Below are 72,089 nucleotides of genomic sequence, written 5' to 3'. Positions count from 1 at the left end.
AATATATATGCTCTGAATAGTCAAAACGAACTGTAGTATAATACTTCCGGTGTTCAGATATCTGTAAGGGCACGTTCTGAAAGCCAATAAATTAAAAGTAATTGTTTGCTGTCGAATTGAGAATTACTGAAGTTCACAATACAGAAGCATTGTACGCAGAAACGCCTTGAGTTTTGCACAGACCAATTATTGGCTATCGATACACATTTCATTACAGGTATAAGTACTCGTCAGTTGATGGAGTGTCAGCAGCCTCCTCATTTCTGCTGTAATCCAAAATAATTTCTCGTTTTATTAATCTCTATTGTGATATGTCCATCACGACGCACTGTACTTACAATTATGACATTTTTGTTCAAAAAATGGTTCAAATGGCTCTGAACACTGTGGGTCTTAACATCTGAGGTCATCAGGACCCTAGAACTTAGAACTACTTAAACCTAACTAACCTAAGGACATGCGACACATCCATGCTCGAGACAGGATTCGAACCTGCGACCATAGCGGTCGCTCGGTTCCAGACTGAAGCACTTAGAACCGCTCGGCCACCACGGCCGGCTGACATTTTAGTCTTAAAGATGTAATTGACCTCAGTTATGTCCAGTGACGGCTGGTTATCATCTGTTAATGTGCTACAGGGCACTGTAAATATCACACTAAAATTATGCCATTTCTTTCCAAATGCAAGCCGGAAATCGCACTAAAATTACGCCATTTCTGTTCAAATGCGAGCCAGGAATTGCACTAAAAGTACACCATTTTTCTTCGGATGCGTATTGGTATGCAAATAAAACAAATGGAAACTTGTTTTGTAGTCTTCTCTATGTGATAACTAGAAACCAGTGTCGAGTGCTGAAATGATGGTCAGCCGCACTATGATTAACGCAACTGTCTTGTTTTCGACTGTACATACTCGGATGTGACGTTATCCCTTCTGGCACTACGAGTGCTACATTGCTCACAGCACAAGGTCAGTATTTTTTTTTATGAAATTGTGTGCATCACATTGACCAAGCATAGTGTATAAGGAATTTTTGAGGAGCCGTTGTCATAATAGCACTGTGGCTGAATGGCGCGGTCAGAGGACTGCTCGCCCTCTGTAATAAAAAACTGCGTAAAGAAATCAACGATCAACTTGAACGGATGTCTTGTGACGTCCGCCCAGACCAAACGCAACGAACAATACCGAACAAAATGATAAAAAAGGGAAAAAAAGTGGCGTAGTGCCTGGCCTGGCAGTTTGTGGCAGTTTCCATTACCGCTTCAACAAATATTTTTCTTTTCACTTTTTTACTCCTCGCTGTGTTAAACCATCAATTATAAAATTTAAATACATTTATACAGTTCAATTTATATGTCTAAAATTAATATATTCAATTTAGGTACAATTGCTACCATTGTAAGACAAAAGTCTGTAGGGCACCATATTGCAGCACATTGGTCAAATTTTGCACAAGCCCTACTGGTTATGGTCATTCATGAAGTTAAATAACGAACTATGAATTCCCCTGTTGGTTATATGCAGTAGACGTTCAGGCTGTCATGAACTACAATCTGACCTCTTCATTTACAGGTGAAATCGGTCACAATTATCATACGCTGATTTTTTTTTTTCCCCTAGTGCTGCTCTCGTTACTTTGCCGGCATAAATGGGACCTTTCAGTACATATGAAGATTCATTTTCAAAAGGCGTCTATATTTTTATACCATATTTTGCTTGCTTACTTGGAATATTCTGTCTGAAGGAACATTAAAATCGAAACTGTACCAGTTTTTTTTATGGAAAGTCACGTGTACTCATGGTGTCCCAAAAATGCTGTGACAAATTTCAAGGGGTTGTAAAGGCTGACTTGAGAAACAAATCGAGGACTGAAACGAGTTTCCATCCATAGTTCATTTTTCTGCTGGAACTCTCTAAAACCTCCAGTGTTGAGGGAGAAAAATACATTCAAAATGGAAACCCATGCCTGAAACTGTCATCCACCAAGGCAACAGAGCATTGTAAAGCCTTTCTAAGCAGCAGATAGCTCCGTCTTCTCCACTGGCGATCTTGGCAATCAGTTGTGATCACTGAATAACAAACAAAATTGCGAGACGTTCCGCCTACGGTCCTTCGTCGTACACACAGTCACGTTTGCTGCCAAATAGGGGGCCTAGAGGCAGACGCCGACGCCTGTAACTTCGACGCTCTGTAGCGTCATTGGATGACGTTTCTGGACACTGTGTTCTTTAAGAAACCCTCTACAACGTCTTGAAGTTTGTCGCAACAGTTCTAGAGCATCCTGTAAAATTTGGAAACGATTTCCATCCAGTTTCAACACATTCTACGAACCGCAGCAAGTTTTTCACCATATAGTCTTTCTTCTCAAGCTGATTTGTTATTAATTCGCACAATAGGTCAAATTTTACTAATTGTTCGCCCGAAGTATATTGTTTCCTGTTTCCTTATCCCACAAACTTTCTTGAAAACTTGCCCTACGGTCGACGTGGCACTTATGCAGTTTAGGGGGTACATGCGCTGATCACGAGAAAAGTACCTATTTTTGACGGAAACGCGTATTTCTGAAGATCTAAGCATATATATGCACGGAATACCAAAAAAGTACTGCCAATTTTGCAACAGTATGTTTTGCCTGGAACCACAGTAGTTTCTGATTTGTGGCAAGCTTACAACACCATAGGTAACTTGGGCTACAATCATCAGACTGTTAATCATTCGGTTTATTTTGTCGATCCCTTTACAAACGCAACCACAAATCACCTCACCGTGCTATGCTGAATAACTACCTGGCGGAATTTCTCTGGCGTCAAAGTTTTGGGGAAAATCCATTCCACAATTTCATTGAGCATGTTCGAAATATCTATCCTAATGCTGCAAATTAACTTGAGGTAGCTGTTTTTATCTAATCTGTGATCCGGGCTTTAATGCCTGTCTGTGCAAAATCAACAAATATGATTTTTTAAGAAAAGTTTGTTATTAACTCCACCTTTTTTGCAAAAAAAAAAAATGTTTTTGAAATTCCGTGCATGCATATCCAACACATCATTTTTTATAACAAAAATTTTTTGAGACAGTTAATTGATCTTTTTTTGCATCCTTATGAAACTAAGTACTTTTTTGGTGACGAACGCATCAGATATGACTGCAACACACAATTTTTGAAATAAAAATTTTTTTGCTATTCCATGCATCTACAGGGTGGTCCATTGATCATGACCGGGCCAAATATCTCACGAAATAAGCGTCAAACGAAAAAACTACAAAGAACGAAACTTTTTTAGCTTGAAGGGGGAAACCAGATGGCACTATGGCAGACCCGCTAGATGGCGCTGTCATAGGTCAAACGGATATTAACTGCGTTTTTTTAAACAGAAATCCCCCTTTTTTTTACATATTCGTGTAGTGCGTAAAGAAATATGAATGTTTTAGTTGGACCACTTTTTTCACTTTGTGATAGATGGCGCTGTAATAGTCACAAACATATAGCTCACGATTTTAAACGAGCAGTTGGTAACAGGTAGGTTTTTTTAAATTAAAATACAGAACGTAGGTACGTTTGAACATTTTATTACAGTTGTTCCAGTGTGATACACGTACCTTTGTGAACTTATCATTTCTGAGAACGCATGCTGTTACAGCGTGATTACCTGTAAATACCACATTAATGCAGTAAATGCTCAAAATGATGTTCGTCAACCTCAATGCATTTGGTAATATGTGTAACGACATTCCTCTCAACAGCGAGTAGATCGCCTTCCGTAATGTTCGCACATGCATTGACAATGCGCTGACGCATGTTGTCAGGCGTTGTCGGTGGATCACGCTAGCAATCCTTCAACTTTCCCCACAGAAATAAATCCGGGGACGTCAGATCCGGTGAACGTGCGGGCCATGGTATGGTGCTTCGACGACCAATTCACCTGTCATGAAATATGCTATTCAATACCGCTTCAGCCGCACGCGACCTATGTGCCGGACGTCCATCATGTTGGAAGTACATCGCCATTCTGTCATGCAGTCAAACATCTTGTAGTTACATCGGTAGAACATTACGTAAGAAATCAGCATACATTGCACTATTTAGATTGCCATCGATAAAATGGGGGCCAATTATCCTTCCTCCCATAATACTGCACCATACATTAACACGCCAAGGTTGCTGATGTTCCACTTGTCGCAGCCATCATGGATTTTCCGTTGCCCAATAGTGCATATTGTGCCGGTTTGCGTTACCGCTGTTGGTGAATGACGCTTCGTCGCTAAATAAAACGCGTGCAAAAAATCTGTCATCATCCCGTAATTTCTCTTGTGCCCAGTGGCAGAACTGTACACGATGTTCAAAGTCGTCGCCGTGCAATTCCTTGTGCATAGAAATATAGTACAGGTGCAATCAATGTATCATTCTCAACACCGACGTTTTTGAGATTCCCGATTCTCGCGCAATTTGTCTGCTACTGATGTGCGGATTAGCCGCGACAGCAGCTAAAACACCTACTTGGGCATCATCATTCGTTGCAGGTCGTGGTTGACGTTTCACATGTGGCTGAACACTTCCTGTTTCCTTAAATAACGTAACTATCTGGCGAACGGTCCGGACACTGGGATGATGTCGTCCAGGATACCGAGCAGCAAACATAGCACACGCCCGTTGGGCATTTTGATCACAATAGCCATACATCAACACAATATCGACCTTTTCCGCAATTGGTAAACGGTCCATTTTAACACGTGTTACGTATCATGAAGCAAATACCGTCCGCACTGGCGGAATGTTATGTAATACCACGTACTTATACGTTTGTGACTATTACAGCGCCATCTATTACAAAGCGAAAAAGTGGTCCAACTAAAACATTCATATTTCTTTACGTACTACACGAATATGTAATAAGAAATGGGAGTTCCTATTTAAAAAAACGCAGTTGATATCCGTTTGACGTATGGCAGCGCTATCTAGCGGGCCAACCACAGTACCATCTGGTTTCCCCCTTCAAACCAGACAAGTTTCGTTCTTTGTAGTTTTTTCGTCTGACGCTTATTTCGTGAGATATTTGGCCCGATCACTATCAATGGATCACCCTGTATATGCTTATATCTTCACAAATACGAGTTTCCTTCAAAATAGGTACTTTTCTCGTGATCAGCACATGTACCCCCTAAGCCAACACTAAAGTGAGTATGGTGCAACTGTCTTTCGGCTCTAATCAATCGATTTGGCTATCGTGACAGAGTGATTTGTAACGTGGGCCGAGGCCTTGATTAGGTTGAAGGATGATGAATTGGATGTGAGTTGAAAAACGAATGCCAAATAGAGGTTATGGTAACATGTTGACCTGTAATGTCGTCTAATGTTTAAGTTCGCACCATATTTAATCGGTCGATTTCGGCGAACGCCGGTTCTACCATACTCATTTTAGTTGTTCATAACATTAATGGAATGTTGATCATAAACACACTCAACTCCAGTATTTGACATCCCAGTAATTTCGTTTTCAAGTGGTTCAAATGGCTCTGAGCACTATGGGACTTAACTACTGTGGTCATCAGTCCCCTAGAACTTAGAACTACTTAAACCTAACTAACCTAAGGACATCACACACATCCATGCCCGAGGCAGGATTCGAACCTGCGACCGTAGCGATCACGCGGTTCCAGACTGTAGCGCCTATAACTGCACGGCCACTCCAGCCGGCCAATTTCATTTTCAATTGTTGTACAAAACATTGTTCAAAATAGGCACTTTCCGTTATTCTGGTAGCTGCAAAAGTTCTGATGCCAGGTTGATTTTCGACGATGTTGGAAATGCGGATGTGCTGTAGAAGTAGACATAGCTAATTCCATTCTCGAGAATGATTTCTTAAAGCAACGGTATCATTGCTTCTGACACAACGTTGACTGATGGTATTGTCAAAAATCTCACTTCCAAAACCATTACTCATATGATCTTCATGTGCACAAACTAAATCTTCACTGTCAAAGACTGTTACAATCGTTTCTATCTCAGCATCAGTTATTTGTTGGCCTTAGGCCTAGTGAGTATTCACGAACTAAGTGACAGCACTACACTAGTTGAGTTACCAACCAAAGTCTCTGCCAGTGGAATTCAGTCGATAACAATTCAGTTATTGACAGTACGTGCATTATTATATGGAATTAAATACTTGAAAATATACAACTGTAAAATGACAGTAAATTCCACGGACGATACTGATGGCAGACGATGAAATAAAGGATTCTTACTGGGCGCTGATGACTCGAACACTACGTACGTAGCAATTATCATTTGGGATCCAACTACACACATCAAAAAAGTTTTGCATCACCTCGGTTCCGACAGTTCCGGAAAACGTACAGAAAATTGGAATAGAGATCAACATAAACATCATTTCCGCACATTTTGTTGCTTATCAAACCCACACATTGCATGTTGTACCACCATACAGCGAGACCTTCAGAAGTGGTAGTCCAGATTGCTGTACACAGAGGTACCTCTAATACCTAGTAGCACGTCCTATTGCACTGATGCATACCTGTATTCATCGTGGCATACTATCCACAAGTTCATCAAGGCACTGTTGGTCCAGATTGTCCCAATCCTCAACAGCGATTCAGTGTTGATCCCTCAGAGTGGTTGGTGGGTCACGGCGTCCATAAACAGCTCTTTTCGATCCATCCCAGGCATGCTCAAGTGTTCATTTCTGAAGAACTGCTGGCCACTCTAGTCAAGCGATGTCGTTATCCTGGAGGAAGCCATTCACAAGATGTGCACGATGGGGCCGCGAATTGTCATCCATGAAGACGAATACATCGCCAATGTGCTGCCAATATGGTTGACTATCGGTTGGAGGATGGCATTCACGTGTCACACAGCCGTTACGGCTCCTTCCGTGACCACCAGCGGCGTACGTCGGCCCCACATAATGCCAGCCCAAAACAGCAGGGAACCTCCACTTTGTTGCACTCGCTGAACAGTATGTCTAAAGCGTTCAGCCTGACCGAGTTGCCTCCAAACACGTCTCCAACGATTGTCTGGTTGAAGGCATATGCGACACGCATCGGTGAAGAGAACGTGATGCCAATTCTGAGTGGTCCATTCGGCATGTTGTTGGGCCCATGGGTACCGCGCTGCATTGTGTTGTGACAGCAAAGATGGACCTCGCCATGGAGTTCGGGAGTGAAGTTGCATATCATGTAGCCTATTGCGCACAGTTTGAGTCGTAATATGACGTTCTGTGGCTGCACGAAAAGCATTATTCAACATTGCTGTCAGGGTTCCTCCAAGCCATAATCCTAGGTAGCTGCCACCCACTGCAGTAGTAGCTCTTGGGCGGCATGAGCGAGGCATGTCATCGACAGTTCCTGTCTCTCTGGATCTTCTCCATGTCCGAACAACATTGCTTTGGTTCACTTCGAGACGCCTGGACACTTCCCTTGTTGAGAGCCTTTCCTGTCACAAAATAACAATGTGGACGCTATCGAACCACAGTATTGACCATCTAGGCATGGTTGAACTACAGACAACACGAGCCCTGTACCTCCTTCCTGGTGGAATGACTGAAACTGATCGGCTGTCGGACCCCTTCCGTCTAATAGGCGCTGCTCATGCATGGTTTACATGTTTGGACGGGTTGAGTGACATCTCGGAACAATCAAAGGGACTGTGTCTGTGATACAATACAATATCCACAGTCAACGTCTATCTGGGAACCAGGGTAAGCAAAACTTTTTTTGATGTGTGTGTTTTAACAATCAAACATTGTTGAGCCACAAATAGCTCTTCTAACAGTAGAAAAGTCAATGAATCTTGCAGTCATCTCATTTTTACAAAAAGGCAATTCCAAAATTATAGGCGTGCGATATGGCTTTCAGATAATACAGACCTGAACAAAACTACAGTGTTAACCATTCAGAGAATCATCGTGATGAAACATTCCAGTTTAAGTGGCTAAGGGAATTTTGCTGAATTTTCTAAATTGTGAGCTACATACCATAGTCAAAGTCCAAAATTCTGGAGTCGGTAGTCTGTTTCTGATAATTCGCTTTTTTCGAAAATAATTCATTTCAAAATGTAAATCTAACTAAAGATGGGTGTTTTGATATCAGAATTAGCACATTTTTCACAAAAATTCGTTTATAGAAGCAAACATCACAACCTCCTGTCGGGACAAAGCAACAAACGAAACTCAAAATGTGTCGTAAATCTTCAAACAGTAATGGTAAACGTTATATACAGTGTATATAGGCATGCACAATACAGGAAGGATAACCATCAGTTCTCTGCAGTATAATAAGTTTCTTCTGTCACACGTAAAATTTATTTCTTGTGGCAGGTGAACAGGAATATCAGTTTTGCTGTAGGCCTACCTCTTCTGTTTCAACTTCTACAGACTCATGACTAATTTGAGAAAGATATATATAGGTTTAGCACATGAGGGGATCTTCAAATGTAAGCTGTGTTGTCTCTTTATCTATCAGACCTCCCATGCCATGTTATTTACCATATACAGTTGTAGACAAATTCAAACACATTGTTCATCCACTATATAAAAGCTGCTGAACATTGGTTTTTATTGTTGAGTCCATTTAACCACAGCATGTGGTGTATTGTCTAATGATTTTTCAGGCTTATTTTCTAATGTGGGAGAGAAACCTTCTGTGGAAGAAAATGTCAAAAGAATAACAAATAATAAATAAATTTAGTCTTCCTGCCACCTATAGTTATGCAATTAAAATGAAATGAGTAAATATAACTGCTCACGGTGTAGTGGAAATATTAAATGTATCTTTACATACTCCATTCAAAAAATCATCTATATTTCATCCCTTTCTTCTGTCACACTTCATGATCCAATGGCAGACTATGATGTAACATGCATATTGATGGTAGGCAATGAAATCCTCATAATACCTTTTTGTTAAACTTTACAGGAGAAGATAACTCACATTTCACAGACACATATCACTGTATTAGCTTTAAATACCACAACAGTTACTACTAAAAAAACTAAACTCCTCTCAAACAGGTCATGAAGGCCCAACGGTACCGACCGGCCACCATGTCATCCTCAGCCCACAGGCATCACTGGATGCGGATGTGGAGGGGCATGTGGTCAACACACCGCTCTCCCGACCGTATGTCAGTTTCCAAGACCGGAGCCGCTACTTCTCAATCAAGTAGCTCCTCAATTTGCCTCATAAGGGCTGAGTGCACCTTGCTTGCCAACAGTGCTCAGCAGACCGGATGGTCACCCATCCAAATGCTAGCCCAGCCCGACAGTGCTTAAGTTCGGTGATCTGACGGGAACCGGTGTTACCACTGCGGCAAGGACATTGGCCCAAGAGTTACTACACTTACAACAAATTACACTTATAAACACTCAACATTTGCTTAAGAGTATCTTCCACTAGCTCGGAAGAATAACTGTATTAAATGTGATACTTCTATTCATATTCATGTAATAGTAGAAAAGTGGTACAGCAGATATTAAGAATAATTTCACAGGAAATGATTTGCAAGCAACTATTCTCAATGGTTTTGTTTTATTCAAATCAGATATACGAGTAATATCTTACTTGTGTGGACAAGTTATCTGAGCAGAAGAAACTAAAGGGTATGGGAGACATGTTTTTAAACTTCATAGTGAGTCACTTTCTCATTAGAGTAAAATATCAAAAAACTTACTTATTGAAAATTATAAAATTGCATATAAACATCAAATTTCTAGCAGTTTAACAAACCTTGATCAGTTTAAGATAGCAGTAAAAAAAGAGATAAGTAGCAGAGGAAGTTTGGTTGGTATACTCAAAAATTACCTTGTTACAAGAATTACTCATTCTGCCAAAATGAGTAATTTGAACTTTCTGTATGTGCTCCACTGTATTTCTTACTTGCAGATAGGTATGGGTATACAATGTTTAAATCACAATTGATATAGTCAATGGTAGACAATTAAAAACCTTGTAACTCCATTTGTCTGTGAAAACCTCGTAATTCCAAAAATTCCATAATCAAAGAGAGATTTGAAAGTGCATGGATTTCTCTATCTGTCAATAACAAGCCTTCTGTTATATAGTTACACATGTTGCAACTTCATCTCTACACTTTACATTATATTTTAACAAACCATTTTTGCTTCTCTTGTAAAATTTAACAAAATGGAGTTACAAAGATTTCATCGACTACCATCAGTATGCTCAATACGCATGTCACATCATGAGAAAATTTTAAATAAATAATGAAACAAATTAAAAATTTGTATTCAATCAACTGAGAGAAACATATGTGAAGCAAGAATGGAACAGTGTTGTATTGTATTCATCTCATAACATACAGTTAGCACATACAAATGTGCAAACTTAACCCTTTAACTACACTGGACGTGTTGACGTGTGCCTTAGTATCTGTCCCTATGTGCTCTGAATCTGTTTACATGTGCCACCAATCGTTCTACCTGTTACTTTGAATGTGTCTACGCGTGGACACGTTCAGAGTAACAGGTAGAACAACTGGTTTGTTAAAATATAATATAAAGTGTACAGATGAAGTTGCTACATGTGTAACTACACTCTTGGAAATGGAAAAAAGAACACATTGACACCGGTGTGTCAGACCCACCATACTTGCTCCGGACACTGCGAGAGGGCTGTACAAGCAATGATCACACGCACGGCACAGCGGACACACCAGGAACCACGGTGTGGGCCGTCGAATGGCGCTAGCTGCGCAGTATTTGTGCACCGCCGCCGTCAGTGTCAGCCAGTTTGCCGTGGCATACGGAGCTCCATCGCAGTCTTTAACACTGGTAGCATGCCGCGACAGCGTGGACGTGAACCGTATGTGCAGCTGACGGACTTTGAGCGAGGGCGTATAGTGGGCATGCGGGAGGCCGGGTGGACGTACCGCCGAATTGCTCAACACGTGGGGCGTGAGGTCTCCACAGTACATTGATGTTGTCGCCAGTGGTCGGCGGAAGGTGTACGTGCCCGTCGACCTGGGACCGGACCGCAGCGACGCACGGATGCACGCCAAGACCGTAGGATCCTACGCAGTGCCGTAGGGGACCGCACCGCCACTTCCCAGCAAATTAGGGACACTGTTGCTCCTGGGGTATCGGCGAGGACCATTCGCAACCGTCTCCATGAAGCTGGGCTACGGTCCCGCACACCGTTAGGCCGTCTTCCGGTCACGCCCCAACATCGTGCAGCCCGCCTCCAGTGGTGTCGCGACAGGCGTGAATGGAGGGACGAATGGAGACGTGTCATCTTCAGCGATGAGAGTCGCTTCTGCCTTGGTGCCAATGATGGTCGTATGCGTGTTTGGCGCCGTGCAGGTGAGCGCCACAATCAGGACTGCATACGACCGAGGCACACAGGGCCAACACCCGGCATCATGGTGTGGGGAGCGATCTCCTACACTGGCCGTACACCACTGGTGATTGTCGAGGGGACACTGAATAGTGCACAGTACATCCAAACTGTCATCGAACCCATCGTTCTACCATTCCTAGACCGGCAAGGGAACTTGCTGTTCCAACAGGACAATGCACGTCCGCATGTATCCCGTGCCACCCAACGTGCTCTAGAAGGTGTAAGTCAACTACCCTGGCCAGCAAGATCTTCGGATCTGTCCCCCATTGAGCATGTTTGGGACTGGATGAAGCGTCGTCTCACGCGGTCTGCACGTCCAGCACGAACGCTGGTCCAACTGAGGCGCCAGGTGGAAATGGCATGGCAAGCCGTTCCACAGGACTACATCCAGCATCTCTACGATCGTCTCCATGGGAGAATAGCAGCCTGAATTGCTGCGAAAGGTGGATATACACTGTACTAGTGCCGACATTGTGCATGATCTGTTGCCTGTGTCTATGTGCCTGTGGTTCTGTCAGTGTGATCGTGTGATGTATCTGACCCCAGGAATGTGTCAATAAAGTTTCCCCTTCCTGGGACAATGAATTCACGGTGTTCTTATTTCAATTTCCAGGAGTGTATATAACAGAAGGCTTGTTATTGACAGAGAAATCCATGCACTTGCAAATCTCTCTTTGATTGTGGTATTTTTGGTATTACAAGGTTTTCACAGGCAAATGCAGTTACAAGGTTTTTAATTGCCTACCATTGATTATACCACTTGTGATTTAAACACTGTATACCCATAGCTATCTGCAAGTAAGAAATATAGTGGAGCCCAAACAGAAAGTTCAAAATACTCATTTTGGCATAATGAATAATTCTTGTAACATGGTAATTTTTGAGTATGCCAGCCAAACTTCCTCTGAACATGTCTACGCGTAGACACATTCAGAGTACCAGGTAGGACTAGTGGAGCGTGTAAACACTTTCAGAGCACACAGGGACAGGTACAAAGACATGTGCGTTAACATGACCAGAGCAGTTAAATAGTTAATGCCAATGTTTTGTAAATGAAAACATATATCAAGAAATGTGAGTAAATGTCTCTATGTATACTCACCATTATTACATACTAGATGTTCCAGAATCACAAAATTTCCCATACCATAATTTTTTATGTTACAAATTAATATATTACATTGTTTGATCTGAGTGAAGATTTCATAAACTGGAAATCATATTTGTCAGAGGAAAAAAGTCTTAGAAGGAGACAACACAGCAATCACATTTTTGAATTTTTTATATTTATGGCATGGTACATGAATTTCTGAACTCATATAGCAATAAACCAAACAATGTACATACAGCTCTCAAAAATTGTCAAGAAAAACAACTTTGAAGTTTTCTGAGAATGTTTAACACCGTAAAAGAACAGTCATGTGGCTGCGTGGTAGAATGCTTGCCTGCCGCTTGAGTGGCCTAGGTTCAATTTCTGGCCGCGGCAAGTATTTAAACAAACATGCATGTTCTACCAGTATTTACATGTCACATAAACCACACAGGTATGAAAAAAATTAATTGTATTTAAAAAATTAAACGATCTTCATTAACAATATTTTATAAAACATTGGTAATTAAGAATTTCTGTTTGCAATGGAAACTGGATTTTTGTGAGTGATGTATAATTAGAAATAAGAAGACATGCCTTTTTCACAAAAATGACATTTAGATGTGTGTTAATAAGCATACAAATTCACATTCAAATGATTTATGTATTTGAAGTAGTGAGGAAAACATGAAAAGTCATGACCAAATGAGACTTGACAGGCAGTTACCATTTTCAAACACTACAGAATTTTTCCCAACCTTGTACATTTTACGCTTCACATAAATGCTCATAGAATAGGCATCTTTGTTAAAAAATTTGCATCATTTAGGAACTGAACCCAGGATATCCATTTGGCAAATGAGAACTGTACCACAGAGCCATGCTGCTCATTGAATGATTACTTTTACTTTAGGGTATCAAAGATGATCAGAAAACTTCAAAGTCAATATTCTGAAAAAGAGAGTTGCCTTTAGTTGCTTTGAGGACTGACATTTGAGATCTAAATTTTACATGGAATAAATACAAAAGATTACAGAAATCTGATCATCATGTGTTCTCCTTTATATGAGTTAAATATAAATTGATGTGCCATAATTGTAGAGCCAGTAGCACAAGTTAATTAAATATTCATCACAAAGAGTAGATCATAAATGTACAAATTATCTGGCAAGAGCGTCCAACTAAGAACTTAAACGACCAGTATTACTACAGCTAAATTTTTAATTAATGTAACTGACTAGTATTGGAGATTGTGATTTATTGAACAAGGGCAAAAAATATAAAAATTCATTTTAAGGTAGGCAGATGTACAAGATAAAAAATTTCTGTTAGGGCATGAATGTCCCAACAAAACATAAAGCTTAATAAAGTGTAATCTCATCACAATGAAGGAACTATTATAGATAAGAAAGCATTTGACTTGGGGGAAGCATATAGATGTCTTGTGTGCAAAGATAAACAAACAGATTTTCTTCATACACAAAACAGCAAATGCTGCGGATGATAAAGTTCCCAGGACAATGTAGTAATGACTCATGTTCCCACATCTGTCCTACTCAGTTCCTACCATACATAGAAGTGTACAAGGTGCCTACTTAAAAAGAATAATTGCAATTCAGAAAATAGTAAGTAGTGTGTATAGCAAAAATACCACCTAGAAAGTTCAGTAGAGAAGCTTTTATACAGAATAATACTATCACACTGCAATTATTGTGCATGTATCAAAATCTTATGACAGTCAGGGCAAATGAAGATATATATGACCATGCAATAAGGGTGAAGAGAAATTATCACACAAGACAGCAAAATCTCAAACTGGCATTGAATACTACAGATGAAGCAAGCAAAAGGTTTTTAACAAACTAAGTAACCCACTTAAGGAATGAAAAGTAACATTGTGTTTTAAAAACATGTATCTCACACAGAAGTGCATAAACAGCGTGAGTGAGTATTTAAAATGAAACTAAATGTCAGATGTTATGCCACAACAGAAAATATGAGTAACCTCCTATGAAGCTGTAAAGTGTAATTCTGTTTTCTTTTGTTGTGCATACATTGTAATTAAGCCTTGGTATAATGTAACATGGTAAATGCAGTCAGACCACAGATCATACACCTTTCATACACTGTCTGCATATAAATATGTATACTCTCAGGTAAAATTTGAGTCCTCAGGCAAAGGATAAATAAATACAGCATTCTGGGCACTTAACATTGCAGTCTTTATTTTAAGCTTTGATTGCAAAGTTGTTTTATTATTATTTGATAACTAGTGATAGTATGATGTCATGTATTATATTTCCTGGTGCTGCCAATTTTGGATGAAATTTTATGGTGCTTGTTACACCATACTGTTAACACAGATATGTTGGTCTACAATGATGTTAATTTGTTTCTTGTGTTTTAGTTTTTCAAATTATATGTGGATGTTATTTTTAATATTTTCTAATCATGTTGTGCTACTTCCACTTATAATATGCAAATTATTTTTGTTTCTTCTAGACAGATCTGAAGATGTTCATGACTCATTGAAACTGCCATACACCGGTTTTTATCTCATGGTGCCGATAGTTATGCCTAGAATTTAACTTTGGAGCATGTATTGGTAAGGGTTTCTCTGATTAGGTTAGAAGTAAGGGAGTCCCAGGCTATTCAGCTATTGAAAGTCAATGAAAGTGATAACATATGATTTTTCTCTTAATCTTTTGATAGGGTGTGGGGTTTTAGGAGATTAGAATTTGTTCTGGGTAGAGTTCCACCTTTTCTTTATTCTTTTTATTGCCTCCATTTATGGGGACATGTGCATTTACAGTGGTGTATACTCTGTTATTAGGTTTAAAAGTGAGTGTGAAGAGTCTCAGATTGTGATTCAAGGTTGATAGTCATGTCCAAAATATTTTTGTCTATTACAAAGCCAGTTCCAGTGTGAGGTGTGTTTTTAATCACTAGTTGTGTTTTTAGTCACTAAATATTGTTAAGAGAGCAGAGAATCGTTTGCTGATCACCACCTCTTTGCCAAAGCCAAGTTCAAAGTGGGAGAAGACTTGGTACTGAGCCTACTTGCTATATGTAATACAGGGAATTATAAATTAATTATACAAATATAACCTTTAATTGTGAAAAGAGTAAATAACTTACAGAAATGTTTTTGATGTTCCCACTTGGTGGCATGTGCGAATGTGTTGTTCCTATAGTCGTAATGGAGTCATATAATGGTGCAGGGTGTGTGCAGTGTTGTTTATGGTTTCATGAATCCATATCTGCAACTACAGTTCAGAGACAATTCAGGAATAAATATTGCAAGCCACCACCTCAAAGACAAACTGTTATTAACTGATACAATTGTTTCACTGAAGTCAGTTCATAATAGATATAGGATACCAGGTCAGGGTTGGCCAGCAGTCTCTGTTTTGCAGGAATCCCTGTCATTCATACCTAATGAACTGGAACTGTTGCAAGCTTAGGAGAAAGTGACAAGGAAAAAGAAACTGAGTTTTGTGTAGGAATGTTTAACCAAATAACAAAGCCACCTTCCATAACCATGATAAAGTCAATCAGCATAATGTTCAGACATGGGATGAGCAGAAACTACATAATGTAAACAAACATGTCCAACACTCACTAAAGTGAATGTTTTTTTATGCTGTATCCTGTCACAAGGTTTATGGTCCCCTTTCTTGCCGAATCAAGTATAAGTGGTATATCGTACCTGGATATGCTTGAACATTATCTAATGTGTCAATTACAATAGGATATGGAAACAGGATTTATTTTCCAGCAAGATGGTGTGCCACCACATGATCATCATGAAGCTGTCATGTATCTCTGTAAAAGGGTGCCGACCTGGAATGGATGTTGTGGAATGATATCCTGGCCACCACAGTCACCTGATTTAGCCCCAATGGAGTTCTGTTTATGGGGTTACATTAAAGACAGAGTGTTTGTTCCTCCACTTCTGGGTAATGTCAAAAAGCTTTGACAACACTTAACACAAACAGTTGCCAAGGTACATCAAGACTTGCTTCATAGGATTTGGCAGGAAACTGATTATAGATAAGACATTTGTCATCTTATGAAGGATACCCACATTGAACATTTGTAAGTAAAACTTGAAGATGTAAGCATTCAGTGCTGTATCAGACATTTCTGTAAGTTATTTACCTTTTTCACAATCAAAGGCTAATTTTGTATAACTAATTTGTAGACACCCCATATTTATAAATTAGTTAGTTAGTAACATGATTCCTACCCATCACCTTTTACACATTACAGTAATAGAAATACTGCTGTGGAATAGAAGGAGTTGTCAAGGAGAAACTTTTTCAGTTTGTTATCAAATTTTACTTTTTTGTCTGTCATACATTTTATGTCACTGGGTAAATGATGAAAAAATTTTGTTGCAGTATTGTGCACTCCTTTTGTGCACCTTAATGTGGAGTAATGAATGTCTTTTTCCTTTTGGTATCATAATTATGTACCTCATTGTTCCTCTTGAACTGTAGTGGATTATATACAGCAAACTTCATGAGGGAATAAATATATTGTGAAGCAGTAGTCAGAATGCCCAACTCCTTACACAGATGTCTACAAGATAATCGTGGGTGAGCACCACATATTATTCTCACAGCATGTTTTTGAGCAATGAAGACTTTCCTTCTTGAAGATAAGCTACCTCAGAACATTATTCCATATGCCATTGAATGAAAATATGCAACATATGTCAACTAACTGATTTCTCTCTCCCCTAAGTGCAAATGTGACTGAACGAAGTTGTTTTAGGAGTTCCAAAATGTGTTTTTTTTTTTTTTCAATTTAAATTCTCATCAGTATGGACCCCTAAGAATTTATTATTTCCTCACTTTGTGTGCTATACTTATCATTGGTGTAGTATCTCTAGATCTGCAGAACTAAATATGTTGGGTCTTTTTAAAACTGAGGATGAGACCGTTTGCAGAAAACCAGTCAGTGATACTTCTAAGAACTTTGTCTATCATTTCTTCTGTTTTTGCACATAAGCTTGGACTGATTACAATACTAATGTCATCTACAAAAAGAACTAATTTTGCTTGGTGTATACTAGATGGAGGATTGTTTACATGTATAAGGAACAATAATGAACCTAAGATTGGAGCTTGGGTAATCCCATACGTGATTTCTCTCCAGTCGCAGTAATGTTCCTGGACTATATTGCTTGAATTACTAAGTACAACTTCCTGCATTCTTTTGGTTAGATAAGACATTATCCATTGATTGGCTATGCCATCAATCCCATAAAATGCTAGTTTATCTAGGAGAATGCTGTGATTCACACAGCCAAATGCCTTAGGGATGTTGTAGAAAATACCAACTGGTGCTATTTTATTATTTAATGCTTGTAAAAATTGGTGAGTAAATGTGTAAATAGCATTCTCAGTAGAGAAACCCTTCTGAAACCCAAAATGTGATTTGCTAAAGATGTTACTGTTGCTAAGGTGAAATATTCTTCTACAATACATCACTGTTTCAAAAATTTGGGAGAATGATATCAGCAGTTAAACAGATTGGTAATTATTGACATGTCTCTTATCACCTTTCTTAAAATGGGGTTTAAGGATGGCATATTTCAGTCTCTCTGGAAAAATGCCTTGAGTTAGTGATGTATTAAATACAATACTGGCCATTAAAATTGCTACACCATGAAGATGACGTGCTACAGAAGTGAAATATAACCGACAGGAAGAAGATGCTATGATATGCAAATGATTAGCTTTTCAGAGCACTCACACAAGGTTGGCGCCAGTGGCAACATCTACAATGTGCTGACATGAGAAAAGTTTCCAACCGATTTCTCATACACAAACAGCAGTTGACTGGCATTGCCTGGTGAAATGTTGTTGTGATGCCTCGTGTAAGGAGGAGAAATGCATACCATCACGTTTCCGACTTTAATAAAGGTCAGATTGTAGCCTATCGCAATTGCGGTTTATTGTATCACGACATTGCTGCTCGCGTTGGTCGAGATCCAATGACTGTTAGCAGAATATGGAATCAGTGGGTTCAGGAGGGTAATACAGAACGCCATGCTGGATCCCAATGGCCTCGTATCACTAGCACGCGAGATGACAGGCATCTAATCTGCATGGCTGTAATGGATCGTGCAGCCACGTCTATATCCCTGAGTCAACAGATGGGGACATTTGCAAGACAACAACCATCTGCATGAACAGTTTGACGCTGTTTGCAGCAGCATGGACTATCAGCTCAGAGACCATGGCTGCGGTTACCCTTGATGCTGCATCACAGACAGGAGTGCCTGTGATGGTGTACTCAACGAGGAACCTGGGTGCACGAATGGCAAAACGTCATTTTTTCGGATGAAGCCAGGTTCTGTTTAGAGCAACATGATGGCCGCATCTGTGTTTGGCGACATTGCGGTGAACGCACATTGGAAGCATGTATTCATCATCGCCATACTGGCATATCACCCGGCGTGATGGTATGGGGAGCCATTGGTTACATGTCTAGTTTGCATTGATGGCACTTTGAAAAGTGGACATTACATTTCACATGTGTTACGACCCGTGGCTCTACCCTTCATTCAATCTCTGTGAAACCCTACGTTTGAGCAGGATAATGTACGACCGCATGTTGCAGGTCCTGCACAGGCCTTTCTGGATACAGAAAATGTTAGACTGCTGCCCTGGCCAGCATATTCTCCAGATCTCTCACCAAGTGAAAACATCTGGTCAGTGGTGGCCAAGCAACTGGCTTGTCAGAATATGGCAGTCACTACTCTTGATGAACTGTGGTATCGTGTTGAAGCTGCATGGGCAGCTGTACCTGTACAGCTGTTTGACTCAATGCGCAAGCATATCAAGGCCGTTACTACGGCCAGAGGTGGTTGTTCTGGGTACTAATTTCTTGGAATCTATGCACCCAAATTGCGTGAAAATGTAATCACATGTCAGTTCTAGTATAATATATTTGTCCAATGAATACCCGTTTATCATCTGCATTTCTTCTTGGTGTAGCAATTTTAATGGCCAGTAGTGCATTTCAGATAAGACTGGGCTTATCACATATAAACAAATTTATAGTACTCTATCAGAAACACCATCAAAACCAGATGAGCTATTATTTGTGAAAGAGCGCATAATTTTCTTAATTTAAGAAGAAGAAGTTGGTGATCCATTCGTATGATTGAATTAACTTACATTTTTAACACACTACTGTGATTTTGCTCTTGAGCTGTTTTGTCTGTATGCTTTCTACAATATTTAAGAAATGATTATTAAATGCATTTGCTACCTGTGACTCGTCATTTATAGCCCTTCCATTCAGTTCAGTAGTGCTGTTGTGTTGTTCTGCGGCTGGTTGTCCTGCTCTTGGTTCACTACATTGTGTATTGTCTTAAGTCTGTTGTTGGAAGTACTGATTTCTGACATTGTGTGTGTGTTCTTTGATTTTTTAATAACCTTTGTCAGTAATTTTGAGTAGTTTTTGTAGTGTACAACTACTGCAGGATCCCTACTTGTTCTTGCCAAAAGACACATATCCCTTTTCCTTTCACAAGATACTTTACCCTCTAGTGTTACATGATTTTTCACCTGGCTGTTCAGTGTCCATTCTGACTAGCTTATGTGATAAGCTATTTTCAATTAAGGATATGCATTTATAATGGAATAGGTTAAATGTTATGTTAACATTTGGTTCATTATAAATTACATTTCATGTCATCTCCTGTAAACTAATCTTAAAAACATTTGTCCTTCAGTCATTAATTATTCTAACTGATTTCAACTGAGGAGTACCCATACTGTAAGGCACTATGTCATGTATTCTAACTAACTGTGCATCATGATCAGTGAGAGCATTTGTTACTGGGTAAACAATTATTTTCTTACTTTGAGCTTCATCAGAGAAAACATTATCAATTATGGCCCTACTGTTTTTATCCACCCCTGTTGGAAAGTTAATTACTGAGACCAAATCGTAGGATCCAAATAAGGTTTCCAGATCATTTTTCCTATCAGAATCCCTTAGAAAATCTACACTGAAGTCACCACAGACTTAATTTCTTGGTGCTGTCTTACATATAGCACAGTAAGGAATCCAGATTCCTCATAAATAGTTCAATATTTCAAAGTGGGAATCTATATACAGTTACAATTAAAAGTGAACTATTTTTCAGCATTAATTCACAAGCACACACTTCTATGTGCTGATTACTACAAAGACTACTTGTCTCAGCATTTCTGAACTTGTGTTCTATTAATATATATAACAATTCCTCCTTTTCCTATCTTATTGTTGCATCAGCAAGCTGCAATAGTGTGGTCCTTTATATGTAACTTATCTAGCCCTGTGGTTATGAGGTGCTCAGACAGGCACAGAATGTATATCTTTTCAGAACGCTCTTAATTTTCCAAACAGACAAGAAGCTCTTTTACCTTACTACTCAAGCCTCTAATATTTTGATGAAATAAGCTAACCTCACTTTCCTGTGCATTATTAAGCATTTCATGGGGCTTTTCTGTTATTTTCACTTTTTTCAAAACAGGTTGCCTGAATCCTGGTTCTAACCTGAAAAAGGTGCCCCTCTGGCACCAGTAACCACAGGGACCTTACTGAGAGTGATAGCTCCCTGTATATTATCTGAAAGAAGCTAAACCAACCTTTCCTGCCACCCCCTATTCAGGTGTATGGCATGTCTAGTATATTCCCATCTCTGAATTGTAGCAACTGGCACTTCACTCATATGAGATACAATCTCAGTCAGCAGCAGCTTGCGTAACTCTGTTCACACAACTCGCAGCAGTGTTTACCACCCATCCCCAGTCATATCACTGTAGGACCTCCACAAAACTCACATTTGTGTGTATAATTGCTACTCCTATTCCATCCAGGTCACTTCTAATGCAGTAATTACTGTTCTTAGCCAGGCTGTTCCCTGCTCCACCAACTATAAGAACCTGATCCTCCTTACCGAAACCTGTTCACAAATTACCTATGTCCTCTGTCACGTGGCTAAGGCTAGTACTTGGCTTCACAATACTTGTGACCTGGTACCCTATCTCTAATGTGTCCTGTACCATCTGGCTTACACCACTCCCTTGACTACTACCTAGCAGCAAGACTCTTTTCTTCCTACTCTTTTTCAGTACTGATCTACATTGAGTTTCTTTGCTAGAATTCTGCTGCACCCTACTGTGACCTACAGCTGTAAGAGGCTCTTCCCCTCCTACTTTAGGTAACAGGTCAAATTTATTGGACGCTGTTAGCTCAAATGTAATTGAAGTTGAAGATCTGTTCACTTTTCACCCAGTCCTTATTACCTTTACCCAGTTTCTGAGCTCTTTCCCCTTCAACCTATCTAGTTCAAATTTTGTTTGATCCAATTCAGCCTGAAGGGCACAATTCTTTCTCTCCTGCTCAGCAGTTCTCTTGTCTTTTTTTGCAAAGTCTACAGCTCAATAGGAGAGCCTCGTTGAGTTCCCAATTCAGTTCCCCGCTACAGTCATCCTACAGACCACACATTCTACTCCATCTTTGGCTACCCTATGGCAACAACCACCCCTATCACACATTGCAACACAGATTGCATGCATAAAAACAGAATCACTTAACACACTTTACACTATACAAATTCTCATTACTTGTCAGCAGGCCTACAGGTTGGCACTTCAGGTGTAGGATATAACGTAAAAAGTTATAGTCAAAGAATTTTAATAACCTATCAAAAATTTCAATGTTTGCTGGTGGCATAAATCAAAGTTCCAGACTCAACATGAGAACCAGTTTAACTATTAATTTGCATCAATATCTGTAATCTGCATATTGTTATAAACTACAAAGTGACAGATATTTGTTAACATCACCAGAATTTCACTTCTGCCCAGTCCCAGATGAAATACAGATATACATTTAAATATTACCAATATTATGATTTATCTTAATATTTTCACCACAATATCCACATTAGCTGCATATATGGTGTTTAGACATGTCAGCGAAAGTTGTCTCAAGCAATTTTAACTGAATTTTCTCTGTGTAACTGCTATCTTCCTTCAAGCAGATTGTTTGGCATTTACATTATATTCACATATGAGAGATACAAACTTATGAGCATCCTCTTCCCTTTAAATATTCTGTATCTCGTGTGAGCACAATAAAATAAAATCTCCAAATACAGGCACAATATTCTGCAGTATTTTAGACATGTTTCATGCAGTCTACTTTGGTGATTACCACTGTGTTCAGTTAAACCTATGACAAGAAACTTTTATGGAGGTGTAGTTTCATTAAGCTGTTAGTCATTTCATTAACCCACAGGCACAAATATTATTCTGTATTGATCCCTCAATTGATTTAATTACTCGTGACACTGCAGAGCTACAATTTCTGACTATCTCAACAATGATCAAGTATTGCTACCAAGTGAACTGATTTACTAGTTTCTCATACAATCCAAAAAAGCTTTATCATTTACATGTCACGCATTTACTTGTCATACAAAAATTATGAAGACTCATTATTCCCACAGATCTTAAATAAGAATCAAACTCTTGCACTGACAATCTAACCATAAAAATAAATTTATCATGTTCACTCCGAGTCCTGTCTAGCATTTACAACATTGTACTCTGTAATTACATGCTAGGTTAAAGTTTTGGATTAACACATAGCTCCCCTATAAGTAGTTTTATTTCTATATACTGACTGAACAATGATTTTTCAGATCACACTACTAAAGCACATAACCAAAATAAGACTCTGTACTTAAATAATTGTATATTCTTATCCTTTCCCTATACATGTAGAATTACCTAGTTAACATATTAGAACCATGACATTTTTATATGCAGTTACCATTATGACGGTATGCCAAATTCGGTATATAAAGCTTCAAGTGTGGTGTCTTAATAGCCCCGGATTTTAAGAGACCACATTTGTGGGCTGTATTTTTAAGCTATAAACTTCACTACTATCAGTGATGAATTTCAAACCAATATAAGCACACCTCCACTGGTTTTCAATCTTGGGCTGTTTACAAGTACTGCAGTCTAATTTTGTTAATTCAGTGCATAACCACCTAATGTTGTGAACTTTTGTGAAATGGGCCCACATTTTACCTGGAAAAGTACCTTGGTTTTGCATGTACTGATATTCTGAATTTTGATATAATTATCAGAGCTAATGCCTGTAATAAACTGTACTTTGTTTATAACAACTTTATGAGTGATGTTTCAGCAAGTCAATTGGCAGGTGCCAGCTGACTGCCAATTGTAATTGTTTCTCCAAGTTCATGTGCTTGTTGTGTTGTCTGGAAAACCTTATCAAGCATGGCTGGCTCCTCACACTGACAAAGCTATTAGTAATATTTGTTTTATAGGCATTATGCTGTGATTCAAAACATAATTCTCCATCTAATGTTTCATCTTGTAGTTCTGGAGACATCATCAGGGGTTTAACAACTCAGAAATATGGATAAATCAGCTGTAGCAGACCATGTGCTATGACCAGGGAACCACCAAATTTGTTTCCCTGTTACTGTGGTGTTATCAGATCTAATCATTGCAGTGCTAGGAAGTACAGAGAGACCATAGAAATTCAAAAGCACAAAGACAGCCTTAAGAGAAAACAAGAAGGATTGAAATCAGACAAGTCATGGGCCTTAGTGCTGAATAAAACAGCACCAACCCTTCCACAGTGTAAGCTCCATAACATACATTGGTACAACCCCGTGATCTTAGACAGCAGTATTATGACATTTCCAACACTGTTGGGTGGATATGTATAAACAGTTTCGCTTGCTGAGCATGTTTCAGAATTTAATTTGTAACAGCATTGAATCATTAAAGCCACTGATGATGTCTCCAGCACTAGAAGACAAAAAAATACACAGAAAATTGTGCTTTGGACCACAGCCTAAAGCCCATAAAACAAGTATCACCTATAACACAAATACTGACCATGAAAGCTTTTATTCTATAATCACAAAGCTATTTTATTCAAGCTATTATTCTACTTTTCAGGTTTCTATTTTCTCGTTACTGTAGTATGTCCACAAAAATGAGCCCAGTGTCTGCACATAAAACATGAATCTTAAGGTTTTACAATGGCTGTTTAACATACTGGTGAGGACTTCAACAGGTATAATCGTGCACATTTTGTGAGTCCATATTCCTGAACAGACTGAAAGTGGATTCCTTTGATGATATGAAAAACTGGGGATCCAGCTGTCCTAATACCAAGTCATTCAAAGTCATTGACATACTTTAAAATTCAAAGGTTGGTCAGGTTTTTAATTGTGCAAAACAGAAAATATGTAAGGGTGAAGATGCAGGTCATGTTCTGACATGACTGAATTTCATTTTAACTTTCACAGCTCATAGCTAACCAGTGTTGCAATCTTTCAATTGAGCAATATTTTCTGGTGTTTGTTCTCATTTCTAGTGACCTGTTTCCTGTTTACATCACACTGCCACAAACACATTTGGGCCATTTTATTTTGCTTGATCTATAATAAGGTTCTAATACCAGACTGCTGCTAAAATGCCAATTCACATAAACTACTGCTAAATTAATTATGCTTGTTGTAAATTATACAATTATATAATTACTTATCAATATTTATCACACTGTTTTACTTATTTTCATCATTTCAACTTTGTTATTGCCTTTCTTTACATCATGAATTTATTTCCAATGACCATTAAATCGATTCAGTATCTCCATTAGGGAAACAAGTGACATAAGAAATTCGTGTCGCCCATTTCACTAGTGTTTCATGTAAAATCAATATCAAAGTTCTTGCACAATATAGGAGACACGCAATATAGGAGACACGCAATCAGGCCCTGAAGACCACACAGTAATTGACCAACTGCCATATCGTTCTCAGTCATTCATCAATGGATTTGCTATGTAAGGAGATGAGGTCAGCACACTACACTCTTGGTCTTTGTTGACGTTCTGACCTTGGAGCCACTGCCTCTCAATCAGATAGCTCCTCAATTGGCCTCATGAGGCTGATTGCACCCCAGACCAGTCATCCCACCAAGGAAAAATCCCTGGCAACATCGAGAATTGAAGTCAGGTCCCCTGCATGATCTGTGATGTATATATGCAAATTGAAGTGATGAATGAAAATCAATATCAAGGCCAGGATTCTAAACCAGGTCTTCTGCTCAGTAAGCAGATGTGCTAACCAATATGCCACCCTGGGACAATGGCTTCACACAACTGCATGAACTACCATAGCATGCCCCCGTCCTCAACCGAAATCCTCATTCATGCCTCAGCCCACTTGGTATTACCCCTAAACTCGCACAGCATTTTCATTTTATTAAAGCACCTATGCCTGGCTTTCAGGCAGGATACCCCAGGTAGTTTGATGCTGAGGTGTTATTCCAATATAGTTGGAGAGCCTCTACAATGCTGTGTGAGTTTAGGGGGAATAGCAAATGGGCTGGGGGAACAGGAATTTGGATTGACATGGGAGGCATGCTAGGGTAGTCAGTGCAGTTGCGCAAAGCAACTGTGCCAGGGTAGCGTAGGGACTAGTGTATCTGCCTAGAGAGCAGGAGACCCAAATTAGCATCCCATCCTTAGTACAAATTTTCATTCATCGCTTCAGTCTGAAATAAAATAGATGTTGGAGACTTGAAAATGTCTCTGGACCCATATAGTTTCATTTGATAGCTGCCTTTATTAAATTTCATTGGAACTAATTTATGCCACTGTACATATTTTATTTACTTATGTTTACATTTCCTGTTAGTACCCTAGAGACTGCAGTTTACAGAAATGGGATTTATTGATCCACTTGTAGAGCACTAATTGTTTCATTTTAGATTTGTAGTAGTAAGACTGCATGTTCTGTCTGCTCAGCATAATCTTAGCTGACATAAAAAACTAAACTCTGCCTGAACAGGCCATGAAGGAGCATTTTACTGACCGGCCGCCATGTCACCCTCAGTCCACAAGCATCACTGGCTGCTGATATGGAGGGGCTTGTGGTCAGCACACTGCTCTCCTGTCCGTATGGCAGTTTATGAGACTTCTCAGTCAAGTAGCTCCTCATTTTGTCTCACAAGGTCTGAGTGCACCCTGCCATGCTCAGCAGACCGAATGGCCAAGTTCTAGCCCAGCCCGGCAGTGCTTAACTTTGGTAATCTGCGGGGAACCAGTGTTACCACTGTGGCAAGGCAGTTGGCCAACAATAGCCGAGATCCAAAACCTTATTCTGTGTATAGCAATAACTTTGTATTGCCTCTTACTTTTATTGGTCTTCAGTCTTGTGATTATTTCATTATAAATCAGATGCAAAAGTGATCCTTGAGACTGATGATACCTGCATCTTTTATACTCACTGCATAACATGGCAAATATAGGCATACATAATGTGAGTGAGTGAGTGAGGAGAATGTCTCAAACAAAATTTGTTGGAATGCATTCCCTAAACTCTATGGTGGAACACTTACCAGTAAGCCTTGCTCACAAACTTGCAGAACCAACATTGTTCTTCACATACAAAACTTTCTCTCACCAACAATCAAAATACGCTTATCAGCCAGAACATTACAAGCACCTACCTAATAGCCAGTACATCCACCTTCAGCATTGATAAGTCACTTAATCCCCACAAATTCTAGGCAGGGGGAGTGATGAGCTCTGACACCATGCTTGATCATGTCTGATGTGTTTGATCGGGTTCAAGTCTGGCAAGATGGGTTGGTGGGGAAGGGGGGAGGGGGGGAAGAGGGGTGGTGAGCACTCAATTTAAACTTGGCACTGTGTTCCATGATGAACCATTCCATCACACTCTTGGCCTTGTGACATGGCCCATTATCTTGTTGAAAAATGCCGCTGCCATTGGGAAACAATAATCATGAAGGGGTTTACGGAGTCTGCAACCAGTGTGTGATACTTTTTGGCCATCATAGTGCTTTACAAAAGCTCCACTGGACCCATGGGTGTTCCCCAGAGCATAATGGAGCCACTGCCAGATTTTCTCCATCCCACAGTGCAGGTGTCAATAAGCTATTCTCCTGGCCTACCCAGTGATGTGGTGAACAAGGTATCTGGATCCATCAGACCAAGCAACACCCTGCCAATGGTCATGTGCCCATTTCACCCTGCTATGATTTCACCAGGTGTTGAAACACACTCCACAACACCCGTCGAGTCGTCAAGTTTCTGAAATGCTTGTGCGAAGCCTCTGTGTCATTACAATTTGTCCTATGTCACACTCGTATAGATTGCACACCTTCCCCATTCTACACAAGGACAGCACACTCACTGATACATGCACTGTGTGTCTGACAAGCAGTCATTCCTCAGCCGGTGACACTTCTATTGCCTGGACGAGTTTGTATCGATAGTACATCTGTGACGTAAATGTTCTGGCTGATCAGTATATATTGCCTCAGACCTACAGCTGCAGCTCTAATTTAAATTATTGTCTGTTCCCAAAAAGCTGACAGTAAATGTTTTGTAGCACACTGTCAATAAAGAATAATACTGTTGAGGTCTTGTTCATATTTCTAGGTCTTAACTACCCTAGATCATTAACATAAAGCTAACAAACAAAGCACTAAAACAATCAAAACTTTTGTACCTGTCTGAAGATTCACATGATTACTGTGAGCATATATCAGCAGATTACATCTCCAGATCAATCAGAATAATTAAAATTTTTCACACATTTTTTTTACTATTATTCACACTCCCCACATTAAGAATACGCAATAGCTGTTTACACATTTTTTGGAAAGAAGTGAGGAATGGGAACTGACTATAAACACACAAATTGCTGCCAAAATGATCAATAACAAAAATCATTTATGTTTTATACTGATGTAGTTAAAAGCTGGAAAAATGAATTTTCTGTAATTACTGTTGGGACAGACCTAGAACCACATATGTCACCAAGAGAATTTATTAGCTACAGAAGGTAGTAACTGCAGTATTTACGCATGCATTCTAGAATAATATTCCAAAAAATGTCCTTATGGGTTCTGCTGTCATTGCTGATCACAACTACTGTGAAGACCCACACTATATTGGGTACTTATGAAGGTTAATGTAACTACCTGTCAAACTGTGCACACATCATTATAATTCTGTGTGAAAGGTTAGTGTCTAAGATGAGGCAAACCTATACTTACCACTGATGGACTCCCTACATTGGAGAGGAGGAAGATTGGTGTTAATGTCCCAGTGGAAATGAGCACCCAAATTGAATTAATGTAACATTTGAGAGTGGCTAGGTATTTGTCAGAATTTTCCTTCCCACCTCAGAAGTTTTGCTGACAATTTACATTTTACAAGGTGTACCTAAAAGTTCAGTGACAGGGTACACATTTAAATGTCTTCAAAATTTGTGTATACATGTAGATACACACTGAAAGTACCACTTGGCACCATATGTTTTAAGGTGAAAAATAATTTGTCTCCTGGTGTCAGGTTTATGTAGTATCAGCACATGTGAGTGCAATGGATTAATGTGTAAAGTTTTATTACAAATTGTGGAAATGAAGTTTCCAGAAGTTCTTATCCATGTGATCTTGTCTCAGCTTTGGTTTTTTTTTTAATTAAATCAGTTTTTCTCAACCAACTCTTGGTGAAAGGTGGCATTGATGCTCTTTCTGTGAATCTAATACCTATGATACCATTTTGAGACATGCTAGAATGCATCACTTACATAGCTTGGTATGTTGGTCAACCTAGATGAGGAATAAGTTTCCATTCTGGCTCATTGTGTGTTGTACAGATTTTCTGATCCCTTTTTATGCTCCATACTCACACATTTCATACTCACACATTTCATACTCACACATTTCATACATGAAGCATTTACAACAAGTGTATCGAGATATTTCAATTGATCATATACCAAGAGCCTGTCCAAAATCCTGGTAAAATGGTGTTTTTAAACACTTAGATTCTTTCAATACAATGTGGTAAGTGCCATTGTATTGAAGCCATTATTAAATATATCTCAATAAATTTCATAGCCCCTATACACATGTGTACATTCATGTGATAACAGACATCAGAACTTCCCTTGCTCAATCAATAGTAAAACTGTCAAACTTATGATACAAAGCATCTATAGAATTTGTTGCAGTGCTGCACTCTAGTACAAAGGCTAATCACAATGTATTTATTTTAATTCAGTTGAAGTGTGCAATTTGCATTGCATCAAAACATTAAGTAGAGTTACATTGTTATTAACAATCCGAATGAATTCAAAAGTAATAGTGTACGTGTCTACAACACTAGAAGAAAGGATCTTCACTACTCAAGGTTAAATCTAACTGGCTCAAAAGTGAGTAAATTATGCTGCCACAAAAGTCTCTTCTTTGGTCACTTACCTAATAGCAACGAAAGTTTGACATAGCCATATAGCATTTAAAAGGAAATTAAAAGAATTTCTTAATGGTAACTCATTAGATGAATTTTTTGGATATAGTAAGTGGGTGATTTCCCCACCCCCACCCAAAAGAATATTAAGTGTCATGTAATATTTTGTGTAACGTAATATCTTGTATAGATACCTTTTATTAACCTGGCACATTCCACATTATGAAGTGTCTTATTCATGATCTATGGAACAAGTACTAATCTAATCTGATCATGGCACTTGCAAAACATGTACTTTTGATCTCTACAAACAACCACAAAAATCTTTTACATCATATCTGTTTTTAAGACTAGTATTTGACTAAACTGCATTCTATTGAACATCCTACATTTTACACCAGTAATGTATATTAGTGCTAAAACTTTCAACTACATAGGGGGAACAACAATATTTTAATATGTTGACTGCTGCACACTGTGATTGATGTTTCACTGCCACTACATGGCATCTGGTGAGTGTTTTGCTGTAGCTGACCATAGGACAGTTAACATGTGTAAGCTTTCCCATGATCTGAAGAATGCACTTAAATTTGTTACAACATTGCAGTTTATTTCCTCAAAGGTACTTTGAAAGCTCACAATTTGTTCCTCATCATTCCTGACAGCAGTTTATCCTTTGCCCTAATGACGTTACATTAATATCACCTCAGACTTTCCTGTTTCAAACAACTGAAGGGTAACAAGAACTTTTGCAACAGTGACCATTTATGCTAACTTCTTGTCTGACAATGAGATAATGGGACTTCATACTAAGATCAGCTGCATAATACCTATTTATTCTTCAAGGGTTATTTACCATTTAACAAACACACTGCTTGCATACTGTCAAATGGATTTTAGTCAAAACCTTTAACAGCTTGTGGATGTGTTGGACAAAGTTTCTGTTACACAGAGAACAGGCTTCAGCTCAAGGCATACTTTGAGCAAACATTTCTCCAACTTGGAAACATTCACTTATTTCCAGGTTTTCATCACCATTGTCCCACTAGTTCAACCATTAAGCCTGCTCTGCCCATCTTTAATTTTTTATTCAAGATCACTTAAAGTACATCACCACTGTTCCACTAAAAAGTTTCATAGTTTGTGATTAAGCAGTGCTGAAACCCACTAGTAAAAGTCTTTTTACCCACATATGCTATGTAACACTTTAGTCAACCCAAATTATTGGCATTCTAAGTTTAGCTAATGATCAAAAATTCTTCCAAACACTATACAAACTTTCAGTAAACAGCTTCTATCCAGAGTTTCTTCCAAATTTAATTTCACTAGCTACATCATGTACACAGTAGTTGTCAGGACAAGGCAATCTTGGAATTTCTTACATTACCTTCAACATATTCTTCACAATACATTATATGTAGCCTGTTAAATATTTCCAAGACAAACTTATAACTACTAATCTGTTTTACTGCCTGATGCACAACTTTGTAATTCAGTTATGCTGCATATAACAAACCATTTTCATTTCAATAAAGCAGTCCTGTGCTAGAGAGTACATCCCTTTTTACATTGTCAGTTTTTCAGAAGTTTCAAAACTTCTCATTTTTGGAATTTTTTTTTGAACAAGAATGTGTCAATTACAGCAACACCATATCAAGTTGTTTAACTCCAATTGTGTTGATGTGCTGCCTATTACAGGAAGCCATCAGTTCCAATCAGCCCACACTTCGGAAGTTACTCATGGACAGCATGTGTAGGAAGGACTTTAGGCTCCTTTAACTTCTGTTAGAATCAAGCCCTACAGAATAATGTCTTACTTTGTGTTTAAAGTGATTTCACTTCATACCAGTTGATTGGGAGGCCACCTGAACCTATTCAATCTAACTTTTCAAATGCCAGGTTTATGTAATATACTACATACACTAAAAGAGCACCACTTTGTGCAGATTTGAAGGTAGTAACCGATATGGATTGAAATTCCCCTAATGAATGAAAAATGCAGTACAGGCTTTATATCAGCAGATTTATCATATTACAGCAACTTAATGTTCTTTAGCATCTTATTTTATACCAATTCGGATTTTCAGTGAGTGAATTACAATTGAATTTTAAACCTTCCACATTTATAATAAGCACCTTTTTCTTAGACACTTTCCACCCATCCTAGCTGCACATGGTTTACATTGCATATGTGATTCTTTCCTACTTGCTCTTGTAATGCCAGTAAATTGTTGTAGAAAGCAGCTAAGCCAAGCAGATTTTCCATATGTAACGAAGAAGACTTACAAGGTATGAAGCATATTGATTCAAGATTTTATTTTGTAAAAATTGACATGCCAGACTGCTGCTTTGGTTTGAATCTGTTACATTCTTCCTACTAAAATGGTTTAGTGTCCCAAAACTATTTACAAAACCATCACATTACTGCTGATTACAATCTGTAGGATTAGCCACAGCAATGAGATGTAAATTGGAAACTGAAGACAAATCTTGTCTACAATTATTTACTTCACAAAAAATTGTTTCTATTTTTAAAATAAATTTAACATTTACAATGAACAATTAACTGCCAATTTATTATTCATTTTTGTCCAACAAATAATTCATGCTGAACTGCATGAAGGGTACTGTGCAGATGCTTTAACAGACATGTAATGCTGAAGTAGTTTATCAATTTATAATCTTTAACAACATTTCTTTAGTAAAGAGGAAGGGCAAGTAAATATTGCACGGGCTTGGTTCTCAGTAAAAATTAACTTTCAGGATCAAGTTTACAGGTACTGTACCTGTTTGAACAGCATATGCAGTTTAATGAACCAGTGTGTGCTGATCTGGAGCAGTATACAAACTTAACATAAAATTACTGAAACAGTTTTAATGTTTTTGAATGGGATGTTGATTTCAGTTTATCGTAACCTGCAAACTTCATGTACCATTCACAGCAATCTATTTGTAAAGCAGTTTGAAGTCTTGCACCATAGAGTGCATAATTTTCCAATACGATGGTCTTTTACAATTATCACTGAAATCTATCAGACTCAATACTTTGACCCAGATAACCCTGACATCCTTCTGGAAGGACAGTGTCACTGTTTAAATTATTTTTGCCAATAACTCATTGTTGCAATGGACTGTGACGCATTGTTTTATGAAGTAGGCCGAGTCAATTGCGCGCTGCAACGGTCAGTTTGATGCTGTCGTTCATAGTGAGTGAGAAACTTTCTTGAAAATAGGGCCTATTTTACCATGGACAAACTGACCCACCTTGTCATCGATGTGTATGTATATTTTCTTTCATATTGCATCAATAAGTCAGAAACTTGTCATAATATCTTCAAGAATTAACCTATATTATTTACAGGTTCATATTATTTTTGTTAGTTGTAATTCAATAATGTTTTCAACCATCCTTTCAGAAGGACGTCAGGGTAATATGTTGTCATTTTGTATTCACAGAAAATAATATACACTGATGGGACTTTTGGACATGTCAGAATCAAAAGATGAGGAAATACCTAACGCTGGCACGTGTAGTAAGGATTATGAAATGAAAGGTATGGGGTACTAGTGTGGTAATGACTTACGTTGACCAGTTACTTCCACATGTTCCCTATCAAATATACTTTGATAACCTCTTTAGCAGCGTTGAACTACTACATGACCTAAAATAGAGGGGCGTGGGAGCAACAGGAACAATAAGATGAAACAGCTAAGAATTGTATTCTATCATCTGTAGATAAAATGATAAAAGATAGAGGATCATATGAAGTTTGTTCTGACTCAGAATCCGGGATTTCCATTGTATGTTGGTATGACAATGTTACTGTAGTCACCAACTTTCAGAGTGCAACCACTACACTGACAAGATTTTTCCAGAGAACAAAAAAGGATTAGCGTGCCTCAACCTAACTTATTACACTCCTACAATACTCATATTGGAGGCATAGATCGAGCTGACCAAAATGTATCCCTATATAGATGCTCTGTAAGAGGGAAAAAGTGGTATTTCCCAATCACTGCACATTTTATAGTCATTGCAGAACAAAATGCCTGGGATCTTTACAAGCACAACGAAAAACTTAGATCTGACATTCCGTCGTCAAATTGTCACTGCAATTCTTGAAAGTAACAAGAGTCACTGCCAGCACAGGACGTCTTAGTAAGAGGGCAAAACTAGATTCTAGATTTGATGGAAGAGAACATTAGGTTGCTGAATTACCAACAGACGAGATAAAAAAGAAGCAGCTGAAATGGCAAAGTTGCCACAAAAAAACTGTTACTATGTGCGTAAAATGTGACGAACCACTTCATGTTTGTTGCTTTTTGTCATACTAGTGCATAAAATGTGTATAGGTTATTTTCTTTGTTTTTGTATTTATTAGCTGTTTTAGCCCATAATTCAAATTTATTTACATTTATTTGAAAGTATAAAAACCAAAACAAGTTAACTGTGCAATGTCAATTTAAAAACATGTTCCCTTATGGTCCTGACCACCACCTGGAAGATGCCCATTTTTGGAAATACTAAATAAAAATAAATACTCAAAATTATTACTTTTTTCCTTACAACCTTGTGAGTCATTGTAGACAAGATATAAATCAATTTTGAAAACAAATAATTCAGGAATATCTGAGTTAAAGACATGACAAGGCAGAAAGATTGTAAACTTTATTGTATTTAATTGAATAAGATAAATTACATTTATTTGTTAAGAAATTTAAGGGCTAATATTCTACATATTGTAATAAAATATTCCATCTACACAGAAATATTAGTTAATTAAGTAACAGACTGTTAAAAATAGACATTTTAACTGTTTTAAGTTACAGAACACATGCTGTAATAAGACAGTAACAGAACAAGCCATTGAACTATTCTAAATAGTTTTCCAAGTAGGAGGAATGTGCTTCAGTTTATAATTGATTGTGGAAATGAATCTTCTCCCTCCCCCATTTATGGAAGCAATTCAATTTATGTGCAGTTTAGACTGTTGCTAAAATTCACTGAAGTCTCTTGCAAAGAATTTGGCTTTGCAAACTGCTTCCACTTTTACAGTCTCTAAAATTAGGCAGCAATAGTAGCCACCATTCAGGACAGTTGAGGAAGATCTGTCTAAGGCACCACCAAGGGCACAGTTTCACAACCTACATGTGTCGAGTGTTGCCAAAGTTGATCCCATGTTGGTTCGCACCCTTGTTGCTGCCATATTGCAAGCTTATCACACTGTGACTAGCACGCAGCTGCTCCTCTGTGAAGTTCCGTACATTCTTCTCAGCTTCTTTTGGACCAATGCCTGGTTTACCAAATTTCTCTGCCTACAAAGAGAAGGAGTAACTTTAGCACTAAAATTTCACAGCACACACTGCATCAAATAATCTAAAATACAAACTTATGAGGACACTAAATTTATAATTTCTATTATAATATATTTGTTGCTTTCACTATGTATATGACATTAGTTACCTTTCTTCCCAATGACTGTATGCAAATGACTACAGAATTAAGGTTCTGTCGCTCCCACAAGTCTACTGTCTGGAATGTTTCCTGGGCAGGCACACCCATTTGGCGAGCAACTTCAAGGAACTGGTTTATATTCTCCATGCATTTGAATGCCATTGTGCTTTGATTTATCTTCTTCACAGATCCTGGCTGAATATGGTTAACAAGCCTGCAAATTTTTGAACAATTAGTTCAGACAAAATTTGACATGTATGGTAAGTCTGACTTACAGTTGTGGCAAGTTCACAGTAACATACCTGCACAGTACAGTTCCATCCTTTAATGTGTCATAGAAGTTGTCCATATCACCTGCCACATTTATGTCCTCTCCAGTTATCACCCTGATCCATTCTAGGCATTCTTGCGCAAGCTCTTCACTGTACTTGCTGTTAATCTGGAAGAAAATATGGTGAGATTAGTTTCACTAATTACAGTAAAGTACTACAGTTTATTTCATCTGAAGGCATCTATTAGTTTCTTTTTGAAGTGCACTGACTATCTCAAACATGTACACTGGATATCAACAGCTGCAACTTATTCAGTTGCTGAAAATATATCTTACACTGAGTTACTGTGCACAAGAAAAACTAAGTGCAAGAAATCTGACAGTCGTTCAGTTCCTCTTGTCCTATGAAAAATTGCTTGTTTTGCACTGTAATGGGCCAGATACAGCAGAAGACACCAGCAATGTTCTAAGCAGAGCACACACGAGTATTTTGATTTATGTACTGTATGGTCTGATAACACGGGGAATTATTTCATGAACAGCTTAGTGTACTGGCACAACGTGTTCAGTATATGATGGTCTGCAAATTGAAGCGGGAAAATCTGGTGATGGCGCTACTCTAAGCAACTGAACACCTTTAATAGAATGTGGCATGAGAAACTTTTACTGTAAGAATGGCACGAACAGTTCAGGAAGTCTAAAGCCCATATACCGCTCAGTTATCCGAAGAAAAATAAAACAAAGACCCGTCGGCGACTATCATTACAAACCAAGCACAAGCTCAGGATGGCGAATTATATCTGCCGTGCACTTTGCAAAGAACCATCCTGCCATCAATCTTTAACGGTGTAACGAAATTATGGAAATTTGGTTGGCCGGACAGGGATTTGAATCTCCGTACTGCCGAATTAAAGTCTAGTGTTCGCCACATCGCACGCTCAGTAACCCACGATTATGTCGCTTCGCTGACGAAAGCATAGTTTTTCTTAGAGCGCTTCCGACCCAGAGCATTCTTAAGTCTATAGTTGCCGTTCTTCCCTATTCAAAAACGATCTCAAAGAAATCTGTCTCATTGCTTTAGTATTTAGACAGGAAAGAAAGGAAGATTAAGAGAAAGTACTTATTCCGTACAATACACAGTCAGTAGGCCTACCGTTATGCTACTGTAACAGGTTTCCAAATGCTAGTGCGTTATACGACACTATGTTGACTTTACAACTTACCACGCTTCGTCTGAAAACTATGTTCCTGAGGCTTAATTTCCGTTTCGTGTACTACTTTGATCCATTGTTTTCTGAATTTTACTGTTTTGGAGAAAAATACTCCGCAGTAGCGGAATTTGGGTACTGTTTAAAGAACTAAGTTCGAATTTAGAACGTAACTAGAGGAAAGTGTCCCGCGTGTTACGTATCTTTAATGTCAGTATAACTATGAATTGAGCTTACAACCCATTAGTGCGTATGAACGAAAGAAATAGTTAAAAGTTCGTGGAAAAACCGGTGTGGCGTGAGCAGCTGCAGACGTTGCGACGCTGCCAAAGGTGGCGACAGCGAAAGTGCGCGCCAGCGTGTGAAAGTATGCAACGCCGCCGCTGGCTTCGCACCTGAAGATTCCTGCAGTCCCCAGCGAAATGGCTAGAGCGGCAACCGTTGGGAAACCGTTGTGCAAGTCACCGCTATTAAGAAAATGCTGTATCTTACGACCCTGTTAGTACCTTAGAGCCTTGTCGCAAGAGCTTGAAGTGCTTGGCGCGGTGACTTCCACGTTTTACGATTGAGATGGTATGCGTTTATCTAAGCTATGGTAAGAAGCAATTTGTCGTGGGCGTTAAACTGCATCACTAGTACCAGCAGTGATTTAGCAACAGAAACGACTACATCGCCTCTGTAACGCATGAGCTATAAATTCACCCGCATTAACCTCAGCCACCAACTTCAACCTGTTGTTTAGACTGTTGCATGGGCAGCACTACACTAACGGTATATTTTATGTATAAATTAAAACATGGGTATGGTTTATTATGGGGGACACGAAATATGTAATCTGTAAGCCGCATTAACTCCTTACCCAAACGAATAATTTTGAACCTTGCATCCATTACCCACCAAATTGTATAGACAATCCATGTAGTATGCCAAATAATGACAAGACTGCTTATCAGTCATGCAGCAGAATTATAGAAAGATACTACGGGTAAACATTCCGTGGCTGCTATTATACTACACAATACATTCGTGACTGATCTGTAGCCCAAGGGCCTCGGTTCATTTCAAAGTGAAGATAATGATTAAGTCAAAATACAAAACCATTGACAAAACGTGGCAACCCTAGTACCGAGCCGGAATGGAGTTTTTCCCCCTACAGAGGGCGCGCTGCAACGAAATTTCCTGTCTGAACTACAATTGGGACAAGGGCTTATCACGACATTCTTTTCAGGGGCACTGACTTATTTAAAGCTAAGACTGTCTTCGAAATATCCTTCCTCCCATGGATGTTACTTCAGCAGAATGCCGTCTAAGTAGAGATATCCAAGTTTGGTATGGGTTAAGATGGCTATGGATACCTGAAGTTCATTTTATTTCATTACCTTCCTGTAAATCATTTACATGATACAGGAATTTTCGTAAGTGTAATGAACATGCGAAGTCAGTGTCGTACAAACAAAATATCAAATAGCTATTATCAATGCATTTGAGAGTACGTTTGTCATGGACATGTACATAAATTAAGAATTTTACACACATTCGAAGTATTCATCTATGTCAAAAGAAAGTTTTGGTTAAAAGGTAATTTTTAAGTTTATGTACACCGTCAGCAGTATTTCAGCTGTGACGAGCATTTCGATTAAGTAGACATTCAACTCCATATACAGATTAAGTTTAACAGAAAAAGTTTTAACTACTTTCAACCGTTAACTGAGCAACAGCGACATTATCACTCGGCCACGCCCAACAAGAAATGAATAACGTCTCGGCCACGACCGACGTTATCAAAGACTGAGCAGAAACTTTGATAAAGTAAGGACGGTGGGGGGGGGGGGGGGGGGGGACTCAAGGAACCATGTCAACATTTACCTTAATCTATGAAGACAAACTACGGGGCACTTAGACCAGGATGGACAGACAATCAGCCTCTATTTTCCTTAATGGGTGTCCCAGTATTCTACACACTCAGGCAAGTCGCCAGTTTCCATTCAAGAAGCAGAATACTAGGGAACTCAACCACAACCACCTCATCCTAACTTATGCACTTTAGAGATTTCACTCCATAAATGGATTAAACACGGAAGTGCTGTAGCAATCGAGTTCGAACTCTGATGCGAGAGTTACAGCATCGTTTCTATCATACTTCAGCCTGCCATCATTGCCAGCAACCAGTTTCATGTACCAATTGTGAACTTCTAGGTTACGTTTCCCTGTCCCAACAATATCGTTACAGTGTGAGGAGTAGACACATGGACAATTATCACATTGAACTGCCCTGAATTGTTTTGTTGCTGTGAAGGCTCAATTACCACCCCCCCCCCCCCCCGGACTCCACTGAAGTCCAGATGTGTAACCTCTGCACCAAAAATCAGCAAACACAAGAACATTTTAAGATGTTCGTTTGAAGGTACTGGCAAGACAGATTGGAATAATCTTACTACTTCGGCGACAAATCAGCGAATCACCACTCAACATGCCTGTAGTTACGAAAGCTATCGAATGAGACAACTGCAGCTTTGCTTGTTTGTGCAGTACAAAGAAATACGGATAGGTCATGTTTAAACAATCTCTCCAGCTTTTTAGAATATCGAGAAACTTCTGATCCGCATTTACGCGGCATCAGGGGTGAGGTGGTATAGTTGGTAGGCTTGAGGCCGGCCAGCATACCGATGCCACGAATGAGTCAGCGAGTGCGTCACACACCATATACAGCCCAGCAGCATTGTGGGACCGCGGCCGTCTAGTTCCGCGTATGGCTCTTATCATGAGACGTCACACGCTACAGTCATATCCATATTTAGGCGTGTGGCAAGACTGCTCCACGTGCCTCCGTCTGGGAAGCGGTACTCTTCGGCCTTTCGTCCGCGGGCCGTTTGCTAACAAGTGAGCAGAACAGCTGTCAATGATATTGTACATACTTTGCTCGATTATAGGACATACCTCATGTCAGTGTTGCTTTCATGAGCGAACGCGTACCATGAAACTTTCCTGTCTGCAAAGTAACTTTACGTTATTTGAGAACTTACAAGACTGCCAGCGACTTATTTCACGGAAGTAAATTTGATTTGTTTCATGTTTATAGTCTCGCTATGAACGATGTCAGTGCAGTCTGCGGAGCGAGAAACTCTAGTTTAACTGTTTCTAACGATTCGAAGCACTAGGCAGCCATTCTCGACAGCTGAATTACTGGCAACTAGTGACTAATCTGCTCTGCGAGTGAGGAGACACTGGACACGGCATACTTTGTTATTCACTTACTGTTCCTTGTATGCGTTATTGTACTCTGTGTAGGCCTTTCGTTCCAAGTTAGCTTTGAGGTTCCGGTAAGATGTGCCTGAAAACTAATTTACTTGTTCTCAAAAAGCAGAAACTTTCTCACCTGACAGCTTCAGAAGATAATAAAAGCACGGAGTCAAGTTTGTCAATTTACAGATGCATGTAAGACGGTTTACTGAAGTGCGTCACTGAAGTTTAGCTATTTGAAAGAGCTTCATTCTTGTCCCGCCACTGCAGCTGACAACCTAGGGACCTCGTACGCTCCTTTTGTATTATTTCCATTATAACTGACATTCGTTGACAAATGTAGCTTTATAAAAAATTTAAAATGTTTCTACAGTGCAGAAATTTCAGTTGCATGTTTTTACTGGGCGACTAGTTTTGGTCTCCCTGGTCGTGCCTTTATCTCAACTACCCATCATAACAGTCTTCGTCACTCCGAAGACCAGTGTTACCTGTCTGGCCTCGGGACTGACGCTTTACGTCTAACTTTATTGGAACTGTGTGTAATTCTACTTTGATTATTACAAGAACAATCGAAGTCACAAACGCATGGGAACTGTTGCATCAAAGTAGCTGTAATAATGAAAATAAGAATACAACTAATTTAAGTTAGAGGCATAAAGCGTTAATCGCAAGACCAGTGACGGAAACTACATTTTCTGATATGAAACTTCCTGACAGATTAAAACTGTATCGGACCGAGACTCGAACTCGGGACCTTTGCCTTTCGCGGGCAAGTGCTCTTGCAACTGAGCTACCCCGCGAAAGGCAAAGGTCCCGAGTTCGAGTCTCGGTCCGGTACACAGTATTAATCTGCCAGGAAGTTTCGTATCAGCGCACACTCCGCTGCAGAGTGAAAATCTCATTCTGGATACGTCTTCTGATGTCTAGTTCTCATAGACACGATGGGTTGCTGACAACTAAAAGGATCTGAAGATCATCCAGGGAGATTTGAACTAGTTACACTATAATCATAGCTAAAACTGGAAAATTAACGATATACAAAATTTGAGATGTAAATGAATACATTCACATACCGCAGTGACGTTTCACCGGGCTATACCTGCTTTGTATATGCACTGTTTTGCGAAACAGTGCATTATCAATATTCATATCCAGCGATTCCTTATTACACTTCTATTACACGTTAGTACGAATACACCACAATGATTGTTCTTTTCCTTTCCTCAGAAAACACGACTTGTAGCGTAGGAAGTGTTTGGTCGAAAAATGGTTGGAAATAATGGACGGCATGACTAGAAGGATTGCAACAAGCGTCAATGTGCTTGTTATTCAAGATGGGTCTTGACAAGGCGAGCCGGGCTTTACTCTTACAGCTGTTTTATCGAAATAGCTGTAGTGCTGGTGCTCTTCCCTAGTATCGACGCACTGAAGGAATACCGAGAGTTCCTTCCACAGCGAGGTTTAACACGATTCTTAAGCTCGAATGAACTTTATTTGGCAATTTCTTCTTCTGGTAGGCCGAGAGCCAACTGCGCCACAAATTGTTGAGGTTACTGTTACCATGGCTGATAATGCTGGATGCAATGGACGCTCTATCTTTAAGCAATGCAAGCTCTTTATCATGACAGCTGAACGTTCCATGGCCTAACGTTCGGAAACTGCTGCCAACAATGATTTGTTAAATGGTACTTACTGCAATTCAGGCTATCACTGATGCAGACTGGCGTCACATTGAGCACATGGTACGCAACTAACGTGTTACCGTTACGTTGAAATTTAAATAGTTTCTTTTAGTTATTTCTCTTCTACCTATCCTTACCAATGTCTCCACGAAGTTTCATTGTCCTATGAGCTCTTGTTTTTCGGTGCCCTTGGAAGTAGCGAAGGTTTGATAACCACCCTGCACTTTTGATTACACCTTTCATACCGCAAATCTTCAGACATACGTCAATGTAGACCTAGTTCAGAAATAACATTCTGGCGCTGGCTAGACAGTACTGTTAAAATACTTTCAGTATTGTTATTAAGTCGCGTTTTCATATACGATTGACAAATTACTGTGATCCAAGTTTTCATCACCCTCTATTTGCTCCGTGACATACGATTTTATCAGATGCTGGACGTTTTAGATTTAAATTACGAGTTAAATACTTCGTGAATTTTTTTCGTATCTCTTACAAAAACTGGTTGTGGCTTACACGTGGATTCATTTGGAGCAGAGTGCGGTCGACATCACGGGAACTCTAGGTATGCAAGATACAAGAGACCCTACTCAGACGATGCGTTCATGTCTTCCCGGTATTTTAGCGGTGGAACCAGCGGAAGAAATGCATTCCGAGGCCCGGTCGGGTCCGCATTCCACAACAGTTCAGCCGCCTCCGTACACTGGAAACCAGGTGGGGCACCTTTTTCTGCTTCGTTTCCAGAGTTCGAATCTTGATTACTAGTGTATTCTGACATTTAGCGATCTTGCAAGACTGTACTCTTAAGAGGTTTGCAACCCGGAACAAGAACACGTTACCCTGCTTTGTATGTATTGACTGCAGAATATAAACGGGTTTGTCGACTTGCGTTTGGAAAATTTTACGTAATGAATTTTAAACTGTTCTCATGCAGTTCACATTCAAACGCCCACCACAAGTTTTTCCGAGTCCTGCCTCCCAGTCGCCACGTGAAAACATTGGCAGCACGCGAACGATATATGGTTCCAGGTATAAATTCGTTCATTCGCTTTCAGTTCTCTACATTCACTTGAAGACTTGGCGCAATTTTTTGGGCCGTGGATTTGTCCCAAATTATTTCATTTCGTAATTTACATAGGGTGAGGCGTTTTGAACGATATTAATGAGTTCTAGTAAGATGGAAGTTGAAGGGATAAAGCATAAGAGTAAATTTATGTCATGGGAGGAACACTGATAACTTAAAAACTGCAAACTTTTACGTCAGCATCTGTTTTCTATTCGTTATACAACATGACTTCAATTACTATCTTACCGATGTCGTCCCAAGATAGCAACGGCGAATTTTCAACAAAGACGGTGCATGTTCCTGGTTTCCTGCTGACATTTCTGCTGCAGTACACGTAACACGTACATTGAAGTATACGACAAACCGCGCGCGAACTGGAAACTTAACGCCAAGTTTTAAGCACGCGTTAGAGTATGGCTATTGTGGGCCCAACTAAATTTGACTGATTCACGGTAAAATACTGACGGTAGATGGACGAAACAGTATCACGTGCAACCGCAATGAACTGATCCCAGCAATTTGACCAAAGTAGCAGAGACGAGGGTGATAATCGGGAAGCAAGGCCATCGATATGGACCACAGACTACAAAGCCCGTGCCACAAGAAAATTACTCACAGCAATTGCGGATTATCCGACGATGACATTCACATAACTTTTCTAATGACTCCGTGACAATGGAGCTTATTCTAGTCAGCCATTTTTACGACTGGCAGAACGTTCTGACTGTTTACAGAGACTCGAAAAATGGTGTCACCTACACGTCACTTTGACATGTAGCCTACTGAAGCATTCAAGAAAATAAGTTACTTTGCTTGCCGTAAGAATGGCAAACTTTCTAAGTGCCCTCGTACATACATCAAATCAATGTGAAGTGTAAAAATGCACTTCATGTGTTTAGTATTGTAGACTTCACAATATCAAATTCTTTGTTTGCTCATTGACAAATTTACAAGGAATTTGCGAGAGAGAGAGAGAGAGAGAGAGAGAGAGAGAGAGAGAGAGAGTGTGAGTGTGTGTGTGTGTGTGTGTCGCTTTCGCTTAGATTTTAAGCTCACTGTGGCCTAAGCAAAGTAATGCCTAATCTTTCAAAGGAACTGCATGATATATTCTTTGCTCGAGTATTCGCAAAAATTCTTCGTCACCTATATGTAACTATTAGTTCAATGCTCTTACACAATTCCCATAAGTATCTTTAAGATTTTTGCCAGAGCGTCTAAGCTCTGAAAATCAGTGCCACTACACTGAACGAATTACTTCAGTCTACGCCATGCTGGAAACTGCCCTCGAAACTTCGGTCCGTGGCGAGTTTTAGTAGTTGGCATCGAAGTTTTGCTACGTGTGTGCAAGACAGATTGGAAAGAAGTGGGCGGAACGCCGTAGCGCGCTGGTCAGCCCTGCAGCGAAGAGGCAGCTCGCAGCCGCCCCGCCGGCGCCAGTGACGTGGCCATGGCTGTGGGTGCGGCCCGCCACGCAAGGAATGCTTTAAGGGCAGCCCGCCCCATTCATCCAGTTTAAAATAAATGTCTAAGAACGGACGCGAGGGGCCCGTCACCAGGAAGTAAGGCAAACAAGGAATGCGGGACTACGCCCCATTTCCCCTCTTCTACTGGTGATGGACTTTGTAGACATTTTCGGAAACTTTCCATGTTCGGCAACACTGACGTCTTCACTGTTCTGCGTTTAAGGGCTATCCAGATTTCACAAACTAACCGAGCACGCTGAAAAGTAATGGCTCCGAATTTTTATTCTGATTTCAATGTCGTGCCACCAACTGAAATCCACAGACGAATGAAAGCTGCGTAAGGTGGTAATTTCATCTAAATCAGTAGTGTGCGGCGTTGGAATATATATATATATATATATATATATATATATAAATAAATAAATAAAGACACGGCTCTCAGTTGTGTGTGGCGTGTGTACAGGCCATCATTGCATCACTGCGGCACGGTGGGTGCTACGAACGTTCACTCTTGACAGGAGATAGGACATCAACAGTATCATGCGTTTTGAGCGTGAGTAATGGATTCGTTAACAACATTGTGACAGGTGATAAACGTTTCACCACTCTGACCCCTGAAACTAAGATATCAGTGCAGTTCCGCCACAAAGACAACCAACACCGGCCGATGAAGTTAAAGGCCATGCCATCAGCACGCGAAGTCTGTCTTCTAGGATGTCCAAGATTTATCGCACTTTGAATTCATGCCTATAATGCACCACAATCTCGGTAATGTACTACGAGACCTGTAAAATATTGAAAGCACGAATTCGAAGAGTTCGTCTACATCCGGAGCACCCTCTCCTTCAACCATGACAATGCCGGACTCCACACGAACGCTGCGACATCTGTACCAATCCGACGTCTTGGGTTGACGGAACTGTCATCCTCTATACTCTAACCCATCCGATTTTCATGTTTCTAAAACGAACACCGAGGACTTCGATAGTGATGAAGCGGTGCAAGCACAGATGAGGCTCTGTCAACCAAAGCCTACGTTCTAGTGACGGTATCAACAAATCAGTCGTTGGGAGGAAATGTGTTCGTCGCCAGAGTGACGATGTTGGGAAATAAATATGTAGACATTATGAATAAATACGTAGAATGTTGAAGTGTTTTTAAGAAGCTTAGTGTTTTCACAAATTCTGAGGCATTACTTTTCAGCACGCCCTGCTACATGTCCGCTCTCTGCACTTCGTTTAAGAAGCATTTTAGTTGCCTCTTAATTCCTGTTTCGCCACGTGCTGTTTGCAACATATATTGGTTGTTGTGAGTTCAGAGGAGCTTCGCCACCTGGAAGCATGTGAAGTCATGAAGTGCCTCTCGGCTGGACAGTGGCAGGCTGTTTTATGACAGGTCAAGGCTGCGCTTGACGTGGACGTAAGCCATGGCGCTGGCGCTCACCACTAAATATATCGCGCCGTACGCTTATCAACGCTGCCGTTATCAGCGCCTCGGGTACATTCCATAGCTGGCGTTGTCCAAGTCTACTCCCTACCATTTCACCACACGGGAGTAGTTACACAGTGGTACGACTTAAGGACCTATCCTGAACTGCAACTGAGGAAAATATCCGCAAGAAAAAGGAAATTATGAAGTTCCTAATGCTGATGCGTTAGAAAATTTCGCTCTTATGCTTCGTTCACACTATCCAGGCGATTCAACTTCCTCAGAAACAAAGTTCATGTTTAGATCATGTTCTCAACTTACGATATGACAGCTGCAACGTATTCTTTTTCAGCTCTGACAGTTATAGAATTACTAACCACGTCAAATATTTGCTCCAGCAAAACTTGGATTTGTTTACATTACCCGTAGGAATACGTGACGCTTAAGCATCCCACCCCCTCCCCTCCGGCTGCTAGTGCTCTTTTTCATTACTGTGTCAATACTTCAATTCTTATTTTGAAGGGTTGTAATAAAATGACAACCCCGTTACACGTCAATTGAATGTCGTCTGTCAGTGGGGTTAATCCTTCGTCCACTGTGGCGAAAGTAACCTTTATGTAAGTGAAAATTTAACTATTAATCACTTTAGTCATTTTAAGGCTTAGAGTTGTGAAATTTTGGGAAGTATTAAAGCTCAGAACACACTGACATTAGCAATTTATTGTACAACAAGGTATTGCAGCAGAGTAGAACACCAGCGCCTTTTAGTGCAGTTTATTTCTTGGCGTTTCTGTTTAGTGTAATTTTTCGTGAAGTATCAACAATGAAGTCTGGCGGAAGATTTCTGTAGGGTCTATGTTTTCATAACATAGTAACCACAAAACTTATCAGGTGTGCTAACAGTATGGTGGAACAGCCCTCTAGTGTTCGAACGATGTTACGGTACACACAAAAGTCACTGCTGACGAAAACGCAAGGAAGTATCATCCTAAACATCAGATCCGCAACTCACGCAGTCCCTATAGGCGTTTTCGGCCTACGAACTGCAGCCCTTACTGCGGTGGGCTGGAGTGGCTTAATTCTGAAGCTTAAATTATTAGATTGGAAACCTAATTATACTTAATTGTCAGGAAACTACTAAAACGATCGGTTGACATGGTATCACGGAATCTTAAATCTGGCAATGAAAGTAAGGGCGTTGGGGAATAAAAATTGCGAACGGGGTCGAAAAGTATCACAAGCAGGTTTAAATGGTGTTCTGCAGAGCAGCTCGTAGAAGGAAGGCTGAAGAAGCTAAATCAAATAGGTCATCGTGCTGAAAACTAACGTGTGCATGGCGACTTATGTGCCTTAAATTGGGCAAATTGAAGGCAATATCTTTAGGAAGATACTCTTGCAGGAAGCAAAAGAAATCACCTAACTTCTGGCAGCAAACTCATACGGACATTCTCAATAAATTAAAATCTAAATATTGCTTTGAAGAGCAGTGTGAAGCTTTTGAAGAGCAAGTAGTATTCGGATGAATAACTTTTTTTCATTGTACTTTTCAAATCAATTACGTGGCGGATGCTAATTGATACAGAACCGGTCTTGAAGGTAACTTAAGATGTACGAAGCAGGCCGCTACAGTGTGTAGCTATCTGATATGGGGGTGACAATACTATTTTTGTGATTCATTATTTTAAGAACTGCGACTTTTGAATGTTGACTTATGACAACTGGACACAGACCAGTCCTCAGTGAAAGCAATCAAATTTCAAGGCTTTTAAATTACTTAAACCATTATGAATTTCAGTGTTGAGGCAGAGCTTGTCACTTTAGGATCACTCACTGCGCAACATCGTTTACACACCGCTATTAGTCATTACAGCAATGTAGTACCTGAGGACGCTACTGAGTATGAAACTCGTTGTGAAAACAAGAGCCAAATTTAACTTTTAATTTCACAAATATCTGTTTCCTACATCCGACTATACGTATCACTGTACCTTAAATTGCTAACTTCTTTCTCTTGTGCTTCCCAGCTAGGAAGCTCTTTTACATCTGAGGGATGTTTTGAACACGAAATGAGCAATCTTCGTTTATACAGACATTAAGTACAGGCTCGTGTGCTATGTCAGGCACGGTATGCGGTTACGTGGTGCGATGCATCGCAGTCAGATTCGCAGCTTTTGTTGCGGCAAGGCGCACGGTAAGTAAGCTTGTGGTCTGGTCGTGCAGGCGTGGCCTACGTTGCCGCGTCTCCCCAGAAGGCAGGGCCCGGTATCTTCTGTTTACAGGGCACCTAAAGCACGCGCTATCTCGCACCGACCGCCAGTTGGGACCAGACCGCTCGCAGCCATTACAGCTAAATATAGCTATATGAGCCATATACAGCTCTGCCTTACTGTCAAGACCCCACAGGTGCTGTCGGCTGCCATCATGTGAGTTGACCGCAGCCAAATCTTACTGTACACAGATTGAGCACACCTGACATTCGATTTAGTTTTCCGCTTATCCTCTACTCATTTTTCTAATGATTTTATCTATTTGGGTACTGGTGTTCAGTTTCCTGCACCAGTGACAATCTTAATGAACGTTTAAGGAAACCATTCTTAGTCTTAAGAGCTCATTCTTAAATCACCACTTCTCCAACACGAACTATCAAACCAATATTTCTCAGAAATTATGCTTCCTTTTTTATTCCCAAAATCAAGACGTCTATGACTCGAGTCTACCAAACTATGCATTTCGTCAATGCTACCAATAAGATCGACAGTATTAAATCGTCCCGTGCACAATCACGCTGCTTTTTGGGTTAATCCTGTTGTGCCACGTCGATGGTGCTAGCAATTTTTCGAAGCCTGTCGTTTTATTGCTAGCTTGCTTGATAGCGAGTCAAAAACTTATTTTCTCTACTTTTCCCTGACATCAGGAAAGTTTTAGGATCCTTATTAAAACCCACTACATTGGCAATGAGATAACGAAATCTGCAATTTTTGATGTCCACTACGTCTTTCAGGCTTTTGTATTACCGCAGCCTATTCTCATTACATGAGAAAACTAAAAACCCACTGCCTATTTTGTCCTACGTTATCTACGTTTTACGCCACTTGAAACGGCTGATCACAGTACGACGTCCTTTATAGCACAGATGTAATAACAGCCGCATCTTTACACTTAAATTTGGTACCTAATAAGGTAATCTAGCCGAAAAAATTTTCCCGGCACTTTTGCTTTACGCTGCTGCAATAGGATGCGCATAGCTTTCTATCGGTTCATATTAAATCCACATATACCTACTGAACACCCGAACTCTGCAACTTACCAAAACTTCGTCTCATTACACATCTGCAACTAGCAGCGTTCTATTTTCTCTTGGCCAATCACCATAACATGCCAGCAAGTCATATTCTAGGAGTATAGTAATGTTAAGCTGAAGAGTATTACATTTTATTACTAAATTTAAAGAAACTTAAATATTTTAACTGAAAGAATGATAAAATTTTCTTTAAACTGTAAGACGTTTCGATTGCCAGTACTTTTATTCAGAAGACATAAGCTAACTGTAAAATTTAAACTTTCAGAAAGGAAAGACTTGGCGCAGAACCAGAGTCGATGCTATTTGACCGAATGTAAGCTTTCGAATTCTAGCCAAAGCTTAGGGTGAGCCGATTCACACGAAGCTAAACGACAATAAAAATTCTCATTTGTCTACCTGAAAAGTTGGGAAATTCATGTATGATCAGTGGCCCCTTGCAAGACATTTCCTGAATTGCGAGTTTCAGGTCCTCCAGTTATGAACCACTAGCAATTCGTGTTACCACAATAAACTTAAATTGGCCTTTCAGTTATCTTCACTAGAAGAACTACAGCACAACGGCTGAAGTGAAAATCATGATTGAAAAAACATGACTTACGTATAACGCTTTCATAATGTTTTTATTGCACACCTTTTGTTAAGATCCAAATTTCACACTGGAGACATTTGCAATACCTTAGGCTTAAGACAACTTCCGCTAATCATTACGCTGTTTCTTCCAAAGTGCCATGTCACGGACACTAGGAACTTTTTCGGTAAAATTAATTCCTGAACAATACCCGCTACACCTACTTTCTGCGATGTCAAGATTTCTGATCCAGGTTCCAAATGATCACTGAAATTTTACGCCAGCCCTCCCAGGTAATTAATCTCCGTGTGAGCAACAACTACCAGCTAATTTGACCCACAGTGCTCTGCGAGGTATCCCTCTGAATTCACTTACGGCTACAGTGGAGTGAACCACGAAGTGGAGACCCTTCTAGAAGCTTTACAACTTGCGTAAGACTGATTTGGGGGAGGGGATCAAACAGCCAGGTCATCGGTCCCATCGGATTAGGGAAAGATGGGAAGGAAGTTGGCCGTTCCCTTTCAAAGGAAGCACCCCAGCATTTGCCTGAAGCTATTTGGAGAAATCACAGAAAACCTACATCAGGATGGCCGGACGCTGTTTTGAACAGTCGTCCTCTCAAATGCGCGTCCAGTGTGATAACTGCGCCTTTCTAAAAACTAAGAAGATTGAGAACTTCGAGACTATTTTGCGGTCTGTTCCTGGACAACCTCTTTCGAAGAATGTTGACACCACGATAAAATTTAGTTTAGACATGCAGTATGGGGCGAATTAAGCCTTAAAAACACGCGAAATGTCAAAGTTTCCGAGCCGCGCCCAGACTACTGTCCATCAAGATCAATACACCTCTGCAGCGTACCAAATACTGGGCACAACGCTCCGCGCTGCTATAGGAAAGGGACAATGTTCTTACCTATTTTGGTGCGCTCACTCCCAGCGCTGGATAAATGAGATTGGATCATGTTTACACTATCATTTGTTTTGCCATGACAATGACTAATCTACCGAAAATTTACACCGCCTACAGTATGTTTCAGTCACCCACGTACATTGTATAAAAATTAGTACTGGAGGAGCATCTAGAGTGAATGTTAATATATATGAAAAGCTCTTTCTAAAGCTATGCTAGAACTTCAGTCTTGCTTTTATTTATTTGCTGTTAACGAGACGCTAAAACATTGTTTCTGCCAACTCGTTCGGAAGTACCCAGCATAAGGTATGCTGACGGAAACACCTTACCGAGTCAAGTTCTCGGTGTCAAAGTAATCTAAGTCTTAGGTAAAATTTAGACTGGACCGGCAAGGTATCTTGAGAGCACCACTGAGGTTCCAACGACCCACGAATGCTGCTACATTAACCGATAGGATATCTAACAGCTGCAGTAAAACGCTGGGCGTTGGGCTCTTAACGGTAGGCACTCCTGAGGCGTGCTGGCATTCAGGTCTGTGCACTCGAAGCAAAGACACTCCACACCACGACCTTGGACAGCAGCTGGCTGCAACGTGGCTGTATCGCAGTAGATTGGCTGTTGCTGCTGCAGCAGTAGTATGCCTTTCTGGCTATTGCAGCCGCAGCAGCGGCAGAAGGAACTGCCCCAGCTACGCACGAAGATGCTGTCGCAGAATCAAGTTAGAGCGAACAGTTCCTCTTCAAATATTCCGGCGACCTTGTAGAAAATTTGCAGGTGCCACCAAGGAGAGGTTCCCATTACTTTGTTTATGAAGTAGCCATCCCCGTATATCAATTTCCCAAGCAGGGCAGCTTGGAAGCAGATTTTTGTATTATCGTTTTTATTGATTATACAGTAAGACCATAGGTTTCAAGAATAGTTAACTGCAAGGCAGTTAGCTTTTCTGGGCAACTATAGGGAAATCTTAGGAATGAAACTGATTCGGTAGAGTGGTTCTGATTTCTGTACGAAATAATTTAACTATTCCGTTACCATGGGTACCTATGCCGCATCAATGAAAGCTAATACCAGATAAACTAACCTCTCCGTGATTTTTTTGTGTAAGAATTTACACAGTAGATAATTTTACTAAACTTTAAATTTCAATGCATATTTCTCTTTGTTAGAAACCACACGTTACTGGCATATGATTCACATTTTTTGTGCTTTTTGAAACTAGCCATACTGAAATTTAGGGACTAACACAAGAAATACGCGTGATGTGTTCGAAACTATCCGGAGATTTATGCCTTAGTGACTGAGTATATATTGAGGAAACTATAGGCAATCTGCGGGAAACAATAGAGCGAAACAATTTGAAATCACTAAGTTTCTTTGCTGCCTGGTATTGAAAATCGGTTGTAGCTTTCAGGAGTTTCCTCTTAATGACCCCACGTCTGAGTGCTATCGAAAATATTCAGTATCAAATCCGTTGTCAAAGAGCTAACTGATTCAGAGCGTCAAAGATCTTGTACGGTATGCAACGTTGTTTCAACGAGGGCATATGTTATCGAGGAGATAATCTTTACGTAGCAGGTTAGCGGCCACGTGTGAAAGCTCTCCTAGAAGGTCCTGCTGGCGCTGCAGCCACAGGATGTAGAGGCCCAAGGCGTGCGCAGGCAGCAACGCCCACATGCCCCCCTCGCACCTCCACCGGACACTGGCAGAAGCGTGCCTCGCACTAACAATTGTGCAGTGAAAATTAATCAGCCTAGAGTACGTTACTCATGACTACTAGTTCAGTTTTAAACAGTCCTGATGTTTATAAAACTTAAATTAACTTGTCCACAAATATTAGCGACTTTCCCGTACTCTATACAATCCGAAAAAATGTGCAAGTCTTCATTAATAAGAATTGTGACTTACGAAACCATAATTGCGTAAGATCCACTACATTATTACAAGTCAAATATGTGTTCGACACCTGGCAGCTGCACCTATTTATGGAACGTACTGAAACAGTAAATGCTAGCCAGTTTTCATGAAGTTCTCATGCGCCTCAGAAATCCATTTCACTTATCAGTTTCAGTGTATACATAAAACTGTACAGTTCTGTGGAAGAAGAAACTAAGCCACGTTTTCTTTGAAAGCCGTTTGAGTTATGTAGAAAGCTAACTTCTCTGGAGAAAAGTTACGTCGGCCAGCGGCGGCCAAATGCTTTCTCCAGAAAACCCGTTTCCTGTGATTCCTGCAAGTAAGATGACAGTTTACGCCTCAACTAACAGGAAGTTGTCTTTCCACGAAATGCCTCAGTATGGAACGAGGTATTTTACGAACAGTACGCAAAACTACGTACGTTGTTCTTTGATATGCTGTTCCGCGCAGACATTTACCGTGGTAAATAATCTGCCCGAGGAAACTTCCATTCTTACCGAACTTTTATGCTGTGCTGTAGAAACAGCTATAGGCGTCCTGAGAAACTTATGGGGCGGGCGGCGCAAGAATAAAATCAAATTGCCTTTTTATAGGAGTTGGTCAGTTTCGAGAGGTCTTGTTCCGAGCCAGGTAATACCACCATTTGTTAAACTAAACAAAAATGGAATGCGAAATCACTGAAATGACTTCTAGAAGTTTGTGAGAATTCTGCAATGAATAAAAACTACATATTCCTGGAGAGGTGGGCCAAGCGGCTCTTGCCGCCGTCACCCACCCCCTTCCCCTTGTGGACGTACGTTTGTAGCTGGCTTCAGCTTCGTCGTCTATGTACCTAGCCGCGGTGAAGTAAAGAGAGCAAACATGCACTAAGCAAATCTCAAGTAGCTACTTTACTTACCGTATAATAGTCTTACTATTTGACAGGCATCCACGACCTATGGTCAATGAGGATTCATTTTTTAGGTATTGCATAAAATGTGTATTAAGGAATATTCCCCATTATGCAACCTGGGGAAACTATTAGATACTCTTATGACTAAAAAGTGTGAAGTACTAGGTGCACTTTCATACCGTTATTGCAAGGAGACTGGACCGAACGTATAGTTTGTTACAAGTACATTAATCCGATATCTTCCCAGAACAAGCGCTGGAAATGCTCTACGCCAGCTTCCTCAACCTATCGGAAATAACGGTGACACGCTAAGCGCACTATGACTTACAATTCCAAATATTTAATTTTGTTATGTGAACTGCCAAATTTTAAAAATTGCGTGAACTTTTCGTTATGAAGGCGCCATTAATATTACCTCGTTTCTTAGGCATAATGCATTTCTAAGCATTTTGCATCATTAGAATGCCGACTGTTAGAAGCACATAATCTACGAATGAACCAGTTTGGTCACGGAACACTTAAACAAGGGTAAAGTTATTTAGTCTGTTCTTGAGAAATTAAATATTGCACGTTTTAGTCCAGCAATCGCAAAACAGTAGGCCAGACAATGAACAGTCAAGTTTATGCATACAGTAATGCCGTGAAGCAGTCATTCAGCATCAAACTTTCGTAAACGTTAATAATGGCCAACAAAATTCGGGCTTTTCTTGATACTACCCAGGATTGGTTGCACCATTCGAAAGTTAGAGTTCCTTATGGAACCTATCAACAATGCACGTGTTCTTTTCTCTCACCCAAAATAATTTGCGTACCGTATCATTTGTTATTTAAGGCTTCCAACTGATCAGTCTCAGTTGATATCGAGAAAGCAAAATCTATTGCTTCGTTATCAGCAGTTTCCCAAAACTAACCATCGCACAAATACATAAATTAACCGCAAACGGTCCAGCGTGCTGAACGTCAAGCTACTGAACAATTATTCAGTTACCTTAATGTTGTTACCATATTTTGGCTCTGAGTATTAAGGGTGTAGCAAAGTGCTAAGCACGTATGTTCTTGTAAGCGGCTGCACGTGGCTTGGGAATCGGCCGACACGCAGCATACTCCCAATAAGTAAAAGTGGGGCAGCACACAACCGTGAGTCATGGACCGCGGGCCTAATAAGGGCAAAATGCGAAGTGACGCACAAGGTTGCATTCCCTTTCACGATGCCAGATTCTTTCATTTTCGGCTGTCGCCGCACCGGTCTTTGCTCTTTCGACTTTCTCCCATGTGTGGCAGCCGTACTTTGTCAAAGTGTCAAGGTCCTGAAGTGGAAGCTGGCCAAAACATGTGACGTTAGCACCACAAGTGTAGCTGACGTCGCTCGACAGCTAATTATTCACATTGCTCTCCACATGGGGAGAAAGACCCTTTTTGAAACCCAGCGTCTCAGCATACCTTCTGGGGGTTTGACTTTCCATCGAGCAGACTAAGCGAGTTTAAACGCCTAACTTCTGAACCGTTCGGAATGAAGCCCTTCAATTAGTTGCTCTTTAATAACTTTCAACTAAAGAAAGCTGTACCTTACGAAACCTATTCGTTAACTTTTTTTCACGGAAAAACTATTTCCCTGTTACATAACCGACGAAAATTACAATGCGCCATTAGATATAACTTGTCATAGTTCATATTTTGCCATGTTCATGTAATGTGTTATAGCTCTTCCTGAAAGTGAGATGTGGTCAGCTAGGCAATGTCGACATTCATTGCCGACTGCAGCATCATGTGAAGTATTTCGTTGTCTTATTGCAATATGGAGGTAAACCCATTGTGTGCATATAGTTCTGCTTTTGTTAGTTTTCCCTGCACGTGTTATTCCGAGCATTCAACATCGCACAACCCCTAATCCCGCTGCCATGAACAGGGACTGACCAATTATCTTAGATGTTTATATCTGTAAAGCAGGTGGAGGCACCAATTTCCTTTAAGTTCCACAGTTGAAGGTTTACACCTTAAGCTTAGCCCAGTACCTCTAATGTGCCTTTGCACATTTACAGAATCCAACAAAATGTCCGACGATTTAGATCTAACCAGAACTCCATGATCCACCGAACTGCTTCGCCAATACACTTATCTCTGAACTAGGCTTTCACTCATTTTTTGTTACTGAATTAAATTTCGCTTGATGAGCTGACACGTCTTGGCATTAGAAAAGCTGGGCGAGGATGAAGTAGGGCGACTGACATTTGATCGTGGTTTCAAGGGATATGACCAACGTCGGCCGTTATTGTGCGGGAGGTTTCAAAGTTTTAGAGCGCAGAAGCGTGTAATAAGACTCCGTTGCCATGTCTAGTCGAGATCAGCATGCCCAAACTTATTTAAAGAATTAGATATGCTTCTCAGTACATTTATTCCTTAATGAATGTAAGTCCTGCGTCTCCTTTCACATTCCTGAGCGAAGCAGTCTTTCTGGAAAAGCACCAACAGAAAGAAGACCATGTCCAGAGTTTTATATATTCATTCCGAACGGTTCAGAAGTTAGGCGTTTAAACTCGCTCAGTCTGCTCGATGGAAAGTCAAACCCCCAGAAGGTATGCTGAGACGCTGGGTTTCAAAAAGGGTCTTTTCCCCCATGTGGAGAGCAATGTGAATAATTAGCCGTCGAGCGACGTTAGCTACACTTGTGGTGCAAACGTCACATGTTTTTCGAGATTTTTGATCAGGGAATCAGATATCTATAGTAAATTGCAGGATTAATATTTATAACAGCGATCACTGATGAAATACACGGAACAGGTGGTCAATAAGGGAGGCACGAGGATTAAAATTGCTATAATACGGGAGATGCCGGGAAGTACAGGAGAGTTTGCCACCTTAGGATTAGGGCAAGGAGTCACCGCGATTCAAAGAGCGTCACTGATTTACGGAAAGTCAATGATGGTCCGAAGTTAGTAACGAGCTGGCTTCTTTTAATTAACACCTATGTTTAGAATATAGGTGACAATTCTGGCTTGACACTGCCGCTGGAAAGTGCTCCGTTTAGTACAAACATGTGAGTGAACTGAATTTGTTGCAATCTGAACAATTACTATTAATCGCTATTGCCTTTCCGAGCACTGCGGAGTATATTCCTTTTGCGATTTCGCTGCACAGTGATATTTGAACATCAAGTTCATAACCTAACAACCCACCTTCGAGAACATATTCCACTTACACTGGTAAGGTAGCAGAATGTAAGAAATGGTGCTATTAAAAAGTCTTAATGTGAGCTTTGTGTAGCTAAACTTATGTTTAGTAATCAGCCCCAGACAGCTGTCTATCTTACGAAGTTGCACCTGAATCAGGTTTTAAATGCTGTTTTTAGTTCTCAATGTTGGTTTAGCTAAAACCAAACAGTACGCCATATTCAAATACATGTATTTTGCACGAAGTAAGCCCTACCTAACCACCTTGCAAGGAAGTCCAATTTATTTATCCCAAGAAAGTTTAGCTAAAGTTAATGCCGTGATGGAGAATGCTGCACGATAGGAGTAACAAGGAATAATTTCTCAGAGCTGACTTGTTGCTTTGACGCCTGCGATGCTATCGATGGACTCGTTGCCTCAAAGAGGACAAGGACGCACTGGCCTCGCGCCGCGCGGACAATCCAACCGGTTACCGCCGCCGCGTCGACAGCCACCATTCATAATACCAAGCGAACCCAAATTGCTCAAGCGTCATGTTTCGCCTATGTACCCTAACAGCGCTACTTGCTTATAGAGTAGAGAGAAGTTCCATCCGATTGCGTAATACAATGGGAACCAAGCACGGATGCACGAGGTATCTTCGCAAGATGTTAGATGCAAAGGAAACACTGATTTGGTTCTGTTTCTGATCTCTGGGTAGAGAGAAAGATTAGGGTTTAACGTACTGTCTACGCGGTCACGGGACGAAGCGAAATCTGAGGAAGGCTTTGAAAGGAGTTGGGCCGTGCCCTTTCCAAAGAGGAAAATTCTGGCATTTGCCTTAGCGTTTTGTGAAGATCACGAATTGAGCCTCTGTCCTCCCAAATACGAGCCCAGTGCACTTCCCGCTTACACCTGTCTTAGGCAATCGCCAACTGGTTTCCAACTCTTGCTTGCAATATGAACACATGGAACATTGCATTTGTGTGTCCGAAACTAAGTAGCAATTTTATTCCTACTCTGTCTTGCTGATTTAACCCTAGTACTATACTACAACAAATTCGTATTTTTAATTACTGCTTTCCGCGTGGAGTATGGCCAACATTCGCTCCAACTTAACATGTTTCGGCGAAGGAACGGCGCAGATAACTATAGAATTGACAACAGGTTTTTAGCTTCAGAGCCCCGAGACAGGTCCAGTAAATTGCTACAGTTCTGACGTTGAAAAATGTTCTGTTACAGAATACAGCTTAAGACACTACCTACAGAATTTCGACATTATCAACACGTTTTAAACAATTTGAGGATTTATGGAATATTCATTACTGTTACAGATCTGCCTTACAAGAACAGCAAATAAAAACGGTATCTCTTGTGCCTTCAAGCTTCCAAGTAACAAAATTTATAGATTGTGTGCTGAGCAGTGTCAACAATTATCACAAAGAAGCCAGCGCCAAAACATTCATCCTTCCAAGAGTAAAACCGATGACTAGCACAAGCGTGAATTGTATTAGGCAAGGGGGGGGGGGGGGGGGGGCGGCAGGAAAGCTAATGCGTGGTTTATGCATAACGAAAAAAAATACTGTTCAAGTAGCCCCACACTTTGCTACACAACAGTACAAAACCGCGAAACATTCAGTCACTGCAATACACTGCATAGCAACAATATCTGAACAATGGTGTTTATGTAGAAGTTATCTGCACCCTCACGAGGTTAAATTGGAATATCAGCTTTACAGTCTCATTAACTTTATTTAATCCGTTAGAAGTTGCTGGTGAAATATTTGGGGAGAAAAGGGGCCCACGAAGTATTACTGTTTATTATAGCACCTCGAATGTCTATTACCTTCCACACACTGACTTTCCTGAATATTAGTCAACGTCGTGGTGGCTCCTTTAAATAGATCACATCGTATTTTCTTAGACCGTGCTTCCTGTTAGTCTGATTAATTAAGACTTTACTTTTATTCGGTCCTGAATGAACTGTTTCATTTCTTAGTTTCAAGTTCAGATACACATACCACCAATCTTTTCCGAACATTCCTACAATCTATGACTAATGACAACATGCTGAAAGGAACTACTGTAACCTCTTAATATCCAGCCTGGTACAACCAGTACTTATTTATTAAGTTTTTGACAAACATATATACAACACTTACAAAGAAATAAGTTCACGGTTAGGTAAGACTACACAATCCGACAGATAACCGACCTGCGCAAACTTAAAAAAAAAATTGGCGTGCAAGAGCAGCACAAATGCTTAACTCTCGTGCATGCAAGCCGCGCTAACGAAGGGAATAAAAGTTACAAGCGTGCTAAGTTTGGTCAACCCTACCATCTGCGCATCCGCTTCTTCGCCTAGTTTACAGACTGAGGGGCAAGTTCCGAGCCTCGCCAGCTGCAGCGGAAACATGTCAGCAGCATATAATGCTGGTGGGCAAATGAAATCATGGGCGTCGAACAAGCATTCCAAAAAAACTGAGCAGCTACAGTTTTAGGGAAAGAAATGCATTACCTTTACTACTTCAATAAGCGCTGTATTAACCTAACAGCAGCCACTGAAAGACGGCAAACCACACCAGTTTAATAAAACGAGTTTATGCAGAGAAGAGGCGCCCTGAGATGGAAAAAGCATGTGACTAGGAGGAATGCCACAGTTTCTTTTACACCTCCATGTTCCGTCTTCTCCATCTCGCCTCGAGTTCCCCACAATACAGATGCATAACATTGGCCCCATACTGTGGTAAAAATTTGCATCTTGCCCGCAGAAAGTTTTATCATATCCACCATCTTCACTTGATTAACAAGTGTTACAAAGAGAACTTTGAGTACATCAACCATTTATCTGGAGCCCACTAATTCCGTAGTGCCATCTTAACATGTCGCTAAAAATTGCCTTTGAAGTTGCTGAAAATGCTAACCCCGACCTCCACGGTTTTCATAATTAACAGCGGATTTTAGTAAGCCAAAATTTCATAACTTCACGATTATGTTATCACTCACTTATAAGCACTTCTGTTACGATATTAATGTCAAACGTTTCATCACACGAACTAATGCCTTTGTTTCCGAACCTGGTAACTGTGCTTCTGCTTCATACACTGAGTTGCATTTTGAACCGACTTTGTACGACTGGACTATCATCACACAACTGTTATTAAACCTAGACCCGATGCAGAAAAGCGCGACGACCTCCCTGCTGTAACTTTGTTGTATCAAAGCAGACGCAGCTTTCAGCGCTGGCATAAACCACATTTCCACCACTCAACAATACTGCCACGTTACGAAGTAGCAACAACCAAATCATAACGTTGAAATGGTATTTGTTACCTTACCACAGTGCATTCACTCCTAACTCAAAAGCAATTAAGAATCTTTAAGCAAATCGACATTTTCACGCCGTTCATTATTCCACGGCAACAAGAAGCAGCGATAAACCAACGACACTACACAACATTGAATACACCAGCTTTTACCAGATAAGATGCACTGTAAGCGCGGCAGAACACCACCTCGCGAATCTTAAGATGTTATTCACAAACACTTGCTCGAGAGAGATGACATTGCAATTTAAGCGCTTCCGACAAAAAATGACTATATTGTCAATTACAGCAAGGTTAGTTGAAACGACTTACCTTCCTTTGGGCTTCAGCGGCAAAGCCGGACTTGGCTGCTCTGTTGTTTGCCATCGTATGTGCTTGCTCCTGTTCTCTATAGCAACACGGCTCACGCTGGAATGACAGTTACGCGCCCGGCGCTTCGAGTTATCGAACCCTCGTCCACGGTGACGTTCGCGCACACCATTGGTCCGAGGGCGGCGCGAGGGTGGGGGAAAAGCTTGTTTGAGCTCACTGGCTCCAGCAACAGCTACATCCTGACTGACGTCATCCTCTAACGTCTACCCGCCAACTTTCAAACCGCTGAAGAAAGCGAGCGCGCAAAATTTATTACTGCCTTCGTATCGCAACACATCTGTTTTTTTGACTTTTATTTCCTATCTTAATTTTTGTATTTCTTGAACTCTCATTAAATTTGATGATTTCTTACGCTGCTGAACATTCGATATTCTGCAACAGCTGCGAAGTTAGTGGTTCTCAAGTTATGACACTGTGAAAAAAATAGCACTTTCTGTGTATGGTGTATCGTGAGATTATGATAACTAATTACCTTTCAACCTGAATCATGCTTGAGGTGGAGCATTGATGAGCTTATAGTATTCATTAACTTTTCCGTCGGTATTCTGAAGAACATGCTAATATTCACAATGGAAAAACAAGATACTATTCCTGATGCATTACAACAGTTTACATAATCATGAACTGGTTTCCGGATTTTTAGGCGAAACTGACAGTCATACTCACAGACGACATGAGTGCAGACCGGAGATATACACCATAAATTATATACTTAGAAAAAAAATTCGATTCTGGTAACCATGGCATTTTGTGACAAAATATTGTTTAATTGGAAAATAAAATGCACAAATAATGTCAATAATGATAAATCATAGTTAATATGAGTACTAACTAATTCACTAACCGTATCAATACGCTTAAAACAAAAATACAGGCCTTAACAAGTCATTAAAATTTACATTTTTGATCAAGAGGTCTTTTAGAAGACTAAACTGCAACTTCAACTGACTCAAGTTCCGTCAGCACCTATCCCCTGAACACAACGGCGTCAGATGTTATACAGTTGGGTCCCCCGGCGAACTCAGCTTTACAACTTTAAATTTTTTTGTCTTACAATGATACAGGCAAAACAAGCGTTAAGAAGAGATATTGAGTCACTGATTAGAAAGTATCTGTTCGATCACAGCATGAGTTTTCACGAAATATCACGAGAATATCAGAACGATGTCGTACGAGAGTAAGTTTAGCTAGAGACGGTCGTCACCTGTAACAGCTCGTGAGTAAAAGCGGATGAACTAAACGAACAGCAAAAACATGTGTAGCATCAGACCAAACTGTCCACTTTTTTCTTTATGAAGCTGACTTCTACACACGTGAGCCCACGGTATTTTACAGAAACAACACGACACCGTGATACTTGAAGACATTGAGCGAAAGTACATCGCTGAGCAGTTGCAACGAATTGATTCGTTGGTCTGACGGATCGTGAAGTAGTGCCGAACCTGACTACCGCATAACCTGATTAGGCATAACAATCCTATATTTCCACGCGAAGCATCTCAGCGAAGTAGTGTGGTCTCACAAAGGCTTTGCGCACAGAAATCTGCACTTGCGGACATACGGACTTCAGTAGCACCCGAAACGGTTCAGAGGTAGACGGAGGAGTCGCTTGCATCTCTTGTTGATGATGTTTTTTATTCACTTCCTTTTATGATACGGATCTACGACATCCCTCCCCCCCCCCCCCCCCCCCGAGAGCATTTCAGATAGGGTGTCAAAAATTTAAAACACTCGATTTTTCAAAAATCTGTTCACTTTATAGCGCACGTCTTTCTGAAGAGCTTTATATATAAACCATTTATGTTCGAGATGTGACACATGTTATCTGGACTTGAGCGTGCTAAAGTGCAGTGCCACGCCTCTCTACACAGCATTCTTTCATCGTGCGTCTCTATATTACTCTCTGTTGAATTCTAACGTGTATATTTCGTAATGGAAACTATCAGCCTATATTCAGGAAAGTGGAAATTAAAATGTCCTGTGGTGCCCCTCCTGCTCCCAGTCGACCGGTTTGACATCCTACCCCTCTTTAAAAAAACGTCACAGTTAATAGTGAGAGGGATCATTTGTGAGCGGGAGAATAAGAACTCTTCAGAAAATCTGCACTGTTTATTGATTATTTGCTCATAACTTCCTGTTTTGTGTGGCATAAAATGAAATATAGGAAACATAAAACCAGTAAAGACATGAGACAAGCAAGACAGTATATATTTCATCAGTCCTTAGGTCCCAGCATATTTTTTGTCTCCAATCTTGCTACAGCTTTACACGGCGTGCTTCCCTATCTATCACCTCATCGAAGTTCGTCGAACGTTTTGCCACATGAAAAATCAAAATGTCGTTGTCTAATACTGAAAAAGCTGTTGATACGAAGAGTACCGAAGACTGCTGTGGCTTCTCGATTTGATCACGTCTATTTTGTCACTGACTGCTAGATAAAGCGAAACAGGCCTTTCTAATATTGCAGCAATTGTAACACACGCCAAATAAGCAGGACTGTTGTGGCACAAATGGTCATTTTTATTTACCTCATTTACATAAATAACCCGACAGAATATAATTCACGAAGTACCAATATCAAATTCCTATTACGCCCATTACCAGCAAGAAGTTTTATGTTAGGAAATATTTTCACATATCATCCATATGCTCCAGTTTCTCAAGCATGAGATCTAAAAGTACACGTAGTAAAATTTTTATAAAAATTTGGAATCGTCATATACTTTCGTATAATTTTTGTGATGTCACCGTTGCTTCTCCTTCGTCGTTCTAACAAAGAATCTTGTCATTATTTATTTATTTAATCGTGTCAGAAACACACACTATAGCTTACAAGTTATACAAAATGTTCCAAAACATGATACTAAAAGCATTAAAATTACAATTAAATGCGTCATGACCAGTGTGCAGCAACTTCGCATATTTCCTTGGTGGCATCGATGACATTCTGTGGCGTGCATGACGTTGGGCATAGGCCGCAGACAAGAAGATGATTCATTGTCTGTTCTTCACCACATTCACATGCTGTGGAGTCGCATGCAAATCCCCACTTTTTTAAGTTGGTCTTCATTCTTCCAACTCCAGAACGCAGCCTGTTTAGTGTCTTCCATATTGACCAGCTTTCTGAGTGACCTGTGACTATTCCTGCCATTGACAAAACTTATTCTCCGATGAACTTCACTAACCCTGCCAGATTCACCGGTTTAGTTATCCCCAAAAAGGCGTTTTTCGCGCTACTCCGAGAATAGATCTTAAGTAACTACTAACCGGAGACTGTACAACTGGTCCATGGTAGTGTGGCGCTCTGACAAAAATTCTCTGTAAACATATAATTTTCTTGGATACACCGAGAAGATAATATATAATCTTCCTTACCTGTTATTCCTGTTAGTCGTTTATTTCCATTCTGATCGTCTGAATGTATGGATTTCGCTAATAATTGTAGTAACGCTCTAACATTCTGCGTGGTTTCTGTTTGTTCTAAGTCGTGTCTCCCTACCACTTTCGCGCAACGTCGCTCTGAGCGTGTTTTTTACGGAATTGACTAGTTTGAACCTGGGACCTGTTGCTGGTAAGGAGACGCCAGACCACACATGACATGTAGAGTTCAGAAGAGTTCAGTGAGACTAGCGATGATATAACCAAATACTTAATGATTTCAGCGTCAGCTCCACTGCACTCCCTGTAAAAGAATCTTAATACTAACTAAATTTAGTGGAAGGGGTTCAAGGCTTTCCTATTTTTAGTTAGCTGGTAAAATAACGTCGAAAAAGCAGTTAAGTTTACCATTGGAAATTTTATTCTACTTACAAAACATTGTTTATAAATTGCACTATTGATAAAAGGAAATGTTTTAATACAGGATGATAAAAACCAACTGCGTTCAACAAAAATGTGAACGAATATTCCCTGAATGGGTTTCCAAGTTTTACAATGGATCGAAGGATGACCTATGCCATATCACATCTATAATCTAGGTTTAAAATAAGTTTCACAAAAGAAAAAAACTATCAAAATGGTCTACAGTGACCCTCAATTATCTTTAATTACTTATCTAACTTTTGGTAAATTACAGTGGCTGATGTGGCTTCTTAATAATTATATAACAGAAAAATCATCGCGTTTCAGATTTTAACTTACGTAGCAAATGTGAATACCATGAGCTTTAATTGACGATCGACACTAGTATTACGCAAAACGGGGGTGGAACAGATGAGACTTCTGCAGTTCTGAGTGAAGCTTTATGCGCTGATATGCGGCATCGCGTGCGTTCATTACCTTGTCGTTGGTTAGGCAGTGTCAGGGGGCGTCGGGCGACGCAGCACCATCCAGCTCGCCGTCTCGGAAGCAACTCTTTTCTAATTTCTCCTTACTACAATTTACCGAAGCTGGTTAAAAAAACTATCTGGCTGTGTTTTCATCTGACCAATCAGGGTCTCAATGTTAACCTTAAGCTCCGCCTACAAAAATTCTGTCTATCCAATGAGAAACGTTATACTTTTCGTGGTGGGGCAATGATTTTAACGTTTGCATCGTAACAGAGACGCGAAGAAGTCTCACGCTAAAACTTGCGGCTGGTGTGGCCCTTTTTGTGTTATCGTAAGATCTATACTGTTCTTCTGGAGGGCTCTAGCTTTTAACATGGGCTGGGGGGTGGTTCAAATGACTCTGAGCACTATGGGACTCAACTGCTGTGGTCATCAGTCCCCTAGAACTTAGAACTACTTAAACCTAACTAACCTAAGGACATCACACACATCCATGCCCGAGGCAGGAGCTGGGGGGTGGTCCTGTTGGTTAGCTGGCGACGTGGGTGTCCGTCCCTTATCTTAGGGCCTTCTAGCTTAACACGGTTCTGCTCTCGGCTTCTGTTCTCGTCTCTCCCCTCGGAACTGCGTCTGTCTCACGGTGGGAAGGTATGACATGCATTTAAGCATTGTTGTGTTAGTCTGTGGTATTCCATTTGCTCACTCGTTACTCGTATTACTTTGGTTAATTTAATGTCAGGATTTATTCGGAGCTATGTGACATACTACTGGATTTGCTTATCATGTCAGGGTTTTCATGGAAGGTGTTGGATTTGCCTGATACCTTACAACGCTTATAATTCGCACACGGAATCAACCACACAAACAGCGACTGGTTTAAGCCGTTCGGATTTATTCGGCTCAGCTCGTTCACCCCCGTCCCCTTTTATCTGCGGGAAAGTTTCTTTTTTTATTTCTAGATGCGCCGGGGATTCCCCTGGCACAGACATCACGGACGCTAAGCACGCATCAACACTCACCTTATGTTTCGTTGAGAAATCAACTTAAAATGCGTTCAAAAAATGTTCAAAACCAATAGCGATGCGTCTCAAAATTATATGAACAATCGATAGACCAACGTGCGCTGGATGCGATGCCCTTTCTGAAACTAGATTTTTTTCTTGGAGAATATGAATTTGGCGACACCTGAAATTGCCGTCCGGGACAGGTACCCCCTACTCCGGGCCTGGAGCTAGGGTGGCGGACGACGCGCTATATGGAGAGTACATCGTGCCACTACCTCGGCTACCACGCTCGAAGTGCTTGATTCATGTACATGTACATCTACACCTACATGGATGCTCTGCAAAACACAAGTGCCTGGTAGCGGGTTCATCGGTCCACTTTCACAATAGCTCCCTATTAGTCCAATCTCGAACAGCGCGTGGAAAAATCGAACACATATATATTCCCGTGCGAGCTCTGATTTGCTTAATTTATTATGATGATCGCTTCCCCCTGCATAGGTCGGCGTCATCAACATATTTCCGCATTCGGAGGAGAAAGTTGGTGAGGGAAATTTTGTGAGAAGATTCCGCCGCAACGAAAAACGCCTTTGTTTTAATGATGTCCACCCCAAATCCTGTATCATGTCAGTGACACTCTCTCCCCAATTTCGCGATAATACAAAACGTGCTGCTCTTCTGTGAACTTTCTCAATGTACTCCATTAATCCTATCTGGTGAGGATCCCAGACCGCGCAGCAGCACTGCAAAAGAGGACGGACGAGCGTAGTGTAGGCAGTCTCTTTAGTAGATCTGTTACATTTTCTAAGTGTTCTGCCAATAAAACGCCGTCTTTGGTTTGCCTTTCCCACAACATTTTCTATGTGTTCTTTCCAATTTAAGTTGTTCGTAATAGTAATCCTTAAGTATTTACTTGAATTTACGGCCTGTAGATTTGATTGATTTATCGTGTAACCGAAGTGTAAGGATTCCTTTTAGAACTCATGTGGATCACTTCACACATTTCATTATTTAGGGCCGACTGTCAATTTTCGCACCATAGGGACACCTTCTCTAAATCGTTTTGCAATTTCTTTTGATCTTCTGATGACTTTACTAGACGATAAACGGCAGTGTCATCTCCAAACAACCTAAGACGGCTGCTCAGATTGTCTTCCAAATCGTTTATATAGATAAGGAACAGCAAAGGGCCTATAATACTACCTTGGGGAACGCCAGAAATCTCTTCTGTTTTACTCGTTTACTTTTCGTCAGTTACTACGAACTGTGACCTCTCTGACAGGATATCAAGAATCCGGTCACAAAACTGAGACGATATTCCATAAGCACACAATTTCACTACAAGCCGCTTGTGTGGTCTGGAAATCTAGAAATACGGAATCAATTTGAAATCCCATCTCAATAGCGCTCAACACTTGGTGTGAGTAAAGAGCTAGTTCTGTCCCACAAGAAAGATGTTTTCTATATCCGTGTTGACTGTGTATCAATAGACCGCTTTCTTCGAGGTAATTCGTAATGTTCGAACACAATATATGTTTTCAGTGAAGTTGTTGGGACTTCCTTGGGAGAGATTTCACAGTTAGATCAACGACTCCATAGACTGTTCCAGAGCTAGAGATTGATCTTTCCGAGAAGCTATAAAATGTTTCTCAGCAACTAGTCAATTATTTCCTCGCACGTGCCAAAGAGTGGTATCTGTTCGTCGGTCATGACGCAATACAGGTGGAAAAGTTGTGGTCTCAAGTGTTGTCATATGATAAAGAATTGTATAGCTACCTGCATCAATTGCTCTCAGTATATTATATGCTTTTTAATTTTGATCATTGACGTCAGTGTTGCAGCCACGACTGTATCGCTTTAGTTAAAAAATTTAAAAATGGCGCTTGTTTCAATATATGAAGCATTTGAGGCCAGGGGGCTGATCTTCAGGTTCTTAATCAGTCCACATCGTTATTTGATGACAGGTTGGCTAAGGTCCTATTAAGAGTGTACAGATACATAGCATAGTGGCGTACTGTGTCTACGTTTTTTTGGAAAACTAGGACAAAAATGAAAAATTATTTGCTGTTTCTAGCAGTGGTTACAGAATTTTTGGGTACGGAACGTGTAGGCATATTTAGACACATAGAAACACTTCGTCACACAGAAAATTTGCAAACAAGATTTAGGCAAGTCAGAGAAAATTCAAATGTAGTCTGAAGACGTTACATTTCCACATATGCACAGATACTGCTGTTTCTTAGATGATATAAAGATGTTACATTATTATTCATACATAGATGTCATTTGCAAAACAAATTATTTCTGCAGATATCAGATACGACCTTGTGTCGTAAAATGGTTGTAACTATTAAATTACTATTTTTAGGAAACAATAAACTTTTCAATTGCTGAACAAACTGCGGCTGTTAAACTCAATTTGTTCGTTAAGATGTTTTCAGAAGTTTTTTGTCTACGTAATAAGCTCCTTACCATTATTTTCTGTATTGGGTACAGTTAGTTGTGGATGTCATTCAGTGTGTGTCTGTTCAGGTACATATGGTTACTACTGAAGATTGGTCAAATTAAGTCCGAAAGTTCTTCGTAGCGTGTATACAAAGTTATTCCTTTTTTGCCTCTGTAGAACGCAAGGCAACTCTTAAACTATAATTTATGTATTCCACTACGTTCTGTTGCGGAGTGTGGTTGTGTTTACAGTATGAGGCATGTGATGGCCAAGTTTGTTGTTCGTGAAGAACGATGTTTTATTGCCGGTGTTTCTAAATAAGTTAACAATTTTTTGTGAGCCTGTGCCAAAGTACCGAATGTTTGTGAAGATTTCTATGCATTCTGTGTCAACTGTTTCTCCTGTAGTTAGTGTTTCCGTTACTGATATTCATTTCCACTAGGTTCTCTCTACAACCCCTACAAATCTGTAAAAGGAGTTGTGAAACACACTGTATGGCAGGAAGCAATATGTTGGTTGACTCTTCTAGGAACACACACTCTCAGAATTTTTAATAGTAAACCACACGGTGACACGCTACGTCTCTCTTGTAGCGTCTGTCGCATGGGTTGCAAGAGCATCTCTGTGATGATTTCGAGTTACTAAACAAACGCGTGACGAAACACCGTGCTCTTCTCCCGACTTTCTCTACTTCCTCTATCAATCCTACCCGTTTAGGATCCCAGATTGAGGAGCAATACTCAAATACCTGTCGAACCACCAAGTATCGGTCGAACGAGGGATTTGTAAACTGTCTTCTTCGGGGATGAAGTAAATTTCTTGAGAATCCCACCAACAACTTTTAGTCCGACATTGACCTTTCGTGAGATAAGGAAACAGGGAGGAGACAACCTAAGGGAAAGCGTGTAGAGAACATTAGGAAACATGGAGAAGCAAATGTGTATCAATGGAGAAGTCTGGAGGAGTCCTTTAACAGAAAAAGCATGTCAGATACCTAATGATACCTGTGATGGTGATGACGATGTTGATAATAAATGAATATGAAACCAACGCATCGAGGATACAAAGGAAGGGCGCATATTACACACTGTCCAGTCATAGTGATGCGACCACCTGTCAAAGCCTGAGCAGCCACCTTTTGCACCGTAGACTGCTAGTCTTGCAGGAAGAGAGTCTGTGAGGTTCTGGAAGGTACCAACAGCGATGTGGAACGATGTAGACTCCAGTGCGGTGGCCAGCTGCGCTAGATTTCTCGGTCTGGTTCGAACATCCCTATCGAGGTGGTCCCACAGATTCCCGACGGGGTTTAAGTCCGGGGAGTAGGGTGGTCAGGGGCTTACGATAAACTCATCTTGGTGCTCTTTGAACAAGGCAAGTACACTGCGAGCTGCGTGACTGGTGCATTGTCTTGCTGGTAGATGTTATTGTGCCGAGGAAAATCAAACTGAATGTAGGGTTGGGCATGGTCCCGAAGGCTGGATGCGTTCGTGCTCATGAATTGTGCTTTCCAGAATGATGAGATCACCTAGGGAATGCCCTACGGCTTGGAACCTCCCACGATTGCTGCAGGGTGTTTGCTTTCAGGCATTTCACGCCGTACATGCCAACGGCCCTCTGTGCGATGGAGCATAAAACATGATTCATCTGAAAAGGTAACCTTTTGCCACTCATTGGACGTCCAATGGCGGTGCTGGCATACAAATTCCAGTCTTCATCCCTGATGGGCAACAGTCATGGGTGCGTGTACCAGGCGCCTGCTGTGGAGGCCATACGCACCAACGTTCGCTGAACGGTCATTGAGGAGACCCTGTTGGTAATCCCATGTTTCATCAGGGCCGTCAGTTGCTCAACAGTTGTGCATGTATTCGCCCGTGCACATCTCCACAGCCGTTGTTCACCCCTGTCATCTATGGCCTGCGGTGCACCACTGTTGCCTCAGCGCTCGCTTTGGGTAGTGCCATTTTGCCATGCACAGTGTACTTTAACCACAGCGGCACCCAGATAGTTTACAGACTTAGTCGTTTCAGAAATGCTTCCCCCCTTGGCCCAGATGCCAATGATCATGCCACTTTGGAAGTCAGATAATTAATTCCGTATCCACGTTACGATAACGACCTATTTTTCAGAACCCCTCAACACGCTTTATACAAGGGTTGTCCAGAAAGCAAGTTCTGATCGGTCGCGAATTGGACACCACAGTGAAAACCCGATGAAGATTTGCACAGATATGTTGGGTAGTGTCTCTAGTATGACCGTCGATCGCATCAAGTCGCTCTTTTCAGTTGTGAGCGCAGTCTGAGTGTGTAAAGGTGCCTAGAACAACGATGTCTTCCGCCAAATAGGAGGTCCCGCTGAGGGGCTTCGCCTTAATGAATGCAGCCCACCTAACACAACTGCCACGCACTTCCTTCTTCATGGAAATTCTCAGCCACACTCTGCAGGGGCAGTGAAGACGCTCCTGCAGCCTTTTCGATGGGAAGTGTTCGATCACCCACACACAGCCCTAATTGGCCTGTCCTGAGTATTATCTCTGTTCACATTAAATGCTGGATACGAAGACAACACTTGGGCGCAGGCTACGCGCTATAGACGAGCGTAGAGAATTATTGGAAAGCACAGGCGGCTGCCTTCTATGACGATGGTGTTGGAAATTTGGTATTACACTCCGACAAATGGCTAATTCGTAGCGGCGACTATGTAGAGAAGTATCTGGAAAGTGTAGCTAACTCTTGCAAATAAAATGTTTCTGATTTTCACTGTGGTTTCCATTTAGCGACCGATCGGAACTTACTTTCTGGATAACCCTCGTATATCCTCCACCGCTAGTGCCGCCACCTGCCGCCTGTGAGTGATTATGAGTGATTATTGCACGTTGACATCGAAGATAGGCGGTGGTCACATTAATGTGACTGATGTGTATATAAATGTGATTACAAGGGAAATCTTTTTCAGATATTTCGGAGTATCTCTGCATATGAGAGGATGTTGTGATGGTAATGTTGTAGTTACAGATACAGGGAATGTATTCAGCTGCTGAGACTGACGCAATTACTTTATTATAAACAAACATACAGAATATATGCCAGAGCAGCAGGGAAGGTATACCAAATCAGCCACAGAGAACGGTTTGAACCAGATGGGAAATCTGTAAGAAAATTACCTATTGGTTACGATAAGATGAAACAGGATCTGAGTATCGTCATTTCTTTTCTGAAACCAGTCATGAAGTCGCATAAGGTGCACAGGCAAACCGATATTTCATTGCTCCAAGAGGCGCCACAAAGAAAGGCAAATTCGACGTTGACAGAAAAGACAAAAATAAATAAATAAATAAATAAAAAGGGTTCAAATGGCTCTGAGCAATATGGGACTTAACATCTCTGGTCATAAGTCCCATAGAACTTAGAACTACTTAAACCTAACTAACCTAAGGACATCACACACATCCATGCCCGAGGCAGGATTCGAACCTGCGACCGTAGCGGTCACGCGGTTCCAGACTGAAGCGCCTAGAACCACACGGCCACACCGGCCGGCCAGAAAAGACAAAAGTAGTTGTTGGGCGATTGTTCGTCTGAAGTGTGGGGTAGCTAAGACAGGCCACCTAAGAAGCGAAAATGAGACAGATGGAAAAAAGTAAACTGTTTATTATTTCAAAAATAATGGCCGTGACTGTTTATACATTGCCGGCCGTTGTGGCCGTGCGGTTCTAGGAGCTACAGTGTGGAACCGCGTGACCGCTACGGTCGCAGGTTCGAATCCTGCCTCGGGCATGGATGTGTGTGATGTCCTTAGGTTAGTTGGGTTTAAGTAGTTCTAAGTTCTAGGGGACTGATCACCACAGATGTTAAGTCCCATAGTGCTCAGAGCCATTTGAACCATTTGTTTATACATTTATTGCACTGTGAGACAAGACAGTTAATGCTATCATGGAAAAATGTTTGTGGTTACCTCCGTAATCATGACTGTACCCAGGCCCGAACCTTTTCGTTCGAAGCAAATCAACAGTTACGAATGTATTTCTTCAGGGCTCCAAAAATATGGAAATCGCATGGGGAGAGATCGGGATTGCATGGAGGATGTGCTAAGGCTTCCCAACAGAACATCTGCAGCGTAGTCGAAACAACAGGCACGCCAGCGCCGGGAAGGTCGTGATGACCTGTTTCTTTGATTGCAAGGTCCCTCCGCTCATTGACTTTATGGAACATGGCGCCACAATAAACGCACAGTGTACCTGGACGCTTTGCGAGAACTGAAGCGCGCCATGAAATGCAAACGCCCGATAATGCTGACAGACAACATCATTCTGTTGCAAGATAATG

At 40.5% G+C, this 72,089-nt stretch overlaps 1 protein-coding gene across 1 annotated transcript; it reads right to left on the bottom strand.

Annotated features, from left to right (window-relative positions):
- Positions 1-34,455: 34,455 nt before the first annotated feature.
- LOC124721835 (myophilin) lies at positions 34,456-60,138 on the bottom strand. The gene is made up of 4 exons (XM_047246961.1): positions 59,990-60,138; positions 35,565-35,701; positions 35,272-35,476; positions 34,456-35,123 (listed from the first exon to the last, which is right to left on the bottom strand). Exons 1-4 carry the CDS (start codon positions 60,041-60,043, stop codon positions 34,953-34,955), a joined length of 567 nt encoding a protein of 188 aa, XP_047102917.1. The 5' UTR covers positions 60,044-60,138; the 3' UTR covers positions 34,456-34,952.
- Between the last annotated feature and the right edge of the window lie 11,951 nt (positions 60,139-72,089).

The sequence above is a fragment of the Schistocerca piceifrons genome, chromosome X (assembly GCF_021461385.2).
Source record: "Schistocerca piceifrons isolate TAMUIC-IGC-003096 chromosome X, iqSchPice1.1, whole genome shotgun sequence".
NCBI lineage: Eukaryota > Metazoa > Arthropoda > Insecta > Orthoptera > Acrididae > Schistocerca > Schistocerca piceifrons.
This window is presented reverse-complemented; position numbering and strand designations above follow the sequence as displayed.

Excerpts from the sequence above, each read along its gene's own strand:
- LOC124721835 (XM_047246961.1), bottom strand. The coding sequence starts at position 60,043 with ATGGCAAACAACAGAGCAGCCAAGTCCGGCTTTGCCGCTGAAGCCCAA. Across the intron at positions 35,702-59,989 it reads CCGCTGAAGCCCAAAGGAAG|ATTAACAGCAAGTACAGTGA; the intron begins GTAAGTCGTTTC and ends ATTTTCTTCCAG. Across the intron at positions 35,477-35,564 it reads GATGGAACTGTACTGTGCAG|GCTTGTTAACCATATTCAGC; the intron begins GTATGTTACTGT and ends AAAAATTTGCAG.